Source organism: Mustela erminea, chromosome 2 (genome assembly GCF_009829155.1).
Source record: "Mustela erminea isolate mMusErm1 chromosome 2, mMusErm1.Pri, whole genome shotgun sequence".
NCBI lineage: Eukaryota > Metazoa > Chordata > Mammalia > Carnivora > Mustelidae > Mustela > Mustela erminea.
In genome coordinates, this window is record NC_045615.1 from 115,422,757 (window position 1) to 115,494,845 (window position 72,089).

The window sequence follows — 72,089 nt, forward strand, 5'->3', positions numbered from 1 at the left end:
CTTATAGAAGCAGTAATTTGTGCAAGAAGTTATATGTTCCTCTTCACTTCTACTCAGAGCTAAGAAGCTCCAGGAAGTGTAGAAGTCTGTCTGACACACCACTGCAGAATATTCTAATCTAGCTTCATTTTTCTTTTTCAAAATTTCCTTGCTATACTGCATTCATTTTTTTAAGTCACCTGAAAATATTTTGAGGGCAAAAAAAGCTGTAAATGGGCAACAGTGCCAATTTTTCCAACTCTATAAATGACTAAAATGGATGCAATGGAGTTTATATAATTAACTTCTATTATGGACAGTTAGGGATGAGTCAGGTGTCCACCCCATCTTCCTGACTCCTAAATCTATCCTTTCCCCTCTCTTGCAGGAATTCTTAAACCTGGCTGCACATTGGAATCTGCCAGTTTTTAAAAAACCTCAATGCTCAGGTCATGTCCTAGACAAATTATAAGTAGAATCTCTGGAGGTTGAAACATAAGTATTTTTAAATCTCTCCCAGATCATTGTAATGCACATCTAAGGTTGAGGACCCCTACTCTATAACTTCTCTTGAGAAAAATAAATGAAGGGCGCCTGGGTGGCTCAGTGGGTTAAGCCGCTGCCTTCGGCTCAGGTCATGATCTCAGGGTCCTGGGATCAAGGCTCGCATCGGGCTCTCTGCTCAGCAGGGAGCCTACTTCCCTCTCTCTCTCTGCCTGCCTCTCCATCTACTTGTGATTTCTCTCTGTCAAATAAATAAATAAAATCTTTAAAAAAAAAAAAAAAGAAAAAGAAAAATAAATGAAGTTTAGAGTGCTCTAAAAGGAAGACTTTTTAAAAATTATTTTAACTTACCCCAGTGATTTTCTCAGCTGCTTCATTTTCCCCTAGTGGGACCACCAGTATATAAAACAGATGGAAGCAGAACTTCCTCCATTAAAGATGGTGGTGGTGATGGTGGTGGTGATGGTGGTCTCGTTCTTCTTCTTTATCACCACTCAGCCCACCCGATCTCTTGTGGATGGATGCTGTGGACATCCACAAGACAATGACTGACCTACTTTAATACATCCCAATGGAATACTTTATTTATTATTATTATTTTTAACCATTCAACAATCTGACCATCAAGATAACATGCAAGACTGGGAAAAGTCTCATTCCTGGAGGTGATTGTGGTGTCTTGTCCTCCTATTTAGATTATCTTTAATTTTTATCTCTTTATCTGTGGTTGTTTAGAGGGCAAGTTGCTGCAGAGAACTTTAGGTCAATAATAGAAACATACAGTTATCATGAAGGTTATGCACTCTTTTAGCTCAAATGGCCTCATTGTGTGTGTGTGTGTGTGTGTGTGTGTTTATCCGCATACCTTTAGGGGTCTAGCTAATCATGTGGACTTGTAAAGCAGAGTATTCCAACTCAAATGCCTACAGAGCCCAGGCAGAAAGCCACCATGTTCAGGTGAATCCTGTGGAGAACTGGAGTATATATAATCTCCCTAAAGGCATCTGTATTAAAAAAAAAAGAAAGAAAGAAAGAAAGAAAGAGAAAATTCTGAACTCTGTGTTGGCCAAAAACCAGATAGTACATACATACATATTTTCTGGGCATAAGGAATTTTATTGAGGTGCCTGGTGAGGTGGAATTTATTTTATTTCACCTAACTATATTTTAGCTATAGAGGCTATGAATCACTTTGTTGGGTGAACCCAAGCTAGTGAGTTTAGAGTATCATTGTGTTACAAAGAAACAGTAGGCCCAAATGGAGTCACTTTTGCTAGCCCCAGTAAGACTTAATACCTAATCTAATTGCAGTTTCAGCATCGCACAGGAGTGGAATTTTAAGCCAATCAGTCTGGAATTTCCTGGTCAGCACTAACTAGGTAATCTGCCTGACAAGATCCCCTGCCTTTTCCTAAGGGAAGATAACCTTGCCTGAAATAATACACCCTTTTAACTGCCTTGTCATACCCTCCTTCTGCCTCTAAAAACCTTCCACTTTGTACAACTCTTTCGAGCTCCTGTCTGTTTGCTAGAGGTATGCTGCCTGATTCATGAATCCTTGAACCAATCCAATTAAATCTTTAAGCTCCCTGAAAGGAAACTCAGTTGAGTTTTGCTAACAACTGTATTTTTAGGGCAGAGTTACTCAGTGTTGCAATTGTAAGGTGAATGCATTTAGGGTGGGATGAAATATTTTCAGTCCCAACTGAAATTACCCCTCCTAAGCCACTCAAAATTCAGGGCTGGTTGCACAAGAGTAAGGGTGGCCAAATTTGCACAGGGACCAAGTTTTCTTGATTCTCTTTGATGGGTTGAGATAGTTCCAAGTAACTGGTGGGAAAGAACTCCAAGATCCCAAAAGGGATCATGTTTTCCAAAAGAGAAGGGGATGGATGAGTGACAGAGATCACTGGACAACCAAGTATGGCTGTACAACTGGCAAGATCCTCCATTTCTCTCTCTCAGTGCCATTTTGAAACAGAATGGACACTTTCACATGAGTAAATCCCTCTAACCTGAACACTGTGGTGCAGCAGAGCCTCCAGACTTGCTAAAATAGGCATAGGAGTATTTTAATAGTTAATTGGAGTTATGATGATATTTGCACCTTGAAATTGGTGAAGCAGGACAAACTGGTATCAGAATAAATGAAATGAAGACATACATTGCAAATGCACTCTCTTTTGACAAACACTAGAACAGGAATCTCGTGATTCGACTTAAATCTCTATTATTGCAGAGCTTGGAGTTCAGTAGTGCCGAAGACGGGATGAAGTTAGAGCAAATGGTGTGATGGTGTAGGTGAGTTTAGCAGGAGAGTTGAAACAAATACTCAAATAACTACAACTCAAGGCAGAATGAAAACTGCTATGGAGTCACATAGGTGACAAGCCATGGATAATCAGTCGAAGAAGAGAGCCTGTGTGGTTAGGCACAGATTCCCAGCATTTGAAATAGCCTATAATTTTTTTCATAATGTAACAAGCTGGCAGGGAGGGGCATGGAATTAAGGAGGAATGAAGAGGTGTAGAATAATCCTGGTAGACAGTGCAGAGGGAAGTCAACAAGGAGTGACTGAGGGGTAGATAAATAATACCACATGTTTTCTCTCCTGTGTTTAGAGCCAATGGGAAATAGATGCTTTGTGACTAATTAAGCTGATTGGGAAGTGCAGTTTGGGCTCAAGTGCTGCTTGAAACTCAGCTGAGTTCCACAGGACTGGTTTTTACTGAATTAAACATAGCCACCAAGTTGAAGGCAAAGGCTGGAGCTTCGGTCCTGCTGTTTCTTACAAAGTAGCAGATGTGCATCTTAAAGAAAAGCCAGCGTTTTTACTCTAATTGAAGTTTTTTTTTTTTTTTTCATGGAAATACATGGACAGAAAAACAGGGATTCTCTTCCAAACCTTTTCCAAACCTTTCACCTCAAAACAAAGGAGCAATTAGACCTTCATCACTTAACTGTGCTCAAAGAACTCAAAGGATCTTTGGTTGCTCTCTCCCTCTCATTTTTATTAAAGTAGACCTTTACCATTTATCGGTGGCCCATGATGGCTTCTTCTAAAGTCTCCAGTTTTTACAATGACAATGTTTGAATAAGTGACTTGTTTTCTCTTAAATTGCATGTCTGTTGGTGTTTCCAAGTGCTTAGTAGCTCAAAGCAAATTATCGCCTTGTTCTTCTCACACTAAAGTTTTATTTCTCACTTGAGGATCATTTTCCACAAAGAAACAGGTTTTATCACTCACTGGAGTAAGTGTGTACACAAGATGGGTAGAGAACAACAAAGCCATGTGCAGATGTTAAAGCTGGGCACACCAAATCAACAATGGAACTGGCCAATCCAATTTTGTAGAAGAAGGGTTTTAAGCTTATTCCTGAATAGGCAAAACTTCAGTTAAATCTTTGATTCCTGAGGGTCGATACCGTAACATTCATCTCCATGAATTATAAGTGAGAGTTCACATCTCTTTCTCCTCAACTGTACCTCTAGTCTCATGTCTTCTTCAAAGAAATTAATTGGCCTATAAAATGCCCACAATAAATATTTGTCAAATGACTGAATAGTTATTTATCAAGCTGCATGCTATTATTCATCCTGAGTATGCCACATGTGACAATTCTTAGACCAGGTCACTTAAAGAAATGCCACGTGGCAGAGCAATACCCTAAGTCTAATCAAGTGTATATTTATTATCTCTCTGTGGTGTATGGAGTAAGTACATGGGAGCTCCTGGACAGTGACAGCCCTATCATCTGTGTTTTCAAGTATAAATGAAGTTTGCCACATTGTACTTATTGTCTGTCAACATGACAGGGCTACTGAGTTTCTACAGTGATTTTATTACACAGAAGCTCTACACCCCTGAAGCATCCTTAGAACCTGTCCTGTGTGCTATTATTTTATAGAGAATTAGGAATTGTTGTGATAGAAAAAAAAATATGCCTCATTGTTTTCCTCGTCAGGATTTAGGGACAAACTAAATAATGTCCTATTGAGATCTCAAGGGAATGTTCACAGTTCCTTGGGCAGATCTGACTAGAATTGGCTTCTATGGTCTGGGTCAGTGGAAGATTGTCTCACTGAGTATTGGAGGATGCCAGACCATGAGTTAGGAAAATAAGGGTTTGTATTAGTTTTCTAGGGCTGCTGTAACTGGGTAACTTAAATAAACAGGAATGTATTCTCTTATAATTCTGGAAGTCAGAAGTCTGAAATCTAGGTGTTGGCAGGTATATTTTCTTCTGGAAGCACTGAGAGAAAATCTGTTCTGTGCCTCTCTCCTAGATTCTGGGTGCTAGAAATCTTCACATTGTTTGGCTTGTAGACACATCACTTGAGTCTTTTCCTCCATCATTATGTGGAGCTCTCCCTGAGTGTCTCTGTTTAAATTTCTCTCTTCTTAAAAGGGTACCAGTCACGAGATTAAGGTCTACCCAAATCCAATAGGACCTCATCCTTACCTGATAATTTCTGCAATAACCCTGTTTCCAAAATGGTCACATTCTGAGGTTCTAAGTGAACACAGATGTTTGGAGGACACTATTTAGCTCAGTACAGGGCCCAAGAAGCTAGAAGAGAATGACATCCAAACAATGGGATGCAGGGTCAGGGTTCTGGGCCTGTGATAAAGAACTAGAAAGTCAAAGATAGTCAGAAGAGAGTAAACACAAGCATCTCCATAGGAAGGGGTGAGAAGGGGCTGGGCATAGATCCTATGATTGTCTTGAATAAAAGCTGTTCTTTCTTGATAGTTTTGGTGAATCTATGAGGCCCCCTGCACCCTTCATGGTGTCCTTGGACTGTGTTTCTTTGACACAGATGTACAATTAAACATATTTTTATTTCCCAGAAAAGTTCCTGGACAAAAAATTATGAGCAATCAGTGTAAAGTTTACTGATGATTTCATAGAGGAAGGCTTTACACTTTGCACCCTATAGCAAACAATTTAAAATTCACAACACACGTTTTTTCCCCTCCTCAAACGTTGTTACTGACAGTTGATCTCTCTTGCCTTCTCCTCTCATTCTAGAGTCTATCTGTAATTCCTCTTCGTGTTATAAATTGTTATTCATAACAATTGAGTTCTCCCTCTGGCTCCTACTCTAAATGCACACACTTATTCATCCAAATACTCTCCAGAAGAAAAACTCTGCTATTATCATTACCTTACCTTTTCAGAAGGCAATCAGGGTTAGTGAAGCAAATACTGTTTTTTCATCATGCCCCTAAACGAGATGGTAAGCTACTTTGACGGCAAGAGCACTTATTTTCATCTTCATGTCCTCTATAGCACCTCCCACGTATTAGGTACTTAATAAAAGCTGGCTAATAACAGTACTGTTGATGTGTAAGTCTGTATTTTTGTCTTCCCATTAAAGGTTTGGAATGCTGTATAGGCACCACCTTAGTTGTCTTTTTGAAATGCCAGATTTCTAAAGAAGTTAAGAAGCAGAGAAATAACTTTTAAAAAGTCACTTATTCCCCCTCATAAGCAAGTTTCTAAATATATTTGTATTTATTCTAAGATGGAGTCATTCAATCCAAAAATATTTACTGAATGACATCTTTGTGAATATTAGGAGATTCAGAGGAGTCTGAGATAGAACTTCTTTCTTGCACAGGCTTACATTCTAATTGAGATTATTTGTGTGCATGTGGGAGGAATATAAATCCTTGTGGTTTGCTGCGAATAGACATAGCATTCAAATTCTCTGTCATTAAGTACTTACTTGATTCTGAACACATTTTAATATGTTTGGGACTCAGTTTCTGTATCTATAAAATGGGGACAATAGTAGTATACAGTAGGATTATTGGAAGATAAAGTAAGACAATGCTTCTCATGTGCCAATACAGTATGCACTCTGTGAATGCTATTATGATGATTGCTATTTGATATTAATTATGATCATAGTAAGTGCTCCAGGATTTTCAGGGAGAAGTATTTTTTTTATCAGAAGGGATCAGGAAAGGCTACAGAGAAGGCAGAGTTTTTGAGGTGGTCTTATTAAGAATTTCCAAAGGCTAAATCAAAATAATCTTGAAAGGATTATGGGATTAGCACAAAGGAGCAGAGAAGGTTTGTGGTTTTGCTCAGGCCAAACTGTGGGAAGAAGAGAAGACTGGAAGAAAAACAGATGTTCTGCAATGATGACAGTGAAGTTCTGTGGTCATACAGTTGGATCTCATTTTCACTCTACCCTCTTCAGGCTGGACTACAGTCATTAGTCAAATACTTTACATTCTGTCGGTGCCATCACCTGGTGGATACAGGCCGGTAGGAAGCAGGAAGCTCAAAACTACTTGAACTTGTCCAATTAAAGAGTCCTGGAGCTTGATGGTTTTTCTGTGAGTCGTTGCAAGCACACATTTGACTCCCTTCTAAAAGTTCAGATTAAAAGGAAGCAAACTTCCAAAATTAGAATCGTAATTAAAATTTGACTTTGATCAGTAGCTGCTGAGAGGGTCATTAAGAGCCATGAATGTGCTGACACAGGAGGTTGTTGGGCGGATGAGGTGAGGAGGGAAGCGGGGAGATTGGAAACAAATAAAAAATTGTTAAGAAGCATTATCGAATTGCAAATATCAATTATTATGGGTCTATGGATGAGCGATTATTATATTAAAAACATTCTTGGCAGGCAGCCCATATGGGCGTAGATAGCTGTGACTCCATCAGAGCTTGGCTTTAATTTGATTTTTGCAAACATGTTTTTGGTTTCTTTTCTTTTGATTGGTTTTGGAGAACGCTGGACAGCGGATGGGTAGAAACTGCATCTAACCCTCTATATACTTTGTTGAAAGCTGATTTTTGCCTCCTGCAAAGTTGGGAGCACATTGTCTTAGAAGAAGATGTGTGAAGGAGAGAAGAGGGGAGATTGGTGAAGATGGAGGGGCTCTCTTGCTGAGTGTAGGAGAGACAAGGCTGCTTCTCTAGAACCAAGGAGCCATGACCAAGGAGGGACAGATGAAGGAGCGCAGGGCTTGTTTTTGTTTCCTTGATAATGAGTAATGACTCAATGGAGTGAACTATGAGGGTCAATGTGACAAAACAATGCAAGAAAGATAATGGCTTTAGCTCTCTGTGAGCCAGCTATGTGTTGTGGATGCCAAAGAAATGAATATGATCATAGTCCGCAATTATAGAGGATAGAAGAAGGTAAGCATTCCCTTTTCTATGCACACCTGTGATGACACATTCACTTTTAAATGTGTCACATGCCCTCTCGTCTGCCTGGTATATTCCTACTGATCTTCCTACAGCCAGCTCATGGTCACGTCTTCTATGACACCTTTCTCTACTTCAGGCTCACCAGGCAGATTAAATCACTGCCATGTTGTACCAGCTCGATTGTACTATTGCATTCATCACTTTTCATTGCCATATTGCTTATGTGTTCATCTGCCCTGAAGGGCAGGGTCCATGTCCAATTCAATTTTGTACTCACAGAGCCTGGCACTTAGTAGGTACTCAGTACATATTTGTGGAGTTGAACAGAACAGGCCAGCTGGAACATGTTTAGGGGAGATCTAGTAGAAGGGTTGAAAGGACTTGAAATCATGTTGAAATCCATCTGGAAACTGGTCATGCTACAGTGAGCAAGTTCGCTAGTAGTGGGCTTCTTCCCAGTGGCAAGCGGAAGGAATGCATCCCCTCAGATGATGTACCGCAGAAAGGGTCAGTCAATTGACTGAGAAGAGAGACTCTAAGGCAAGCCTGAAGCAACTCTCTACCTTGTCTCAGTGGTAAGAAAGAGAGAGACACTTGGGTGGTGTAGTCAGTTACATGTCTGACTCTGACTCTACGTTTCAACTCAGGTTGTGATCTCAGAGTGGTGAAACCGAGCCCTTTACAGGGCTCTGCAGTCAATGAGGAGTCTGCTTAAGTTTCTCTTTCCTTCTCCCTCTGCCCCTACCCCACTCTCTAAAATATATAAATCTTAAAAAAAAGTAAGCAAGAGAGAGCCATACGTAACAGGAGAAAATATTTATAACATGCAAATTTATTTGAGTTATGAGTTTTCTTCCTACTTCTCAGTTATTTGGCAGCATATATCCATATATTTTCAAATAAATTCAGGTAGCCAAACACTGACTATATGTCCGAAATGGGAACACTTTCTGTAGGTCTTAGAAACTCATGCCAGTAACTGAGGCCCCAAGGATGAAGAGGGCTGGAAACACCACATTTGATTAGAAGTCAAAGTGTAGGGGCGCCTGGGTGGCTCAGTGGGTTAAGCCGCTGCCTTCGGCTCAGGTCATGGTCCCAGGGTCCTGGGATCGAGCCCCGCATCCGGCTCTCTGCTCAGCGGGGAGCCTGCTTCCTCCTCTCTCTCTCTGCCTGCCTCTCTGCCTACTTATGATCTCTGTCTGTCAAATAAATAAATAAAATCTTAAAAAAAAAAAAAAAGAAGTCAAAGTGTAAGCCAGATCAAAGGGACTTGAGATACCTAAGTTGCCAAGAGTGAGAGAAGGATGTGCGGAAGAGTGACATTTTGTGACACAGGAAATTCCAGCTTCCACTCACTACATGTCAACTTACTGGAAGTTGTATACAGTTTTATAGTGCTTACTGCAAACCCCTAGCAAACTGTTACAGAAATGTTGGAATAGAATTGGCCAAGAAATTTATTGTCCTGTATTTCAGATATTTTCAAAATTCCTGATAGTGGTGGAAGAAAAGGAAAATGAAGGAGGACAAAGAAATGTATGACACATAGCAGAAGCTGAGAAAAAGTGAACTGGTCTCTTAAAAGGTCATATCAAAAAAATAAGAAATGATTGAAGAGGAACATTCTAAGTGGTTACACATACAAAGGGCTATAACACTGAAGAGTAATTATGCCTGTCTTTATTTTTCCTAGACAGATAAATAAAGGCCAGTGGGATATCAGATAAAAATTTTTGATTGCAATTAATATAAATTGGCTCGGCCTGGTTCTAGGCAAAAATCAAATTTATGAGTAAGTGTTGGATGCTCACAGATCCAAAATTAAAGTTGAAGAATCTGGTCTTTCAGGGAATCAGGATCTTCAAGGTACTGCCATTAGGATAAATTGGTTCCAACTAGTTTTCTCTCATACCCCTTTCACTTAGAATTTAAATCCCTGGGTGATGGATTTGCATTGTCATTGTTTAGGTCATGTGAGCCCTCCTTGGCTAACCAAGAAGAGGACACCTCGACTGATGGTCCCGTTAAGATAGAATTAAATGGGGAAGAAAAATCCCCAAAGGAAAACCAAGGTGCCTTCTTCAGAAGACAGAGTGCAAGATTCAGAGCTAAAGCATTAGTTGTCTACTGCAAATGCATAGACTCTTCCAGAAATTCCCTTTGCCTCCTGGCACTCAAGTGGCGACTGGGTGACTATTTGTCAAGCACATTGTAGGAAAGATTCAATAATTGAGTAAATAATTGGACTACATAACCCCCTTTCTAACCCTGAAATTTTATGTCTCTGTGATTTTGGAAAAAGGATCAAATAACAAGATTCTCTTTAGGAGGAATAATGAAACCATCTTTATTATTCCTATTCACAAGGTCGCTTGCAAATATCTAGGATGAACCTGTACATACACAAACAAAAATACATCGATACACAACCCACAGTGCAAACAGCTTGTAATTAAAGAACCAGACTAATGCAACATTTTCCCACTTACAACTCTTCCCCACTGCTAGCATTCTTTAAGCCTTCTGTTATCAGGCAATTTAGTAATACACAATAAATACATACACATGTGTGAGGAGATTTAAATATATTTTTCTAAATGTAAATGAAGGATCTTTATACAATTGCTCTGGGTTTTGAGCCTGGTTTATGTTGGCTAAAAATTGCAGCTGAAAATAATTCTCCAGATAAGGTCATTTCTTCTCATTTGAGAAGTACTGGAAAGGCTATAATAGGATTCTTTCATGTTTTGAGATATTTGGGTTCTGTTACCTGACAGATATTAATGATGGTTTCTATTCTGATTATATTATGGGATCACAGAACTCTGAAGGCAGAGGACATGTTAAGATGTCCTCCTCTGTATGTCCCTGGGACACCAGGAAATTTACTTTGGCTGGAATGGAGAGACAGATAATGTTTGGAGGCTTGGGCTCTACTCAGAGAAAGGTAGAGAGCATAATATGATCTTAACAGTGTTTTTGTACCATTTGTAAATGTAGGGAGCAGTATTAGATATGGAGCCAAGGTCTCTGTGATATTAGACCTTCACAGGCCATATCTTGTTCCAGATCTTGAAGTCGTTCTCAATTTAGCTGCAATAATTACCTAAGAATATTTCAAACTACCCTTTGTAACATCAGTTTATTAAAGTGATGATTCTCAATGGCAAGGAGAACACTTGGAGATATCTGGGTCTTGGGGGTACAGGGGAGAGGGTTATATACGATCTTGATAGGACTCCCTCACTATACCTCATCACTTCCAACCTGAAAGGAAATGGTGTAGGAGGCAAATGCTGGATGTTTGAAATTAAGATAGTAAGTGAAACCTGCAGAGGATACTGACCCTGAGAGTCTGATTGGCTTAGCACTGGGGAGTAAAAATGGAATAAGACATCTTCATGTTCCTGTACAAGTCTTCAAAGAGTTGAGAGAAACAAATGAGCTAATCTTTATAATGTACATAGCACAATGACCAGAACAGAGTAGGTATGCAATAAATGATATCGTCCCTTTATATCCCCATCATCACCCTGTTTCCACAGGTAGCCCCGAGTGTGTATCATTTGACAATTGCAATTTACTCACATTTAAATTTATGCCTCACTGTGATAACCAGGTATTTAAAAGCTTGATCTTTATTGCTAAGAAATTATACATCTAGTCTATGTATCCGTGGATAAGGGAAGACAAACTTTTTTTTTTTTTTTAAAGATTCTATATATTATTTGACAGACAGAGATCACAAGTAAGCAGAGAGGCAGGCAGAGAGAGAGGAGGAAGCAGGCTCCCTGCTGAGCGGAGAGCCCGATGTGGGACTTGATCCCAGAACCCTGGGATCGTGACCTGAGCTGAAGGCAGAGGCTTTAACTCACTGAGCCATCCAGGCACCCCCATTTTTTTTTTTTCCTTCTCTTCCTATCATAGGTTCATTGGCTAGGGCCTTGTAAATTAGATTGACAAAAGACAGATTAACGAGAAAAACAAAAGTTTATTAACATATGTGGTGCAGGTACACATGGGAGAAATCCATAATGAGTAATTCAAGGGAGGTGGTTAGAACTTGATCTTATGTGGCATCTTAATAAAGCACAATAATTTTGTAGAGAAGTGACAAGACAAAGAGAAAGGACTTTGAGTTTCTAGGGGTGGCACATTGTGGGAAGGTAACCCTATGGGCAACTATTGGCAGGTAGGGGAAAGTTTTAGCAAGATTTGCTATGGAGATTCCTTTGGTGCAGTCTCTGGGCTGACAAAATTCTTGTCTCCAGTGATTAACTTCCATCCTTCCTGGTAGAGAGGAGAGTTGGGCACTTTCACAAGTTATATCCTACTTTCCAGCAAGTAGAGGGAGGGCAGAGAATTTTTTCTTCTATCTGCTTTTTCTCACTCACCTTCAGCTCAGAATAATAATAACTTAAGCCAAAGTGCCATAGTTCGGAGTGGCATGTTCTGCTACTTTGCTTTCATAAAGGTTCACTGTTCCAGTTTTAGGGAGACTTGAAGTCCTCTTCTTTGTAGCCATTATGACTTGCAATAGCCACATGGCACTTGAGGGAACTGACTGTCTTTTTCTAAAAGGAAAATGTTTTCCTAGAGTGCAGTATAAGTTTAGGAATCTCAAAGGCAGTCAGAGACTCAGCATGATTATAGGTTAGGTTTGCTGACCAGATATTCAAATCATCTTCTTTTCATGGGAGGAGTGTTTGGTTGATTAAAGCATTTGAGGCAGCATCTAACACAAACATTCCAGAGAGCATGTCAAAGAGATCTGTGAATAGAAAACAGTCCTCTGAAGTCTGGAAATCAAGTTCATCCAAATAAACAGCACCTAAGAAGGAAAGATGGCTCACACTGGGGACCCACGTGTAATGGATGACTAATCATCTGTAACTGTGACACCTCCTCTCCCCCAAACCCGCAGTTCATGGCTGTGAGACAACAGTTGGATTTAGACAGCATTTCCTTGCCCCTCTACCACCTGAGGACACATGATAATATTCAAATCCTATGGCACTGGCAGGATTATTAGAACTTTTCAATGTGCTAATTGTAGCTTCAACCTCTCTCTCCCTGCCTCAATCAAAAAAGCATATCCCTGGGCAAATGGATATGCAAAAAAGCATTTTCTTTGGGCAGGGTTCCTCAAAGAGTGGTTTTAGGTAGTTCATAGATAGGAATCAAGTAACATTGACGTGCACATAGTCACTTACTTAATCCTATTTAAATTCTCTTTCAGTTCTTCAGATTACATCAAGGGAAAAGACTCAATTTGTTGCTAGTGTTTCTTTAAACATCTCAGCTCTTATTATTTCCCTTTTGAAGAGAACAAAGACCAACTCTCACTCAGAGTTCTCAGCAACAGTATCTAGCTGACATGTAACAACATTGTCTGGGAATTGTATTTATTTTTAAGTTTATTTTCTGTTTTGGCAAGTGATATTGGGTTTTCATTTATAGTAGTGACAAAGTTTCTTTCATAAATAAATTTATCTAAGTAAAAAACGAGTCCATTTAAAGGAAAATATATAAGTAGATAACAGTAATGTGCCATAATGTATAATAGTACAGATATGCTACCATAATAATACAGCTAGAGAGAAAATTCTTATAGTATTTCTTGAACAATCAAAGTTTAGGAAATGCTGCTATCAGAATAATCTTGGATTGGTCCTAATTTTTAAAAAATCAATTATTTTCTACTTTTAATACTTTGAGGATTGTTAGTAAAAATTCTTTATGATATATTTTATAAATGTTTAAGATGTTCTAATGTATTATTCTACTTCTGGTTTAGAACTGCTGGCCTATGTGAACTTATGACATAGAAAACACATAGACTACATAGACTTGCACTATTTCTATGTTAATCTTTTAGAACACTTTTCACACCTCTGGTCTGTGCACTCTCTTTTTTTTTTTTTTTTTTAACAGTGGCAACAAATGGCTGTGGAAAGCTGTTTTGTTGCAATGCTTTCTTTCTCTCTTGCACTATAACTAAGTTGTAGCTAAATTTGTGGATGACCAGTTAAATATATGTTTTCACATGACAAAGTTCTTGCCCTTGGAATGTGAGCATGCTTCCTCCCTGTTCTCCATTTGTTTCCTGATGGCTGGAAATGGATTATGATAGAAACCCAACTTTAGTCATGGCTACTGTGTCTCAGGAAATGTGGAAGAGAGAGACGATAGAAGACTTGGTATTTGAATGGCTAAGCATACCAGAACAGCTCACCCTCCTTGATTGCCTACATTGGACCTGTTATGGGACTGAGAAATAAAGTCTTTTTCACTTTAAACTTCCATCATGCTTTAAACCCCCAGTTATAGCAGCTTAGCTTTTACTCTAATATAATATTCCTCCATCACCCCAAACTACTCTTGATTAATATTAGATATAATTAGTTGGTATAATGAAAAAAGGTGGGAAAGAAGGTGTGTCACCTTGTGCCTTTGTGAATAAATTACTTTTGACTCATATGCTGCCTTTGTTCTGGTAAGACTCAGGATGAGTCTCGGTGAAGACCATCGCAAAGTGAGTATTTCAACACATGTTATCACAGATTAATAAATACCAACTCTGTTGTTTTACTTCTTGGATAAATCAGAGACTGACTCTGGGCAGATTAAGGGGAAACATGTATTAGGAGGATTTAAGAAAGCTCATAAAACAATGGGAAGTCACGAAAGACCCAGATGTCCTAAATCAGGGGGACTGGAGCCTTGGCATAAGGTGGGGGGCTAGGTTTGGACAACTACCTTTAACTACTTTTTCCAAGAATTGGAGAAAGCATTTGTTCTATATTTGTGTCCTACTCAAGATTTGGATTCTTGGGAGACAGAATCTACTTGACCAGCCCTACTTCTTACGAATGTTCCTCCAGACAAGGGTGGGACTCCTTCATTGTCAGGTCTGGCATGCAGTGGAGGATGGGTGGTTCTTCAAAGAAAATTTGAAGGTTTTTTCCTCTGCACTCAGTAGAGCACTGGAATCAGCTTACATTGCCTTGTGGTAGTTGATGTTGTATGTCTCTTTCCAGCTCCATATTAAGTGACATCTCCCCTGGGGGCTTGCTTGAAAGCAGCCATGCTGGGAGTATTTATACCACCAAAGTGGGCAAATGAAACAAATAAGGCCCTTTTCTTCAGAGAACTAGTTGTTAAACATTTACTATCACATCACTGCCTATACTCTTCCTACCTGGTAATTTCTAACCTTGTTAAATAGGCTGGTCTTGCATCACATTCAAGAGAGATGGAAGTTTTCCACTGACTCGGGAAAAACATGTGTAAAATGAAGATTTTATTTTATAAACATGCCTCCAAACCAACATAATGTATTACTTCATCTGAACATGAATTTTATCCATGTAAAACATGGGTCTAATTAAAATGAGGTTCAGGGGTGCCGTTTTAGCTTGTACAACTCTGAGGAAAGCGTTTTGTTTGGTTTGGGGAAAAAAACAGCTCATCTTTAGTATATGACTAGCTCTCATCATATATTCTTTGATCATTTTATATGTAGGATAGTGGCACATGGGCCTAGAACCCCATAGCCAATCAACAAATACAGCATAAATAAGTGAATAACGAAATCACAAGCATTTGAGGGAAAGTATGGTATATTATACTTCTCTTGGGTTCTCTCAGAGAGTTCAGTACAGCACTAAGAATATGATTTAATAAATATGTACTTATTTTTTTACTTGAATTAGAGGATGTTTCTCAGGTAGTTTAAAAAACTGGTTAAATGAAACAGTTGGATAGTGGGTTAACTGATTTTAATTTTGATACTACAATGATCAGAATTTTCTTGTTTACTCAGGAAATTTTTATGGAGCAACTGTAAGGTATTTGGCTTTTCAGTTGTGGTATAGAGGGTAGAATACATAAATAATATATTCCTAAACAAAAACTTGAGGCTATGGTAATTTTTTTGTGTTTAATTTGGATTTCCAATTCCTGAAAAGTTAGATTTTTTAAATGTCTCTCAAATAGAAGAAAGTAGTCAACTTGTACCTTGTGAACAGTTCAAGTTGACCATCTCTTTCTAGATGCAGAACGATTGTTTCAGTGTAATTATTTGAATATTGAGGAGACACATATGTCAGGTACAAAATACTAAATGCTGCTGTAGGCAGTTTACAATATTAACTCAATTAACTCTAATACACTGATTTATAGCTATGAAAACCAAGGTGCAGAAAAGGTTAAGTAATTGATGAACAATGACATAGACAGTAATGGGAGATCCAGATTTAAATCGAGGTGATCTAGCTTCAGACTTTAAGCTCTTGTCTTCATACTGTTCTGCCTCCCTGAGATGATGCTAGGATTTATAACTATAGGGAGGGAGCAGAGCAGAAGAGGTGAGGTAGCAAGTCTTGATCATATGGGATCTCAAATCAGTGTGAAGAATGGTCAAAGACATCTTCAAAATACATGCATCTGAATGTTTAAAGAAGAATTATTCATGTTCATCCTCAATTAGAAAAATGGGCCAATGTCTACCTACAGTAAAACAAAAAATAACAGATCTCCTCACTCGCTTTCATGCACATTGAAGTATTACACTGCAATGAAAATTAACAGACAACTGTTATCCACAACCAGGTAGGAAAATATCACAAACATAATAGTGATGAAGAAACTGAAACAGAAATAATTATATGCTATATTATTCCATTTATATAAAGTTAAAAAAATTTATATAAACTGCAAAGCTAATCTATGGAGTTAGAAATCATAAATATAGTTACCTTTAAGAAATAATTGGGATAATTGGGAAGGTATATGGGGATTTGTTAGAAATCTTCTAATTCTTGACCTGGATGGTAGTGACCTGAGTGTGCTCATTTAGTGATAATTCATTGAGTTCTGCATTTATGGCTTTTGCCTCTTTTGTATGTGTGTTGTGTTTTATAATAAGTTAAGAAATATTGAGTAGGGGAATAATAAGAAAAAACATGGTATAATTGAGGTCTGAAACAGGGTTAGGCTGAGAAACAAGAGTAGAGAGTTGAGAATAAAAATTATTTATATATACTATATTTATTGAATCAATTATCAAGCTTTTTCAAAATTTTTAAATTTTTAAAAATATTTTATTTATTTATTTGACACAGAGAGAGAGGTATCAAAAGTAGGCAGAGAGGCAAGCAGGGCAGGGAACAGGCTCCCTGCTGAGCAGAGAGCCAGATGTAGGGCTTGATCCAAGGACCCTGATATCATAACCTGAGCCGAAGGCAGAGGCTTAACCCACTAAGCCATCCAGGTCCCTTAAAATTTATTATTATTTTTTTTGTTTTATTTTGCTTATTTTCAGGGGGCTGTTTGGTTGTTTGTTTATTATTTATTTATTTCATCATGATAAGTGTACTTTTTAACCTGCACTTCCTGTTTCCCTCATCCCCCAACTTACCTCTCCTTTGGTAACTATCAGTTTGTCCTCTATAGTTAAGAGTCTGTTTCTTCCCCCCCACCCCCAATCTCTTTTCTTTCTGTTCATTTATGTTGTTTCTTAATTTCCACAAAATGAGTGAAATCATATGGTGTCTTTCTCTGACTTATTTCACTTAACATTATACTCTCTAGCTCCCTTTATGTTGTTACAAATGGTAAGATTTCATTCTTTTTTATAGCTGAATAATATTTCATATATATATGTATGTATATACACACACACACACACACACACACACAACTTCTTCTTTATTCATTCATTTACCTATGGACACTTGGACTGCTTTCATATTTGGCTGTTGTAAATAATGTTACAATATATATCAGGATGCATGTATCTCTTTGAATTAGTGTTTTTGTATTTTGGAGTAAATGCCCACTAGTGTGATTCTTAGATAATAGGGTACTTCTATTTTTAACTTTTTGAGGACCTCCATACTGTTTTCCATAGTGGCTGCATCAATTTGCATTCCTGCCAACAGTGCAAGAGGGCTCCTTTTCTCCATATTCTCGACATCAACTGTTTCTTGTGTTTTGATTTTAGTCATTCTAACAGGTGTGATGTGTTATTTCATTGTAATTTTGATTTGTATTTCTCTGATGATGAGTGATCTTGAGCATCTTTTCATGTCTCTGTTGGTCATCTGGATGTCTTCTTTAGAGAAATGTTCACGTCTGTTTACGTCTTCTGCCCATTTTTAAATTGGATTGTTTGTTTTTTGGGTATTGAATTATATCAGTTCTTTAGATATTTTGTATACTAACCCTTTGTCAGGTAGGTCATTTGCAAATATCTTCTCCTATTCAGTAGGTTGTCTTTCAGTTTTCTTCTTCCTTTTTTTTAAAATTGTATTTATTTATTAGAGAGTGAGAGAGAGCATATGCAGAAGGTTTCCAGTGTATGAGTGGGGGAGAAGCAAAGAGAGAGGGAGAAGCACTTTCCCCGCTGAGCAGGAAGCAGGACTTGGAGCTCTAAGCCAGACATGGAGCTCTACCCCAGAACCCTGGGATCATGACCTGAGCCAAAGGCAGATAGATGCTTAACCAACTGAGCCACCCAGGCATCCCAATTATCTTTAGTTTTATTGATTGTTTCTTTTGCTGTGCAGAAACATTTTATTGTGATGTAGTCTCAATAGCTTATTTTTTGCTTTTATTTCCCTTGCCTTAGGAGACCCATTTAGAAAAATGTTGTTATGGCTGATGTCAGAGAGTTTACTGCCTGTGCTCTCTTCAGGGATTTTTATGGTTTCAGGTGTACGCTTAGGTCTTTAATCCATTTTGCGTTTATTTTTGTGTATGGTGAAATACACACCAGTTTCATTCTTCTGCATTGTGACTGTCCAGTTTTCCCAACACCATTTGTTGAACAGACTATCTTTTCTCCATTGTGTATTCATTTCTCCTTTGTAGAAGGTTAATTGACCAATAATTGTGGGTTTATTTGTGGGTTTTCTGTTCTGATACTTTGATCTATATGTCTGTTTTTATGCCAGTACCTTACTGTTTTAATTACTACCACTTTGTAATATAACTTGAAATCTGGAATTGTGATATTGCTAATTTTGTTTTTCTTTTTCAAGATTGCTGTGGTTATTCAAGTTCTTTTGAGGTGCCATACAAATTTTCGGATTGTTTGTTTTATCTAGTTTTGTGAAAAATGCTGTTGGTAGTTTGATAGGGATGGCCGTTAATCTGTAGATTGGTAGTATAGACATTTTAAGAATATTTGTTCTTCCAACCCATGAACATGGAGTATATTTCCACTTCTTTGCACCATATAGAATTTCTTTCATCAGTGTTTTATATCAATTGATTGATCAGTCTTGATTGATTTAGCAATTGAGGGTTGGCAAACATTTTGGTAAAAGACCAGATGTCATTATTTTAGGCTTTATGGACCACATACAATGTCTTTCACATATTCTCTCTCTTTTATCTTTAACAGCTCTTTAAGAAGTAAAAACCATTCTTATCTTGTTGGCTGTAGGAAACAGGCCACTTTGAGTGATTCTGATGTGTCAGTGTAGATTCATCAGTTGTAACAAATGTATCATTCTGGTTGTTAATGAGGGAGGCTATGCATGAGAGGGGCCAGTAATATATGGCAATCTCTTTATTTTTCCCTCAATTTTGCTGTGAACCTAAAACTGCTCTTAAAAAAAAGTCTTAATTTAAAAAAAAAAATCTTAATTGGTTAAAGAGAAAGAAAGAAAAGAAAAAGAGAGAGAAAAAAAGAAAAAGAAAAAAAGGAAAGGAAAGGAAAAGGAAAGAAAAGAAAAGAAAAGAATAGAAAAGAAAAGGAAGTAAAACAAAAGACCACAGGCCAGATTTGCCCCTGTTAATCTCTTAGCCAGCTCATTGTAAGGCTAAAATGATTACAATGCAGTTTTTGCATTCCACATTACCTACATTTATTCATTCAACACATATCACTGAATATCTCCTTTGTGCTTTAAGTGGGTGAGACAGCTATGTAAACCTGTAAATTACAGCACAATGTGATGAGAACCCTGAGATACAATCCAAGTGCTTGAGAAAAAAGAACATGTGCCTTTCTTTGAGGTTAAATTCTAATTGCTCTGGAACTGGGTAGGGATGAGCCAGCTGGAGAAAAAGAAGACATTCTGAGGAGGGCATGCATTATGGCTAAATCCACACTGGCCTAGTATACACATATATGTATGTGTTAAGGTTATTGTATTATATAACTGTGTGATGGGAACTGCATGTATAGGATGACCGAAAACAAGAATAGTGTTTCCTAAACTTTTCCACGCTTACTGTATTTGTTTGGAACATGGGGTTAAACAGATGAAGTCACTTGTGACTGGAAACAATGGGCCCAGGGACTCAAGCTTCCCCAGCCCCCATGAGGTTGCCTTGAGAGACCTGAGAACAACACCCTGATCTTTTATGTCCCTTGGCGTTCCAACGGAGAAATTTTCCAGCAACAAGGAAAGCGCTGAATGAGCAGGTGAGAGTTGGGTCAAGGGGAGCCTTGGTGGCTTTGCATCACCCAAGGCCGAGGCTTAACTTCTGCTTCTGTCATTTACTTGCTGGAGGACCTAAGCAAGTTGTTTTGAAATCCCTTTTCTTCTTTGTAAAATGCTGATAGTACCTGGAAGGGATCTTACAAAGCTTAACATTAATAAGATACTGTACATACAGCTTTTGCTGCAGAGTCAATGCTCAACAAATTATTTCTTCCTTCCCTCCATCCTCCTAGCCTCCCTATATACTCAAAAAAAAAAAGTCCCTTGATGAGAAAACCCGTACACGTTCCAGTCTCTATATCCACTGCCTGGGGATAGTGGAAAGGCTTTTCTGACACAGAGAAGGATGATAAGTGAAGAGAAACCATAAAATAATGAGTAAATCTAGTGCTTCAGTCCTCTTACTTCAAATGAAAACTTTTCTTTGGAAAAAGAGAGGTCACCAACTCTTGGAACACTTATGTGCGAGGTGTAATATGTGTTAGGAGAGATTGTTCTCTCTTGCCTTTCATCTCTCTTTTTTTCTTTTCTTTTTTATAAGCCAAGGGTGCCGGGGCTGAGTGGGCTGTGCCCTGGAGGTGAACTGAGGACTCTGGTTAAACATGGCTTGGAGGAAACTCATCAGCTGACTTCAATAGAAACATCTGTGGGTTCATATTGGCCAGATCCCTAGAGATTTTTTCACTGCTGAACATGCTACTTCCCAACTGTTTAAGATAGTGGCTCAGAGCTGTGCACATATTTTGAGATGCATTCTGCTGATTGGATTATTTTTAAAGCCTATTTCTTATCTAAAGTATTTCCTTTAACTGCTTCTTTTTGGCCTGATGCTAGGTCTCAGTGAGGTTGTTCCAAGTGTAGAATCACAAAATAATACTCTCCAAAACTGGAAGTAGCCACCCCATCACTTTCGAGATGAGGAAATTGACACCACTTGGGTGAAAAGTTGCTCAAGTCACAGATATCTCATTTTACCTCCCTTTCCTTCTTTGTCCCTCTCTCCTCCCCTTCCTCACTTCCTTATTTGCTGAATAACTCCCAGATGCCATGCACTGTTTTCGGTCCTAATGATACAAAAAGGCATATAACTGAGCTCCTCACCTAGAGCAGCAGTAGCGGCAGCAGCAGCAGTGACGTAAAACCAATTATTACCGTAGGCACGATAAGTAATTGCATAGAGGGGCATAAAAGATTCGAAGGGAACCCACAAGAGGGTCAACTAAATTAGACTTGGAGGGTCAGGGGAACTGACTTTAGTGGAGTCTCTAAAGGATGTGTGGGATGTAGGTATGTTGTGAAGGCAGTGAGGTATGAAAACAGATGAGAAATGATCTTCTAGACAGAATGAAGAGTATGGTAATAGCACCAGACATGCATTTTATTTTCCTGAATTTATTTATTTGTTAAGAGAGAGAAAGAGAGAGAGAGAGAGAGAGAGAGAGAGAGAGAGAGAGACTTGGAGAGAAAAAAAAAATTATCCTGAACAGTGGCTGCTTCTGCTCTTTCAGTCTCTACCTGCCTGCAGCCCCAGGGCATCAGAGTTGATTCTCACACTCATGGAATAAGAGGACCAACCATACAGTCATTACAAGCTTGTGGGAGCATCTCAACAAACCAGTGAGAGCAAGAGCCGTTTTGACTTTGCATAATTTTATATGCTATGCTTACTGTAGAACTGAAACACTTGTAAGATACTCCTCCACTTATCAAGGTCTTCCTATCACATGCTTATCCATAGGGGGTTTTTGTTAAGGAGATCTAGTTGCCTGGATTGGTGTTAGGAAATGCAATCCTTTCTATCGATTCAACAAATTTTATGGCGGCCGTGCACCATCGTCTCTGATCTCTTTTATTGGAGGTGGTGGTGTTTGAAGAGCTGTGAAATCTAAAAACAAAGTTAACTAAGTGCACAACTTTTACCTTCCTGGCTTTGTCCAGGAACCCAGAGCCCTGTGATCCTGAGATACAGCCTCCCCATAGGTCATACCCGGGGGCTCCCATTATCTCTAAGCAGCACACACTCAGGAGCATCTTATTAATGGTATTTAATTACATTGAAATTAATGATATTTTTCATCTGATCCAGGGATGATTCTACAGCTCAGAGATAAGCTCGGGTGACTTTGGCTTTTCTGTCTTTCCATCTTAGCAGTCAAGTGCCCTCTTTTATCTTTCTTTGTTGACTCTGCTTCCTCCAGGTGCCCATGTTCTCCAACTGCACTTCTTTCTCTGACTACTACCTCTCCACTTTGCAGGAATAATGACATTTCCATGTCACAGAAACGATCTGTTTCCACTTGAGGGCTTCTGATGATATGGGCAATACAGTCTTTTCTCAACAGAGTTTCATTTGCATATATCCTGGCCATATCTTCATTAGGTCTTAAAACACAGAGACTGTCAAATGAGCACTATCGGATAGCTCAAACTATACAACAGTTTTAGAAGACTCTCATCTGTCAATGTCTACTCCAGTGTTCTGGGTTTTGTGGAGGAAAATCTTTCACAGAAGTGGCATGGAGCATTCAGTTCTCAGGTTCAGGAATTCTTGACTATTTCCCAATGAAAATAATGGGGATTTACTGAACTTGAACTGCATTGGTGGTTTCTGCTTTGTTTGAGCAAAAACAGGTGTTTAGGGGAATTAAACATTTCTGTTGTGAACTGCAAACGAAATGTTTAGAAATTGAGTATAAGGCACGATGATGAAAGGGAATTGGATTGTGGGAATTCTTTTAGAGTTCAAAGTTTTATGCTATTTTAAGGATTCAAAGAGTAAATTAGAAATGTACTCCATTTGGATTTTTTGTTCTTGGGAGAGGATAAGAAATGCAATCCTCGAAGGATGCTTCATTGTATTGATCACCCAACTATTGATTTACTAGGGCAGAAAACCAGAAGCATTACATCAAATAATTTCCCTTTTTATTTTTTTCTCTATTTATCTTAAGCTCTTCCTTCACCTCCTCTCTGCACCACCCCCAAACAAGTCAAAACATATATCAAAATAATAACAACAACAATGAAAGTATCTCATTGCATTCATTCAGGTAAGTTTTACCATGTCAAGTAATTGAAAATTTCCCAGTTGTCTCTGCATCTGATCCTAGTCTTTCCTTCCATAGTCTTTTGGCTCCAGAGTCATTGATTTGTTCATTCGTCGAACGTATTTTATAGATACCTGCTAGATAACAGATATTATGATAGGCACTGGAAGAACAATGGTGGGCCAAACTTAGTCTCTATCCTTATGGAAATTAAGACCCAGGAGAGGAGGCTGACAGTCATCTATAAGTCACACCAACAGAAATGTAAAATTATAATCAAGTGCTAAGAAGGTGTATAGAAGTGAGGTCTAATCCCAACTTGAAAGACCAGGAAAGCCTTTTCTGTAGAAGCCATAATGGAGCTGAGATCTGAAGGAACAATATGTATTCATTGGCCAAGAGAAGGTGGTAAGGTGAGTGTTCCCCAAATGGAAGATGTTACTTGTGTGTTGACCCTTTCCCACTGCCCCCACCCTGCCCATGAGAGAGGAAATGGTAAGATAGGGCTACTCAACCTCATTCTCTTCAGACAAGAATTTGGGTGTCTTTGGTATTTCTCCTTTCCTTTATGGGTGTTGGCACTCTTTGTACTTCAGATTCCTAGAGGTGACATTTTTCTCCCTGGGAGCTTGGTTCCTAAAGGAGTAGAAGAAAAGTCTAGGGCATCTTTCCTGATGTTAGCCCTTTCTTTCTCCTTTTTTAGCTTTGTCAGTATTGATGGAGTGTTAGTCTAAAAAAGTCTCATCTGCATGTGAGCAATGGGAAGGTGTGTGAGGGGTATAGGCATCCAGGTATGATTTTCTAGTTGGCAGCAAGCTCAATAAGGAAGAGTCATAGGGTTAAACTCAAAAGACTGGGCTTTTCAAGGTGAGGCATTTAACTTCTCTGACTCTTAATTTTCCTCATCTAAAGGGTGGTTGTGAGGTCCATAGGAAATAGTAACACCAGAGAACATAATACATTTGTTTAAATATGTAAGAAGCTTTTTTGGGGGGGGGCAGGGGGCTATTATTTACTTAGAAGTTCTGGGACACTTAGAAGTTTAGCACACTTTTCAAATAAAATCTCAGAAGGAAAATTTTGTCAGTGACCAGAATATATATATATATATATTTTTTTTTTCCTTTTTTTTTCTTTTGTTAAGATTTTATTTATTTATTTGACAGACAGAGATTGCAAGTAGGCAGAGAGGCAGGCAGAGAGAAAGAGGGGGAAGCAGTCTCCCTGCTGAGCAGAGAACCCGATGTGGGGCTTGATCCCTGGACCCTGGGATCATGACTTGAGCCAAAGGCAGAGGCTTTAACACACTGGCTTCTCAAATAACAATTGGACTAAAGGATGATGAGAGTGTATTGTGTTTACCAGTGAAATGAATCTTTGGGGCAGTTCTCATCAACTTGACTCTGTGGAAATTCTTAGTTCAATTCAGCCAGCACATGTGGACATAGCAGGTGTAGGCCAAAACAGATTTGGGTTACTGTCTCAGGTAATTCAGATTCAAAGTACTTCAAATGAAATATCAGGTAAATGAGGCAAAGGGTCATTTGTACTTTACACAAAGAATTGATCAGGATGGGTTTCCTTTAGAACTGACATAAACTAACAAGTTCTAAGATCTTCTGGGCCTCACTGTTCTTATCACTAAGGGACAGGAAAAGAGAGGACATCTGAAATTCACTCTAGCTCTAACATTCCATGCTAAAAATGTCTTTAATCACTATCAAGAGGCATTAGAGTACAATAGACATGAATTCTCTCTCTCTCTTTTTAGGAGATAAAATACTTTAGTGTGCATATTATCTACAGAATGAAGAGCAAATTTATAAGCATCTGTTGGAAATTTCAGGGGAGGGAGATCCTGAAAATTTTCCATAGAGCAAGGAAGGATGAATAGAAATTACTTCGACAGTATCCATTATTACTAATTTGAGACTTATGAGAGGTCATTGATAACAAATTTATCTACATAATGGAAACTTTGTACCCTTCCACTAACGCCTCTCCCTTAACCCCCCACCCCCTTGCCTTTGGCAAGCACCATTCCACTCTTACTTTCTATGATCAACAGAACTAACTCTGTTATACAGTGTATGACCTTGGGCAAATAACCTAACCTTTCTATGCCTAGTCCCTCTTTTGTAAAACAAAAAATATAGATACTTAATTCGCAGGGTTTCCATGAAGATAAATTGGCATAAAAATGAGATACATTTATGAGACTCTCAAGCATAGTAAGTGCTAAATAAATGTTTATGCCATTCCCTTTATTTCCCCCTGCACTTAAGTTTGTATAAGTATTTGACCTTAAGAATTTTTGTACTTTAACCGACCTCATCTGAAAACTTCTTGGGTGGAATGAAGAGCCATGGAATTCTACACGATTCAAAGCCAGTGACTATTCATGACATATAAAATGCTTGAATTTCCTCAGCAGTCTAAGAGCGAAATAAATTTCCATGGCCCACAATAATTTCATTTGTAATAATAGGGATCAGTCTTATGACTCATGATATTGACTTACACTAAAGTAAAGGAAGAAAAATGCTTAAGAAGGTAAGGGGAAGGGGTGCCTGTGTGGCTCAGGGGTTTAAGCCTCTGCCTTTGGCTCAGGTCATCTCAGGGTCCTGGGATCAAGCCCCACATTGGCCTCTCTGCTCAGCAGGGAGCCTGCTTCCTCCTCTCTCTCTGCCTACCTCTCTGCCTACTTGTGCTCTCTCTCTGTCAAAAAAATAAAAAAATAAAAAAAAAAAAGAAGGTAAGGGGAGAATGGGAGGCATCGGGGTGGCTCACTCAGAGTTGGTTTTGGCTGAGGTCATGATCTCAGGGTTAGAGGATCAAGCCCCACATTGGGTTCCACACTCAGTGGGGAGTCTGCTTGGGATTCTCTCCCTCCCCCTCTGTCCCTTGCCCTTCTCATATGGGGTCTCTCTCTGTCTCTAAAATAAATAAATAAATCTTAAAAAATAAAAGAAGGTAAGGGGAAAATGAGGGTCAGACATTAAGTTTCCTGTTCATTTTGGAAATAAACTTAGTGTGCTTGTTTTTGAAAGAACTTCTTTTTCAGGAGAGAAAGAAAAAGAAACTATTAAAGGGGGGAAAGTTTCTAAAGAAGTTGAGCAGTTCTTTTTATTTTCTTAAACAAATTCTTACTGCCAAGTATTGGCTCTTGGAAAACATGGTTAGCCGACTATAAAGTTGTAATAGAAAATAGTAAAAGCAATGAAATGTACAATTAAGGATCACACACCCCAGATATCTTCTAGTTCATTAGTCATCCTCCTATCTCGGCTAAGGAGGTTTCTCAATCCCTGCTCTTTACTCCTTGGCTCAACTACAGTGGAACGGATGATAAGGTTCACTCTTTTTTATAGTGTTTCCTTGCACAAAGCAATGATCTCTTAAAGATGAAGTTTAATGCTCCCTCAGGAAATGCTGTCCATTTTAGACTTTTTTTCTGCTTGGTAGCTTTCTCTTTTTCTCAGGGAGCATTGCAAGCTAGATCAGTAGTCATACGGATTTTACTGCATTCACCAGTAGAGGGAGTTCAAACCAAGGTGTGGGGAATTTGGGAGAAGGGGTTGTTCTACAATTTTTGAGGGTGGCCCATATCATAGACTGAATTCAGGGAACTGAGGAAAGCAGCCACCAAATATAGGTGGAAGCCCTCATTGGTTCTTTCAATGAACACGGAGCTAACATAGCTGTGGTACATGCAAAAAAGAGTAAGAGAGAATCTGTTCTCCCTTCAAAGAGTTTATAGTGTGGTGGAAAGAGGTCAATGTAAAAACAAAAAATAAAACAAAACAAAACAAAACAAAAATCTGCCATAATTTCCTGATCTTGGTATAATTATACAATGTGAACAAGAAGTAGGAACTGCTAATCAATCCAGATTGGTGGTGGAGGGTGGCAGTATGGTCATGTGCTGGGTATGAAGTCACCCCTCTCTCTGTAAGATTCCGGTGACCCGGAATGTTGGGTCCATGGATCCCATAAGCTGGGAATAAAGTATTTAACAAAGGTCCCAGAGACCTGAGGGTCTTCTAACTTACCAAATGACTCTGTGACCTTAACCACACACTCAATTATTTAGAGCTTTAATATATTCAGGTATAAAGAAGTGGGATTGGTGGTTAAGTACTTCTGTTTTTAAGAGATTTACTTACTTTGAGAAAGAGAGAGAGAGAGAGAGCAAGGGAGAGGGGCAAAGGGAGAGAAAGTCTTTTAAGCAGACTCCATGCTGAGCAGGAACCTGATTCTGGGCTTGATCTCAAGACCCTGAGATCAAGACCTGAGCCAAAACCAAGAGTCAGTTGCTTAACCAACTACACTACCCAGGTGCCCTAGTGGTCAAGTACTTTAACTTCCCTTTTGTGAGGGATGCATAGAGCATGGCAGTAAGAGATGGGGATTGAGGACATGGGATTGTTGTTAACTTACCTGGGAGCATTTACCTCCTTGCCTTTCGGCTTCCTCCGCACATCATTGTCTGGCACCATGGTACTCGCAAACCACAACCTCCTCAAATTGCTCTTCTTCATTGATGGCTTGAGCTGTTAAGATTTTTCTTCTTAATAGACCACTCAATTCCAATATTCCCAGTATTATCAGATTATTTTGGTTTAAAAGACCTCCCTTTGTGTTTTCATAGACACCTACACTTAACCTCCAGTATAAGAAATATAACTGTATAGTGTATTGGGTTAGTTGTCTTGCCCAACTCTTTGAAGAGAGTAGGAAGTCTTAGTAATGTATCTATCCCCAACACTCAGCACAGAGCTTGGAATGTAGTAAATGCTTAATGAATGTTTGCTGGTTGAATGCATGAATGAATGAATCAATGAGTGAATGAATTCACATTTTGCTGAGAGTCTGATGGTTAGAGACAGTTTCCAACTTCACCCAGGTTATAATAATATTGAGCATGCTGTTAAATTGCAGGCATAGCTGTGATCTTACTTCAACGACAAATAGCCTTGTTTTTGTAGAATTTTGATGGAAAACTTTAGTCTTACAAAGATCTCCTGAGATCGTTTTGTCTCTTAAATCTGTATTTGTGTCAAATGCCACAAACGTAGTTCAGCAGTAAATGCAGTAAAATTATGTTGTGTGGGTAATGAGAAAGTATTAGAGCAAGTCTTTCAGGATGGTTAGGAAATGTGAGGTCTAATGAGTTTCCTTATAAGACTGGATGAATTGACTCTTAGGTGGAGAGGTAGATCTTACGTCTTTAGTAAGATCCTTTCTCCTTACCCATTTTTAATGCCTTTCCTTGCCTTTTGTCCACTTCTAATCCTTTCTAACTTCCACCATATTCTAAGATTTGGGGGAAATAGTCAATGACTTAAATTAACATTTACTTGATTGTGGTTATACACATATCTTTAACATTAGCAATGATAATAACTGATTTATTTGAATGCTAGTCTAAGTACTTTCATTTATGTTATCATACAGAAGTTCTATATTCTTGTGAAGAAAACATTATTGTCCCTATTTTTTTTTTTAAAGATTAGAAAGTTAGAAGGTGAAAAACTTGCTGGAGATTTTGCAGTTGGTGTCAGTGTTAGAACTCACACCAAAGTCTAGCTTCAATATTTGTATTCTTTCAATTATTTCATGTTATCTCTCACGATCTTAAAGTCTTGATAAATGGAATAGATTGGTCTAATAATCAGAAAATCCAGTGAAATAAAAAGACAATTGTAAATGGTCAGCAAACAGAAACATGATTTAGTTGCCTGCATTTTGGGCTTATGAAAATTCTGTGAGGTGCTATGTTAAATCTCCAGATATTAGGTTTTCCCACAAAAAGAAAATCGAGATTAAAGGAATTTTGGAATTTATGTATTCAGAGAATTTTTACTGAGCACCTACTGTGTGCTAGCCTTTTGAGCTTGGGGCAGAAGAGAACAGAACAAAATCATTGCTTATTTTATAAATTATATTATTAATGAACAATGTGGACAAAACCCATGTTCTCATGGAACTCTTATTTCCATTATTGTCTCAGTTTACAATTTAGGTGGAAGTAAATTATCCCAAATTATGTGGCTAATTGCCTCTACTCCATTTCACTGCTCCTCTGTACTTGACTAGTCTTAAACACCTATTGGGACTTCATATAAACATTCCTTTGAAAAATAATTAAAATTGGAGAATGGAAGATAAAGCAAAACACTTTAAATTATTTTTTTGGTCCCAGTTCTGTTTCTCAGTGGACTGTATTGAAGTAATAAAATTTCTGCTTTGGTAAAATGGTAATGAGCCTTTATGCCCCAGTATTGTATGAGAATTAGGAGACTGTTGAAAATAATTATACTCTAAAAGTTTATGAATGATTTAATGAACTAAAGATTTGCTTCATTAGCTCAACCACATTCCACAGGTGTAAACAACATCCCCAAAGGTCATCAATGTGCATGAGATGAGCCCCTATGGACATGGTAGGTCAATAACTCACCAAGACATGCCATGACCTTCATTTAGGAAACCGCTTTTCTCAAAGGGAAAATTGGCCTCCTATACATCTTGCCTTCATCGGCTAATTGTTTCTCCTCCTTTCATGTCTCTAGGTGTCAGTAGATGAGTTAGTCCAAGGAGAGTGCCACTTTTTATCTAAGAATGTTCCCCCCTTTATCAAGCAACATCGCTTGGTGAATAGAATACTTCCATAGCTCCAGTTATTAGTAGTGACATTGTATTTCAGGTATGGAGCCCATTACCTGCAACCTTTGGTATTCCTGGGATTTAAAATCTGTGGTTTTGACCTCTTGGGGTGATTTTGGGCATCCCTGGAATGTGGTATTAGCTTATTTTGTTCAGGTGTGAATTCAAATCAGCTGTCATTGAGTCAAATGTGTAGGGTAATCATTTGCACTTATGGCAAATGATTTACAGTTTCTGTGAGCATGTATCACCAGAGGACCTTAGAAAAAATCATATCCTGACTCCCCAGTCCTAGGGAGGGGCATGAGATTCTGGATTTTATTTGGGGGGTACTGATGAACCTGGCCTTCAGAAAACACGTTCACTGGTGAAGTTGGCAAGTGAGTCTGATGGACAATCCATGAATCACAGCTTAAGGCAGCTTGGTAGTTTTCCCTTTGTTGTCGCATGGCCAGTAATTTTAACTAAAGCTTCAAAGAAGCAACTTACACATTTATTGTTGTAATTGAATGCATTTTAGGAAGAAAATATATGCTACAGTGATGCTCACAATTTGGGATTAGGAAGCTATCACTTGAGATATAACCCTCATCGATATCAGTGGTTCATTGTGTCCATGTAAGGAGCTGCTTTACCTACATTATCTTATTTGGGTCTTGTTACTCTGGGAGGCAGACTAGCCCAATATTTTGATAACACACTTTTATAGATAATTCAAGTGAGAAACATAGCGGCGAGTGACAACCCCAAGATGACACAGAGCATTGTGATAAAGCAGAGATCTCAACCTGAGGATCCCCATTCTTGGTCTGGTGGCAGATCCATCTACCAAAATTGTTTTCATTTTATGCTTCTAAAGTCTAGAGATTCACTGCCTTTCTTCACATGATGTATGTTCAAACTGAAGTTATGACATATGCTTCTAATATACTTACCTATGATCAGTGTTATCACCCTATCACCCACAACAAGAAATGGCAGTGCTTCCAATAAGTACTTACTATGTTTAAGGAATATTTTGTGTGTACAAACTAGATGTACAAAGAATATGGGAAACAAAGTTATACAAATGATTTTAATAACAACATAACAGAGGAGATGTGAAATATCAAGTTACAAAAATTAAATGACTTAATGCAGTTTCTTATAATTTGTTAATATTCTATCACATGTATTATTAAGACATTTGTTTAATAGTAACATTGTTTAAGTGTACTTAATGAATAATGTACCTAATGAACATTATTTAAGTGTTACTATTATTTAAGTAAATAATGTTCACTAGGTACACTTAAATAATATTCATTAGGTACATTATTCATTAAGTACACTTAAACAATGTTACTATCAAACAAGTATCTTAGTAATATATGTGATAGAATATTGAAGTGTTTAATGGTCAAGGAAAGCTCAATATAAGAGGTAAGATTTTTAGTGGCTCTTGGAGAGGAGTAAATTTACAGTGGTCATTAGCCAGGGTCTAGAGTCTGGCTGCTTGAATTTGAATTACAGCCCAACCCCTCCCATGCTATGTGAATTTGGTTGAATAACTTGAGTCAGTCATCCTAAGAAGTAACTCTGAGCTTAGTTTCCTCATCAGTAAACTGTCTAGAAAATAATAAGTCCTACCTCGAAGGACATGGAGAGAATTAAGTATGACATGTAAAATGCTGAGAATCCTTTCTAGTATGAGGTAAATGCTCTGTAGTCAGAGCTGATTTTATTCAGCACTTACTTTTAAAGATAAGCTTACCAAGGTCCAGAGAGATTAAGTGACTCTTGTTATTTCAGGAATTGTGAAAACTGTGATTAAAACTCAGACATCTAACCCCAGACGTGTGTTCTTTACAAACTATGCCAACTATACAAATACCCATTCTGCTACTACTATGAGTACTACTACTACTACTACTACTACTACTACTACAACTATGACTGCTGCTATTACTACAATGACAATAGTGATGGCAACTACTTCTACTATGACTACTACTATCGTTACTCTAATATGAATAATATTACTACAACTATGACTATGAAGGTTGCTACAATTACTACTCTATGGCGACTACTCTGTTATGACTACTACTACTGCTACTATAACTATGACTATGGCTGCTACCATGACTGCTACTATTACTACCACAACTACTACTATTTTTGTTATTGTTGTTGTTATTCCTATCATATGCTATTAGAACTTTAGGAAAGCTAACAAAAGTAAGATAGAGAGGGGTGAGTCCTAGTGGGAGTGAAGACAGAAAGGTGGAGATCCATCTGGCCTGAGAGAGAGTTCTGACTGAGGTAGGTAGAGGGCTGTGGAGAGAGGAAGTAAGAAATCAGGTTGGCGAAAGAGGTTCATGTCAGGCCACAGATCTCTAGCATCACACTATGTAAAACAGGGATTTGTTCTGAAGAAAATAGGGCAGGGGTTTGAATATTTTGGGTAAGCAAATAACTAATTTGTATTACTCTTTCAAATAAAGTCGAAGGGTAGGGGAAGGAAGGAAGGGAGCCAGTTAAATTTTTTGAGGATGATGGTGCATTCATTCATCCATTTGTTCATTCATTCACAAATTATTATCCATGTGCCTTGCCCACTCTTTGGCACATTAGGCGTACAACTAAAATAGCCTGCACTGTGTGGACAACAGATACAACCACAGACTCATAAACACATACTCTGTACACTAAGAGAGGTACACATGGAATGTGGCTATAAAGTAATGAGGCTAATTGCACAAAGCTATCATGGAATCTGTCTTATTGCTTGATAGCCTTGGCTCATATAAGAAACATATTATAAACTAAAAACCGAGGAATCAATCACACTCTTTAGAAGTTCTTCTACGTGACTCACTTAGTGGGTATGTGATGGAAGGAACTTTTATGGTAGGGAAATTCCTATCAGTCACAGCTTTTACAACTGCTTATTGATGATACACACAGCTCCATAATGGCAGTGCTAAAATTGGCTTTTACTTCCTGAAACCATCATTGTATTGAACCATGTAACCAGAAAATCACAATGTGGTGATCTTTCTCTACACTAATCCTTCCATGAGCACTTAATGACTTGTCGGTTCATCTTGGAGATAATAAACCTTGCATTGAAGCAATAGCTGTCTTGGTGACTTTGCATAAATCATTATTTGTAAAAGTGAAGGAAAACCTATAGATAGGAGCCAAGGACCGGGATCGCTCAACTTTCAAGAATTAGCTCTGATAATTGCTGTGACTGCAATTAGGAATCCACTGAACAAGTAGATGATGACCAAAAAGTAAATATTATTTCTCAAAGTGATCAATATAATAACTTCCGGGATAGGAAGGACAATTATTAAATATTTTAGCAAAGTTGTCTGAGCAAAGTAACATTGTAATGAAAGCTGATAGGGTAGAAAATGGGAATCAGGCAAAGAACCATGGGAAAATGGAGAGACTACTAAACTACAGCTAAAAATCAAGGTAACATGTAAGAATTTATAGGTGGGAAATAGAAATGTTAATACAGAACAACCTACAATTTTAAGGCTATTTATTTCCAATAATTTGAATAAAGAGTATCAATTAAGATAGTTTTATCAAGAAAGGGGACCCATTGGTTTCTCAAATGAGATTTGTACTCTCCTGTTTTTCAGGTTCTTCCTTCACACCTTGAGTCTCTGCTGAATCGCTCCATTTCTCAGCGTCCTACCAAGCTAAGAGAACACAAATAATTTAGATAGATTTTTTCCCCCAAACACAGATTCACAAGAAAACAAGGCAAAGAGAAAAATAAGAGAGAAGTAGGACAGAACACTACATTGAAGCCAGGTGCCTGATTTCTTAGGGTTCTGTAAAAGAACCCTAAGTTCTTTTACACCCTTATCTCAAAAGCTGATATCATTCAAAAAGCAGACATGACGATAGGCAGGTAGCTTAGTCAGCAGAAAATACCCTGAGATTGGTTAAAAGGAAACAAGAAATAGAAGAGTCACCCCAGAAACAGAAGAGCAAACTGTACACTGCAGAGTTTGAAGCTGATAAGCTGCCATACTGATGGGTTAGCAAATGGTTCAGAGTCTGCTCAGGGAGACCACCTCCCCACCCATCACTCTCACAATTCAGCATTTCAGCATTTCTCCTCTACAATCTTTTCCGCTTTCTTCTTTATGCCTACCCATGCCATACGCCTTTACAGGTCCTTCCTTCCTTCCTCCCCTTCTCCCTTCCTCCTTCCCTTCCTTCTTTCTTCCTAACTTCATCTTTCTTTTCACTCCTCCTGTTTGTATTATAGCAATGGCCTTGTAATTGGTTTTCCTGATTCTATCTTTACCCCTACAGTTTGTCCTCAATACCATAACCAGAGAGATCCTTTTAGGATATAGGTCAGCTCACACCCATTCTCCGCCCCTTCCCCCCCTCCAACCAGCAACCAGCCTTGGCTTTCTTTCAAGTCAAACTAAAGCCCATAGAGAGGCTGTAAGGTCCTCCATGGTACAGCCCTTTATTCAGTTGCTGAGTTCATCTCCTCCTTCTGTTTTCCTGGTCAGGCTCACTCCCAACTTAGTGGTTTTAATTGGCTTCCTTCCCAATTTCTGAATGATTGACTCTCTGTTTAAACCTCACCATTTCCATTATGAATGACCACCCTGTTTAAAATGAAATCAGCTTTCCTTCCCTCCCCCAACCCTGGCTTGTTGATTTCCTTTACCCCATTCTTATTAACATATTATACAACTTACTTACTTATCATGTTTATTGTTTGTTGTTTTTCATCTTTCACTGGAATAATAACTCCACTGGAAAGGGATCTTTGCCAGTTCAGTGACTTATTCCCTAGCCTAGAAAAGTGCCTAAGAAAAGTAGGTTCAACAAATAAATACATTTGTTGAATAAATGGAAGTAACCTATCTTCAAGGAGGGAGACAGACAATGCAATGAAGCACAGTACAGCTGATAAGAGTACTGCTGGAGGTCTACAGTTATTTTAAAAACAAGAAGAGGAGTTTCCTTTCTCTGTTGGCATGGGGATGGAGACAAACTTCAGAGAATGTTCAGAGAAATGGTAACATCAATGTAGGATTTGGAAGCATGATTAGAAGTTCACCAGGCAGGGGTGCCTGGGTGGGTCAGTTGTTAAGCACTGGACTCTCGATGTCAGCTCAGGTCGTGAGTTCATGCCTATGTTGGACTCTATCTTGAGCATGAAGCCTACTTGAAAATATAAAAAAAAAATTTAAAGTTTACTGGGTAGGATATCAAGAGGAAGTATCAAAGGTAGGGGAGGGCATTCCAGATAGAAAGAACAACACACGTCAAGTTACTCATGTGTGAAACAACAAGCCAATTTGTGTACATACTGAGAAGGAGGGTACAAACAGTTTGCCTCAGTATATTACTGGGAACCTCTCAGGGAGAGTTTTAAAGTGAGATTGTATAGGTGGAGAATAGAGAGGGGCCAGGTAATGACGGATCTTATTTGCAAAGAAAAAGGTCAAAAGGTCAAAAGATTTATCCTGAAGACAGCAGGAAATTTGAAGGACTTTAAGCAAAGAAGAAATGATCAGATTTGAATTTTTAAATATGATAGAACAGGACGGATGAGAGAAGACTAAGAAGCCATTTGTAAAATGCTGGTTTTATTTAAGGCAATGGAATCAGAGAGCTGAGAAGCCATGTCTATGAAAGATTTAAGAGGAGAACCTTGAGTGATTCAGTGACTGATATCATATAGAGTAAAAAGAACAAGGATTCTCAGATAATTCTGACATGTTTAGTCTGAGTAACCAGTTAGATTGTGATGCTTTTAAGTAGAAAATTAAGAGATGAGCAGGCTTGGGGGAATCATGTTTTCTAAAGAAATGTTGAGTTTGTGGTGTTAGAGAACTCCCAGGAGGAGTTATGTGGTAATTAAAAATAGGTAAATTAAGTGGGTGGAACTTAAGATAGATGTCGAGGAAGATATTGATAAAGATTTGGGTAGTGATAGTTAAAGACAGTTAAATCACGATAATTAGTGTCATGGTCCTGCCAAAATCTGCAGAGTGATAAGAGAGCCAAGGTTCATGCTCTGGGGAAAGTTAATATTTAATTGTCAGACACAAAAAATTCTACACTACCCTGTGAATGGATATTGTGCAAATGGTCAAAAATTCTAGAAGATAAGGAGGACACAGTGATGCCATGGAAGCCAAGAAAGGAAGGAATGGCCGCCATGATTAGGCACTGTAGAGAGGCCATGGAAGATAAGAAATGGAGAGTTTAGTGATTTGCCCAAATTATTAAGAAAATTTTTCAGAGGGCTCTTGGAATGGAAACCAAACCACAGTGTACTGAGAAGTCTAAGGGATTTGATGGGTACATTATAATTACAGAGGAGTCTTCAAGAAATAAGTTAGGAAAGGAAGCATAGGCATAAGGCAGAGATTATATCTGGCTGAAAGGTGAAGAGAAGGTAATTCTCATACAAAAGTCACTTGTTGGGCATATTGAGTGTTGAGGGAGAGTATGAAAATATAGGAGGGAGAAAACAGGCTGTTCTTGGCCTTGTCATAAGGGGCCCATTCTGCATGGGAAATAATAGGGGTTGGGCTGGAGATCATTGGTAGAGGCTTTAGCCCCAAAGAGGAAAAGGACCACTTGTTCTTTGGAATTGAGAGGAGAGGAAGGTAATGTTTACAAATAGATAAGTAGGAAACATTGAGGTTTGGGGAATCAATATATAACTCCCTCCATCCTTGTTTCCTCAGTTTGGAAGCAAATGGATTAACACAATGAAGCAGAGAGATGAAAATCAACATGGAGTCTTTATAAATGATAAGTTGACTAGAGACTGTTGCAATGAGATATAGGCACATAGACTTGTTAATATTGTAGCCCTGAATTAGACAGAAATTTGGACTGGACAGCTGGACATCTCCAAGCTTCCCCACACAGAATGCCCCCTTACTGCAGAGCCAAGAGCAGTGGAGTAGACAGATGCCAGTGCACACACTCTGCAGACAGATCAGGAGAGAAAGGAGTTTACGTGAGCATGTCCAGTCCATTCTCCCATACTAGTAGTCAGTTAATTCTGGAAGCCCTTTCCAGCAGGAAAACTGGTGAGACTGAGGGAATTCCCATGTCTCTTTATTATTTGAAGTGGAAAATGAAGTCTTCCTAGGTTAGAGGGATGTGGAAAAAAAAACAGGAGGGCCAGGGAAGCATAACAAATATCATATGCCCACTGTGAGGAACAGAAGAGTGATCCAGGGACAAAGGGAAGAGCTGTTGAGAGGAATTGCCATCTAACTGAGGGCAGAGAACATATGTTTGCAGTGGCCTTTCTCCAGAAGGAGAAAACAGATCTTTTAATCTCTTTACCATTGAAGCCTTTCATGGGAATTAAAGTAGTAGCAAATATTGAAATATTTGTCATGAAATAATATGCCATGAGGTCTAGACTTGTGTTTCAGTCCTCTCATGCTGTATAACAAAGAACTCCTAAGCTTAATGGCTTAAAATAATAATAATTTATTGTTTCTCATGGCTAAGAAATCAGACAAGGCTCAGCTGGATAGTTCTTTTGCTCAAATGGCATCGCCTAGGTCACCCATTTGGCTGCATGCAGCTAGATCTAGCTGTGGCTGGAAGGTCTGAGATTAATTCATGCACCTGTCTGACACCTCCATGTGGTCTTTTCTGTCTCCCCTCTTCCCTGACTTTTTTTTTTTCCTCCCCTCTCTCTTTCTTCCTTTCCACATTGCATCTCATAATTTAATAGTCTAACTAGCTTCTTTCTAGCATGGAGGCTGGCTTCCCTGGAGAGCAGAGAAGTGGAAGATGCCAGCATTCTTCAAAGTTAAGGCCTAATCCTGGCATAATGTCAACTCTGCATATTCCATTAATTACAAGGCCAGCCCAGATCCAAAGAGAATGATTGGAATAGACTCCGCCCTCTTATGAGAGGATTTGCTGCATATACAGGGAAGAGGGTAATTAATGGTGGCCTTCTTTGTGGACTATCCATTGCAAAAGTTGAGGGGAAGAAAAGAAATGTATTCAGTTTCCAGATATGCAGAAAGAAAACCCAGGCTTTCACTTGCCCGTAGAGGAGGCTAATGGCTGGAGTTTATTTTATGGGCGAAGTTCTATTACCCATAGAGGAAACTATAGTATTTCTGCTAGAAAACAGAATATACTTCATAGTGCCATGACATTTCTAGCAAAAGTTTGAGGGCTTAGAAGAAAAAAAAACTAATGTAGTTGAAATTTCATTTTGATGTTCAGACTCAGCTCACTCTAAGGAGCAAAACTAGTTTGGACATGAAAGTGTCACACTAAATTAGGTTCTACTTGGCCTTTTGGGAGACGGTAAAATTAGGATTGCCATGAAAACATGTAAGCATTTGAATTATAGGTCAGGCTGCTATTCAGGAAATATGTGAGGTTGGTATACAAGATGTAGGATACCCTCTTCCTTTGGGGGGTTTATCCCCTTCACAGCAACACTTAGCTTCCTTTTGACACCAGGGTATTCATGATCTAGGGCTTGTCACCCATGTTTTATATCTTTCCAGGAACTCCTGGCTCTTCTTGGATTTTCTTACCAGAGTTTGTGCTTTCTTCCATTTTGACTCTCCCTGAAGTTTCTCTACCTGCCCCTTATGGCTTTAGATTTTAGAGTGGATGTGAATCTCCATTTCTATTTTCTTTTTATTTAGAAGAACAATTTTTTTCATATCTTTGGACTTAAGAACAACTAAATTTCCAACTTTGCGTTCCCACCTTTTTGGCTTATGGAAAATTGAACTACATGTTTTGGGACTTCCCTTCACTGTTTCCTTGAGTTTGTGCTAAGGTCCTGGGGTCATCACAAAGTACCAATGCCCTGGTTCTCTGAAGAAGTGTATGGGCCTAGCCTCTGTAGTCCACAATGAATTGAAGAAATGTTTAGTAAGGTTGTAAACCCTGGATCCTAGCATCTAGCCTCCCTGGGATGCTATGTGGTCTTCCATGGAATTTTTGCTCCTTCATCTGGTGTTTCAAGGAAGTAGTGTGCAGGTATCCTCAGCATGCAGAACTATGTGACTTTCTTTTCTTCACCAACTCTCTCTCAGCCAGGGAAATCTCTTTTAGGTGTTGGGTATCCCTCTTACTTCAAGCTCTACTATTCTTAATGAGCTTAGGCTTTTGATTATAAATGCCAGAAAGTCTTGTCCCAAATCTTTCTTGGTTTGAGCCTATTGCCTGCTTGAATGGGGCAAAGGACATGGGAAAGACAGAGAGAAAACATAAATTAATAATGCAGGAATCTTCCTGCCACATTTTCCCATCACTCCCAATCAAAGATGATTTGTCCATGTGTCTCTACCTCCCAAAGGAACCACTAGCTAGTCAGTTAAACAATTCTATCTAAGTGACTATGATCATTCAAAAGAGTGAGAGAGGCCCTTTGAACTCCTACAATCCTCATCCCTTGCATATGTGTCTATTTCAATAGTGGCCTTCTGGAGGAAATGCCTAATTTTGTTAGTCGTTCAAAGAAATGACTTCAATGACATGCATTTCAATCTAGGTGGAATCAGAGAGAAGGGATGAGGCACATAAGGGTGGGCAGGGCAGTGTAGGATTGTCTAATTATAATACTTAAGTATCATATCATTCAGCCCATTGTAGAATAGGGTTTGTTGATGTGCACACATTGGCACAGATAACAAAATATGGTGACTTTTGTGTATCATTTTACAATATCTAAAGCACTGTTCTATCAACAATTTCCTTTGAATCTTGATTTTAAAATCATAGAATGTTCCTATCAAAAGGAATTTAGTTGCCTTCTTTTCCATCCAGGGTGGCAATCCCATTTTAAAAAGCAATGGATATGTGCAGTTATTTGTTCTGGAATCATTCAGGTGACAGGGAGATCACTACTTCATAGTGTCAGGAACTTGAAATGTACAGCTCTCATTGTTCGGAAGAGTTTTTGTTTTTAGCAGAGCTGACAGCTATTTCATCCTTAAATTCCATTCATTGGGCTAAGTGTGGAACTTAAAGGAAAAGGGAACTAGTCTTTGTGGTTAGGCATACATTCATCAAAATCACAACTTAGCCACCAACTGCATGTGATTTGGGGAAAGTGACATGAGCTCTCCAAGTGTCCATTGGCTTATCTGTAAAATGCTGATAAGCTACCTACCATACAGGATTGCATGGAGTGTTAAAGAGATAATGAACCATGAAACTTATAGGTAGATAGTAGCTCCCTTAATCTTCTTCCCGTCCAGGAACACTATGTATTGCATTATGTTGTAATACATCAGTTTTCTACCCAGGTTCTAAGCCACTGCTTTTTCCTGTGTGTCTGCATTATGAAGACTTCTTTCCTGTGCTGTTGCCAACCTGCCAAAACCATGCAACCACGTAATCTCATCCTCTACAATCAAGAGTCAACAGGCTCTGAGGGAGAACCTAGCCAAAGTCAGTGTGTAGCTCCCATCTGAGTTTTGCAGACAATATTTTCCTGACTCTGGGGTCTTTGTCCTTTATTTCTGAGTTCTATTAAGTTCTAGGTTGTTGATCTTACTAAATGCTGGATATTTTCCTCTACAACCTGTTCCTCCTTCCATGCATGACATCACTATGTATAGCCCTCACCATCTTACCAGTTATTTGTGCCAGAATAGGATATCATATCTGCCTTTATTCTTGGCCTACATGCCATATTCAATTAGTCACTAAGTTCTGTCAATTCTACCTCCAAAATATATTTCAAATCTGTCCCTTTGTCTCCATTGCCTCTGCTACCCTGGTCTAGACTTTGACCATCCTTCCCTGTAACTGTTGTAAGAGCTTCCCAAGTCAATGACTTCAAGTCAACCAAAGACCTTAGAAAACTGAATTATCACCCAACCTCTATTTAAGCAAACTGAGGTCTATGTAATATATTTAGAAATATCTCGATCCCACTGTCTTCTTTTTAAAATTATTACGATTATTATTGTTATTATTATATAGTAAGTTTCAAGTTCCCTGGAAAACCCAGTCATTTCTTAACTGTGCTGAGCCATAAAGAGAACTCATGTAGTGTATTTATTCAAGATTGATTTTTTCAAAAGATTGTTCTCATATGTAGACTGGGCTTGTGACTCATGGAGTCTCTCTTTTTGTTCTGACTGCTTTGAAAAGCCAACCAAAATTTCCTTCAAGCCCAGCAGTTAATTGTCAGAGTGATGCCTGTTTGATGACTCCATATTTATTTTAAGAGGAGCTGCATCCCGTTGGGCCTGCCAGGATGAGTTAGCTGCGAAATGCATTCCTAAATAGCTAAATGATTCAGCGCAGGATCCCCTATATGAAATAGACTTTGTAATGTGGCTGCATGTTTCTCTGTTGGAAAGTCTATCTATTTCGGTTCTGTGCTTTATTTTATAATTCAATATTGCATATGAATAGGTAATGGAGGGAAGCTTTCCTGCCTCACAAAACCCATGTTACAACCAGTATGTCGTTAAAACTTCGCCCAGGTACTTGGAAGCTTCCTCTGACGAGAATTCAGTTATATTGGGCCAATGTATCTGAAAACATTCAGAATTGCACATTGCAGTTTGCAAATAACAACTAGGATGCTCTTGAACTGAGAAACCCCCAAGAGGGTACTTACCTCCTTTGCATCAATAAAGTACAACAGCTTCTTATCAGAGGCTGACTTTTGCTTACAGCTAGAAATCTGGCTAAACCTCGTTTCTAACCACTTAGAGACTTCAAATAATTCCCAAATTATACCTTCCTTCAAAGGGAATATGCTTTAAATCAAGTGTTTAATGTTAGGAAAATAATAATTCACACACTTGCACACCTTAGCAGCCTGTTTTAATTTAGAGACAAAGAGAACAGAGCGCAGCACAGATTGTGCCTTGGCCCCCGGCCTCCCCACTTCCCCCAAAAGTGCTCAGGAAATGTGTTTCTTTTTAAAGAATAAGGACTTAATCAGCACTCAACTCCATAGTGGCTCAACTGGGCATTTTGCACAGCAAACAGTATATTGAGGATAGAAATGTTGGTGTTTTCCGGAGATAGCATGAAGCCTGGTGATGTAAGGTTGTTTGCTCACCAGCTAAAGGCCAGAGCACCAACTTAGTCTGCAGCAAATTCTCAAGGGATGCTTCATTCAGTTTCTACCAAAGAACCCAAAGGCTATAGAAGGACTGTGTGTCCTAGCTGTGGCGCCCAGCATTCTGTGGACCACCTGAATTCGGAGGGGAGAGCAATTGTTCATATTGACAAAATGTGTGATTTGGGGGTGGGAAGGAGAGATGCAGCCTCCGGCAACCTCTGCTAGGGCTCCAGGAAAGAAAAACATCCAGTACTTTAGGTATCCAAGTACATATGAACCTGTCTTCTCTCCTGCACATCTAAAATATGTTACGTACCAACTTTGAGAAAACCTGGGAAATAGTCATTCAAATGATGTTTTTGAATTCTGTGATTTAAATAAGGGCCCTAGCCCCCCCCCCCCCCCCCCCCCCCCCCACACACACACAAAGGAAAAAAGACTGGTTGAGTCATGAAGCTCAATTCTTAATTTTATTATGTCACAAATCTGTGAAATTTTGAGAAAGCCATTTGTCTGCACTGAGTATCATTTTCTTTATCTGTAAAAATCCCTAAGAGGGGCTTGTGATTTCTGAGATGCCTTATTACCCCAAGAATCTCAGGTGAATGAGTAGAGTGGTATCATTTGGAGGGTTATTTACACTGGTTGACATACTCAGGAGTTTTGAATCTTCATAGTCTAAAATTTTTGTATGCATTTCTGTGCTGGGGTATCTCCCCCCGCCCCAGATTAAAAAAGAGAGAAAAGAAGTATCATATAATCTAGTCCACTCTTGCAACCAACATTTGAATTTCTTCTAAAATACTTTTACTAAATAACCATGTATTCCACACTTGAATGCCTCTAGTTACAGAATACTCACAATCAGCACATTTAGTCCTCCCATCTTGGAAGTACTCTAACTGTTTTGCCCTACATAATGTGTTATTTCCCTAGTCCTACAATATGACTGCAGAATGAGGTTATATTCTTTTTACACAAAAGTAATCTATCCCAAAATGGTCTAGTTACTAGAAACTAGCTTCTTTTCAGTGCTTGCACCCCTTTCTCCCATCCTGCTTCATATGTACCCTCAATGACCTCCCTGTACTCCTATATACCTGCAGATTCAACTTGCCATGGTGCAAGTTACCACGTTTTGGGGAGGGAGACAAGTTAATGGTTAGTTTCCATTCAAGAAGTACAGTACTGGGGATACCCATGATTCCTCCACCCACAATATTGTTTGCAATTGTACCCCTCCACCACCAAGGGGTACCTGTATCACTTGGGGGACTTAGGTTGATGGTGCCTCCACCTTGGCCTCCTCAATGACTAATGGGTCATAGGGTTCCCAGTTAAGATTGAATAATTGAGTCTCATTGTTTTTTGTGGAGGGACTGCCTGAGAACAGTCAATCCAACTTGTCCTGTTAGTCTCCCCCATAAGCTGTGTAAGAACTGTGATAGTGGAGGTGCGGAACACGTCTAGAGATGCTGACAGGTGTTTTGAGCGAAAGGCACAGAGACTGGGGAATCCCTTGCTGTTTCTGATAGATCTTTTCAGTAACGTTAAGGTGATTGCTAATCAAATTGTGTTTGGAGCTGTCTTACAGAGGGTGACAGCTTGCAATACTTTAGGAGAGCTCTACTGGGCTGTTTTCCTTAATTAAAGAAGTTCTAGAGGTGACTCTCCCTCTCATATACCTCAAAGAGTCTAAGTTACCAGGTACTGGATTTGTTGATCTCTCTCCATTGCCATAAAATTAGTGTGCCCCACTCCAGTAGCTGTAACCTCACCTTTTCCCCCAGTCAGCCCCTGCTCACACCCAGACCTCTTGTTTGGAACAGTCTGTTGCAAAAGGCCCAAGAATATTTTAATAAAATATACAGACATCTATAATGTACTCCAGTATTGTTGCTTGGCTGGACCACTATAGAGGGATGCAGTGAGCAGTGTACTCATTATTCTTATGATCTAGCACCATGTCAATCCAATAGGAGAAAATCCAGATAACTGAACTGGAATTCTCCCTGAATCTCTTAGATCCTTTTATGGTCTGGCATTTTGAAGGGGTGCCAACTAGGTCACTCTGGAGTTTTGAGTTAAGGAGAAGAAAGAAGCATTATGTGCAGCGATAGTTAGGATGGAATCTTGAATTTTCAAAATAGGTCTCTATGATGTCTACCACCTTCTTCCTCATAATTACTCATGGAACAGAAAAGAGGAGATAGCCTTTTTCTGTGGAAAGCTATGTTTAGTGACAAAACTGACTAAAGCATATGGGCCCAAAGGAGTTGAGAAAGGTAGAGTCAAAAAGGTTTTTGAGTAAATTTTTGAGGAAGTTGTTGCAATCATCAACCATACTAGACGCCTGTGGGTGGCAGGACTGTGGATGGTCCATTGGAGACCTTGACTACCAGCCCATGGTTGAGTGGCTTTTGTCATAAAAGTTGCACAATGGTTAGATTTTAAATGGTCTAGAAAGCTGAAAAAACACAGATTAGTTTTATAGGTCACAATAGTATGGCCAGAGTTGGTTAATTGTACTGATACAGTGACTCATAACCTGTAGTTCCGAGAGAAGTCAAAGGTCTGACATAATCTATAGAGAAAAGGTGGAGGCCATACCCTGGGCCATATGGTCTCCCTCACTGCAAGACAAATTGGCCCACCACATTCACAAATCTGATGTGCATTGCAGCCTTTGTATGAGATATAAGGAATTCTTTGTACTGTGTCTAGTTCGTGATGGTGAATGTGCTGCTGTTCTCAGACTCTGATGGAATCCAGGCAGCACTAGTAATTTGGGAATTTCAGGATGCATCACCATGTTGGTTCCACTTTGTCTTCAGAGAACTGACCCTTACCATGGGCATCCACATGATTGACTCAGAAGCTTGATCATTAGCTTTGATGTATCCCCACTGTTTGTGGCTCTAAAGAGGGACATCCCTTATCTTCAAGTCTGTAGTTTTCCAAGTGGCACACCAAATAGCTAGGCTATTGGCAATGAGAGGCCCAAGTTCAAGAGTTAGTAAGAGCTGAGAATGACCTTGAGTTTTGCCCACTGAGTCAAGCAGCCACATCTACTTTCTGTTCTGTATAGCTAGGGCTGAGGGTAAACAACTGCAATAGCCAGTAGAAACCATTTAGTTTCAGTTTAGCTGACCCTTCAGTGGCCAAGGAATTTAGGAATTTAGAGGATTTTAGAGAATTTAGAGGAATTTAGGAATTTAGAGAATTTGGAGGCCCAGGAATTTAGAGGAGTTTTGGTTATCAAGGGCTCACAGGCTCAGCAGGTTTGTGAGGTGTAATGTTTCTCCCAAAAGGAATAACTGCCCCTTTTTCCATATAAAGTTGAGATGCTGCTGGGACCAGATTGGCTGCATTCTTCAGTGTATCATTTCACCTGACAAGCAAGTCTTTTTGAACCTCTTCTATCTCATGAGTTATTTAATCTGAGTTGACCCACTCTAAAATGGGAACACCAGCTTTGACAGTCACAAGGATTTCATGGCTTGGGAGTTTGTTTATAACAAGAGCCTAGTAGCAAGCTAAAATTTTCTCTTCCAAAGGAGTGTACTTGGGAGTCTTCAAGACAATCAATCCAAACCCACAAGGACTCCTCCGAGTCTACCACCTTTTGTCTGTGGCTCCAGTTGGCAAAATCTCCAGTTACAGTGACTATTACTTTAAATGGACAATTGGGATTCTGAGTCTCAGAGTTATTAGCACTACCCTACACATGGTTCTTCTCAATCAAGAGACTCTCTTCTGGTGCTTGTGGGATTGGGGAAATATAAGCATGTAATACACACTTTCTCATACATTCAGATGTAGAAGCAATAGCAATAGTACTTTAAGTTGGCCCAAACCTCCATCTATAATGTCATGTTCACTTTCTTTCCCTGCTCTTAACCCACCCCAAACTCCATCAGTTGAATCCAGGTGTCCCCTTCCCCTGGATCAGATAGCAAATTGGGCACCTTTATCCAGAACAGCCGCGAAAGTTTGTGTCTCTCCCTCCCCAAAGTTCTATGTACTATGTGAGTGGGATTGGCCTTCAGTCTTTACTCTTCTTTGGGAATAGCAAGATCTTCGATCTATCCTTAATTATCCTTATTCTTACAGCAATAAAGATCCTTAAAGCAGTAGATGAGGATCAAGAATAAGGAGCCATGGACAGGGAATGACACCAGCAAACAAGTCTTTGCACTTCTTTTGGTTTTAAGCGGTATAGTAGCAGTTCATGGTTCTGCCAAACAAATGTCCAGTGTTTTTAGCCCACACAGTGCTTTATCTCAGGTGGGATGTCATTATTACTGACATCATCTACTTCGGCTTTGAAGACCCCTCGACTCAGCAGCCACAGTGCTTTCTAATTAGCCCACTCTGGAGCCAATCTGGGCTTGACTTGCACAGTGTCAGTGTTCTTAAGGAGCCCACCTTAACTGGAGCATTTGCTGCACCATTATCAAGATAACATCTCTTAAGTTTTTTCCCATTTTCCACATAAGGCCTAAGGGAATTTTCTGGGGCAGTGTGGCTGAATGCAAGAATTTATCTAGGTTTCTTTGGATGGGTTTCTCATTCTCCAGTAGGTTCCCTTCATCAGCACTATAAACACAATCTGGCCAATAAAAGGCCAAAGATTTAGTTAATGATTCACTTTTGTTTTCTCACAGCACTGTTTATCTCCTGGGAATCTCCCTGGCAGGGCTAAAGCTTTCTTAGAGCAGTCAGGACACTGCAAAATGCTCTAAGAACTTTATTATCATCTCGAATGGATCTTAGAGGGCGTAGCAAACCGCATCAGGTAATGAACTGAAGTACTGCTCAACTGTTACTATCCTTCTTTATCAAGTGCCACACACCAGCTCCCTCATTTCCTAAGCCACCAGCCAAAATTTTAATGATTCGCCTTTTTTCTGCCCACCATGGTTAACAACGTCCTCCTCCTCCTCCTCTGTGTAAGTTTATGTCTCCATAACTGTTGTCTAAAAGGGGGAAGAGTCTTCTTCCCAACTAGGGCAAATCTTACACTGGCTGTTGCAATGTTGTTATAACTAGGTCCACCTGACACTGACCACCAGATTGGCCAGGAACCCACACAGGTCTCAGAGGAGAATTGGCAACAACCAAGGTACTTTTCAGGCAGTGTCAGGGTTTTTATCATTCATTCACAGTTACTTACTGTATGTCTACTTTTACTTGGCCCTGTTCTATGAGGTGGAGATTTAACAGTAAACAAAATAGACACAAATCTATTTGGAGGATCCAAGTTCCCAGTAAGAGAATTACAACATGTATTAGAGGTAGCCAAAGGCTGTGAACAAAATAAAAAGAGGAAAAAAAAAAACCCTCCAGTATGAGGATGTAATGTGATGGAAGAAGGATGGGAGTGTTCACTTGTGAGGTCTGAGTAGGCCTTATTGAGAAGATGAGAACTGAGTCAAGACTTGAAAAAAGTTTGATATTTTTTTGGGTTCCTGGACCCAATTCCAATGTGTGTGTGTTTGGGGGCTGTTTAAGAATTCAAATCAATTCTGACACGATTTACCTGGAAAGAGCATTAAATTCCATAGGTTAAGGGCTCAGTCCCACAAGACCAGCCTCCACTCCAGACCCCACAAGCAAGTCCAGCTTGTTACCTGTATTTCTGACTGACTGGCTATTAAATCAGAGGTTTCTATGACCCCCATCTTGGGTTTGATTAATTTGCTAAAGTGGCTCACAGAATTCAGGAAACCCTTTATTCACTAGATTGCTGATTTATTACAAAAGGATATTAAAACACATGAATCAACAATCAGATGAAGAGATACATTGGGCAAGGTATGGTGAAAAGCCGGAAAGCTTCCATGCTCCCTCTGAGAGGGTCACTCTTCCCAAATTGGAAACTCTCTGAACCCCCTCTGTTAGGGTTTTTACAGAGGCTTCATTACATAGTCATGATTGTTTAAATAACTGGCCTTTGGTGATTTAACTTCCAGGCTCTTTCCCCTTACTTGGAGGTCAGGGATGGGACTGAAATTTTCAGCCCTCTAATCTTGCACTGCATTTCCCCTGCCCCACAACCAATCCCACTCTTAGTTGCAGTCCCAAAGTCACGTCATGTCAATGGTAACATTATAAAAGACTCTTTGTTACCTCTCCTTCCTTAGGAAATTCCAAGGGTTTTGGGACCTTTTTGCCAGGAATGGGCTGAAGACCAAATGTATAATTCTTATTATAAAATCACAATATCATAGATAGGCAAGCAGACTTCTGCGGGAAGAACATGTGTTCCCTATTGTAAGAGCACTATTTAGAACAGTGCCCGATACGCAGAAGTTCAATAAAAATTTGCTAAATGAATGAAGATGCCAGAGTCATGCGATGAGATCATTTCTTTGACACAGATTGACATGAAGATTCTAGATTTGATCCTTGCTCAATCTCCAACCCTCCTATAGCAAACTGATGAACAAGAACCCATAAACCCAATGATCAAATAATGTTAAGTTGAAAGAAGAGCATTTAATGGTTCCATCTGGGATGTTTCAACCTATTAGGTGTCCCTTAGGAACAATCAGCAGATTCTTGTCACTTGCATGACCAGAGAAGCTTGCCACAGAGATCACTCCCTGAACAAAAGGTGGATCTATTCCAAAGACAAATCCCATTCTCTAACTTAGAATGCAGAAATTCCTGGGAAACTCCCAAATTGCAGTTTTCTGATTTCAGAAATATTGTGATGGTGATTCCATTTCATACCCTATCACATCAAACCAGTATGTTTCCCCATATTTTACCCATTGTCTCAGTCCTATTTCTTTGGGCCATAGTCAATAGAATTCCTCTTTTATTTATTGATACACAAATATTTGAGGCCTTCCTATCTTCCCTGAGTTTTCGCTTCTACTGGATAAATAACTTCATCTTGTTGTAAGAAATGATTTTATTTAGGACATTGGATTTTCTTCACCTTATGCAATGTTCTCTGTGAATGTTCTAATTTGCCTTAAATTGTGGTACTTAGAATTGGCTGAGTACACAAGGTATTTTATAAGTAGCACAGAGAAAAGAATATTGTTGTCTCATTTGTCCAAGATATATATTTCTCAATACAGCTTAAATCACATTAGTTCTTTGAGGGGCAGTTCTTTGTCATCATAGGTACTCACTGAGCCTATTGCCAGCTAGAACAAGTATTTTTATCTGAGTTCTGCTAAGACAAATGGTGTTTTATTTGTGTAGTTGTTTATGGAGGAGGAGTACCGCAAAATAACTAAATAATTTTTCCTGTTGAATTTTAACATACTAGATTTCATACAGTGCTTCAGTCTGTCAAAATATTTTCCAGTGAATTTGCTCTTTTCCCCTAGTTTCATGTCACACTCATATTTGATGAGTCTGTCTTTCTAATTATTATCTAAGGTAGTGGATTTAAAATTTACATAAACAGAAAGCTTTTTGAAGTCAACTGTGACACAGAATCTTAAAATATAAAAAAACATTGTCAGTATAATTTTATTTTGCAAGTTAAATTATTAATATTTATTCATTATGAAGACCTTCATATTAGCTAAATGAGGTGCTTATTGTTGAACACAAAATTACAAATCAGTGTTTATGGATGACAGCTGAAATCGGATCAATGTCATCATCTAACTGATTTGAATATTTTGTTTTCATTGCACAGTATTGAGAGTATTGTGATTGAAACAGAAGTAGTTGCAATTGTTTTGCTAGTTGGTTGATTGATTTGTTTGTAACTCCATTGTCCTTATAATCTCAAGATACTTTTAGAGTGAAATGAATAAGGTATCTTGGAGAAGCATAGTAGAAAATTTTTGTTTTAAAACCAAAACATTGATAATAGTTAACAACCATCCTCATGCATTTGTTCAAGTATTTCTGGAGACTCTACTATATGACCAACACTGTTTTAGATTCTGGGGGTACAGAGATATGTAAGATGAAAAAAAAAAGAAAAGGTAATGACTCTTGGGTCTACGTTCTAATAAGACAACTCAAAAAATAAACTCACTTATGTATACATCTGCATATACATATCTTAATGTGTATGTGTGCATGTGTATGTACTAAAAATAAAAATCGGCACCATGTAGCTGAATGAGGAAAATACTAGGTGTGCTGACTTTTCTCACTTTATACTCATTTCCTCTAACTTGAAAAGAACTCATAGCTATCTGGTGTTAATACCATACTTCCTTAGTCCATTTGTTCTTCCACCTTTCTAGAACATTATTTTATACCTCTTCTCTTTTCTCAATTCCTAACACAGGTTTCCTATCCTCACATTCAGCCAATGACTATATTTCCTAATTCACTGAGAAAATAGGAGCTATCAGAAGAGAATATCTGTCAGGTACCACCAACACATTGGTTCACATGTCAACCTCTGTTATCAATACAATTTGCCTATTTCCAAGCCAAAGTAGCCATGCTCCTATCTAATGCCAACCCCTCTGCTTGTTCCCTGAATTCCATCCCTTTTTGCTTATTCCAAGACCTTGCTTCAGCAATTCTCCTTTATTTCTCCTACATTTGCTTTCTACTGGGTCAATTCCTGCCATCAATCTTCCTTGTGCAATCACTTCTCCCACTACTGGTTCATTTTTTTTTTTTAACTCTATTCTGAAACAAAATTCCCTAAAAGTATCTGTACTAATAATCTCTAATTCTTCCCCTTCAAAATTGTTTTAAATTCTTACACGATTAATTTTTTTTAATTGAGGCTTTACTTTTGTTTTTAGAGCAGTTTTAGGTTTATAATAAAATAGAGAGGAACTGACAGAGATTTCCTATATAACCCTTGCTTGTCCACATTTTTTAAATTGCTTAAAATTTAATATCTTTCTAATAACTTTAGAATTTTTATTGTGAAATACAACACATGTAAAAATTACTTAAAACGTGAACTGATAACTTAATAAATTATTATAAAAGAAACTCTCACAAAAACCCCTAAGATTAAGAAAGTGGAAACTGCCAGCATCTCAAAAGCCTTTCATGTGCTTCTTTCCCATTACTACCCTGTCTTTTCTAATAGGTAATCACTTTCCCAATTTTTTTATATCAATCTCTTTGTTATATATATCCCACACCAGGTATGCATCTCTGAACCATTGAGTTTCATTTTGTCTGTTTCTCAACTTTGTATAAGTGGAATTATGCCATTTCTGTGCTTATTGTATTCTTTGTGTCTGGCTTTTTTCACTATATGTCATGTGTAATGGTAATTTCCTTGTGTTTGTACTATACATTATATGAAGGTACTGCCATTTAGTTTTCCATTCCATCACTGATGGGCATCTGGTTTGCTTTTAAAGATGTGAGTTACTTTGAATAACGCTGTCCTGAACATTCTTGCATATGTTTCTTGATTTTTGTTTGTGCATAGTTCAGAGGGATATATAACTGGAAGTGGAATATATAGAGACATATATTTTCAGCTTTAATAAACAACATCATACAACTTTCCAAAAGGTGTTAATTTATATCCTCACCATCTGTACATGACAGTTCCAATTGTTCTGCTTCCTTAAAAACTTTGGTATTCTAACCTTTTTGATTTTTGTCATTCTAGTGGACTTGTGGCTATAACCATGTGTTTTTAATTTACATTTCTATTATGACAAATAAGAATGAACACCTTTTCATTAGACTACTGGCTATTTGGAGTGCTTCTGTGAAGTACCTGTTGAAGTCTTGTGTCTTTTTTTTTTTTTTCTCTTTTGTTGCTGTTATTTCTTATTGATTTATGGACGTCCTTTATATAGAGTGGATATTAGTTTTATGTCTTATATATGATGAAAATATACTTTCCCAACCCAGCTTTGTGGCCTTATTTTCTTAATGATGACTCTGATTCACAAAATATGTTAGTTTTATTTATATTTTCTTTATAATTAGAGCTCTGATGTCCTATTAAAATATTCCAACTGAATGCTTTGAAGTCCTATATTCTTTTTAAGTACTATTACTTTGAATTTTATACTTAAATCTCTACTCCAACCAAAAAACTATTTTTGTTTATGGTGTGAGGCATGAATTAATTTTATTTTTTTCCTATATAAGCATCCAATTTCCTTTCCACCTGGAAATCCACCTAGCTAAGTCCCTTACCTTCAAATATTTGCTCTAATGTGATCTCCTCAATTGGGCCTTCCCTAACCACCCTAATAAAAATTATACCCTCCTTTCACCCCCACAAACACAACTCCAGTTGAAAACACTTAACTCCTTTATGATAAACCATGCAATTTACTGTTGTCTGCCTCTCCATTAGAATGTAAGCCCCATAAAGACAGAAATTTTTGTTCAATTTTTTAACAATATATCTCAAGTACCTAGATGGTACCTAAGCACAGAGTAGGTGCCTAATCAATATTTGCAAAATAAAATAAAATAGAAATAAATAATGGCAGGAAATACTACATTCAAATCGACACTTGCACTGGTTCATCTGACTGTACAGTTCATTGTATTGGTGGTATCTAATATGTGAAATTTTAAAATGCAATGCATTTGAGTATGTGTGTAATTTTTATTACAGCTTTTGATATAATTCAAATATTTTAAGTAAGTGGTTAGACCAATTCTTTAATAAAGCATTTTCGAAATCCTGAAGTTGTTCTGTGGAACTGCATGTGCTAGGTTTGTATGGAGTATCCATTCACTGAACAAATATTTACAGTGTACTCACTAGGTGCCAAGTACCATGTTAAGCTCTGGGGAACTCCACCGAAGTAGCTATTCCTTCAAAGAACTTGCGGTTTACTAAGAACACAATTTAGAACCATAAAACTAAGGTATTTAAATGTAACTCCATCCTTTGGGTTTCAGGTTAGATGGCTCCAAAAATATAAGATTAGTTCCAGAGAAGCCTTGAAGGAATCATCAGTAAAAACTACTTTGAGTTGTGGAATCCAGGCTGTTAACCACATCAGGTCAGGATCTATCCAGGACTTGTCTAGTGTCTGGGTCAGCCATTAGCTACGTGGCTTGTAAGCTACAGGCCCTTAGGTGGATCTCATAGTACTTGAAGATGTCTTGTGTGATAAGATTGCAGAAGGAACCCGAGTTTAGAGTCAGAGACTTGTTCCGAGTCTTAGTTCGCTTAATTGTTGCATTATTCATTCATTCACCAATTTATATTGAGCAACTATTATGTGTCCAGCTCTGTTCTGTGTACTTTGGATGTGTTAGCTTATTGCATCTGCATCTTTTCATGATGAGGCAGGTACTATTATCCCCATGTTTTTATGAAGAAACAGACACTCAGAGATATTAAAAAACTTGTCTGAAGTTGCAAAATGCTTAAGTGACAGAGAAATATTTAAGTAGCCTTCATTCCCTTGCAGTCTAGCCAGAGATCAAAATCTTGACCTCTTACCTCATTAACTGAATGATTCATTTATTTACTTAGCAGCTGCTTATTGAGTGCCTGCTATGTTCCAGGTATTATGTTAAAAGCTGGGATACAGAAGTGAACAAGGATAAGGCTGTTCTTATCTTTCAAGTGCTGATAGCTAAGCAGTCATTCATATGCAATGTGGTTTTAATTATACTTGGACGTTCTTCATCACAGGATCACTTTAAACAACAAATAACAAATGGATTTGAAAGCATTTTTATGAGGTGCAAAGTTCTCTACAAGCAGGAATTTATTGTAATTATTATTATTTATTCAAGAATCAAATGATTAAATAATACATTTAATAATATTTCCATCTTACAATTTGACATTCCTTCTATCATTCTTCTTTGTTCTCTTTCTCTTTTATCCAAGAAGGGTAAAAAAATCGTTTACAAGGTGACATGGTATAACCAAGCCCAAGTTATGGGAATTTGAATTTCTAAAATGTACTTCAAAAAGCAATTTAAACAATAGCTCTCTTAGTTCATTTAAAATACCCTTTAATGTACCAAAGTATTAGATTTGTAAATTTCCAGGAATGTGTATATTTGCTTTAACCAGTAGATTGCATACATTGAGACCATTTTTAAAAAGTGAAACAACAGACAAAAAACCAGTCAGGCATTTATATCTAGAGTTTTGATTCATTAATTGCTGCCACATTAAAAATGAAAAAAAAAAAAGTAAGGGTATGCCTTTTGGTAAATTATACAAGTGCATGGATTCTGGAGACAAATGGAAAAACTGTATGACCTTTGGTGAATTGATTGGCTTTGTGAGGGTTAAGTTTCCTTATCTGTGAGATGAGGATAATCAAAGTAAACTACTTCTTGGGCTTCTTGTGAAGCTCAAGTGAGTCAAAGGAAGTAACTTGCTTATAGCTGCATCTGGTGCCTAGCAAATGGTTAGTTCATTTCTGCTAAAAAAAGAAACCTTTAATCTTAAAAAAAAAAAAAAAATCATTATTGGGTTTAAAATACCTGGCTCTAGTAAATTCTTTTCTGAGTTTTGATTGTGAAATGTCATTTCTGTTGTTGGGAAAAAAGAGGAGAGAGAGAGAGAGAGAGAATAGCTACATGTGATTATCCAAAGCTGAAAAGTTAAATAGCAGCCATGAATGCAGTGCCCAGTCTTGAAGAAAAGCTTAAAACATAAGTCAGTGTCTGGACACATTTGTTCAATTGTCCTCAGCATTTCCATGTAGATCCTATTATTTCTGCAAATTCCTTCATAATATTGCACTTTTTGTCATGATGAACACAACCTCTCTTATCTCAGAAGTGGGGTTTTCCAGCTGTTGGACTGAGGAAGCTCTATTCTTCTGAGTTTCGTATGGAAGCCGTGATAAGAGAGACAACACTGCTGTAGTTTAACTAGCTGCTCTGATGAAAAGCTTCCATTGTTAGGTGGTGTAACACTGATTGTTAGTTTTAATCAAAGAGAATCTAATAGCTTAATGAAATAATTGGCATTAGATGTTCCTGGTCCTTTAGCAAGTTGCTGACCATATTATAGGAATTTATTTTTTACATATTAGAGTAATTACCCTGTAGAGCCCAGTAAACATATTTTATCAGGTTTTGTTTGTTTTGTATTAAAAAAATTCTCAGTTCCTGCTTCATATGCTGTAAATAGCTGCTTGTAAGTGAGGGAAATACCATGTTTTAAGCTCTCCACTGATGTAAATCTTTTGAGAGAAAGGTCATACTGTTCCTTCCATTCTTTTATCTTGAGGGGACAATATTTTTTGTTTCCTGATATTTAGCTAATCTGGTGAATTCTTGAGCAAATCACCTTTCATTTCAAATTTTAATTATATAAAATTATTAATTATTGATTGATCACTTTATCAGCTCTCTTGCTTATTGTCATCTCACAATCCATTCTTAGGATAGTTTTTATAACACTAAAATATAAATCATTTCTCAACAAACCAGAAATCAACTATTAGTCAAACTATGGGAGATTTTTCAAATTCTAATGTAGGAATTTAAGACCTTAATTTTTAAACTCAATTTAAGTTAACATTTGTGTTTATTTGCTCCTCTAAACATTATACAAACATTTTGGTTATAGCAAATGGTTGGCAGCTAACTTCATAGCTATGTCTTGCAGTATACAATGTAAAGCCTTTGTTAAAAACCTATCATGTATTGGTTTCTAAGTTAATTAATGATACATTTTTGTGTGTCATCTGTATGGAAGGGAATGTGTTTTTTTCCATATGTGTTATCATTATCTTTTCAATAAGATTGTAAGTTCTTTGTAACCAGGAAGATGTCACTTATTATTCTTACTGCCTTCCTTCTAAAAACTATATGCTTTTTAAATACACGATGATTGTATTAGTTATTGCTGTGTAGCAACTTATCTCAAAATTTGGTATATTAAAAGAGCTATAATTTTGTACTGTGTCTATAGGTCCGGAATTCAGGAATGGCTTGGCTGGTGATCCGGGCTCAGATTTCACACAAGGTGGCAGTCAAAAGTATGCTGGGTTCCACTAATCTGAATGCTTCACTGGGACTTAATCTACATCCAAGGTGGCTCACTCACATAACTAGCAAGTTGGCATTGGCTCTTGGTAGTAGGTCTCAGTTCTTTCCATGTGAGGGCCTCTCAGGCTGTTTAAATATATTCATGGCATGATGGCTATCTTCCCCCAAAGGGAGAGATTTAAGAGACTAAGTTGGCAGCTTTAATGTCTTATGACTCGGTCTTGGAGAGTATACACTGTCATTTCTGTGACTGGTTATAGCCAGTCCTGATTCAATGTTGTAGAAGACTACATAAATGTATAAGTACCAAGAAGAAAAGAACATTAGGGGCTCCTTTGAGGGCTAGCTACCACACTGATAGACTAAGTTGTCTCAAAGATTTACATGACAAATGACAACACTTTTACTTAACTCTCACTGAACATCCATGACCACAAAACAATTCAGAGGAAAATATCAGAAAAAAAAACTATTATTGTGTTTATTGAGGTACAACTGACATATAGCATTGTGCAAATTTAAATTGTGCAGAGTGTCGATTGATACATTTACATATTGTACTATATTTGTCACCACAGTGTTAGCTAACACCTGTATCATGTCACCTATCATTCTTTTTGTAGTAAGAACAATTTTAAGGAATTGCAACACTCAGCCATTCATTTTGTTATCTGCAAGAGAAAATTCAACCTATATTGACTTAAACAAAGGGAAAATTGTTGATTTACATAGAAGGAAAGAGTAGGAATATGGGGGACTTAATCTAGGTACTCAACAATGTTATGGAGGACCTATTATTTTCAGACTTATTGTATAGTGTCTTCACCCTAAACTAGACTTCTTTAATAGTGGCAGAATGGCTGCCAAATGCTCCTAGAAGTTTCACTTGTATCCATGTCCATTAGTACAATAGTATTCTGATTAGACCATCACTGTGGCAAAGGGAAAGGGATTATTCTGATTGCATAGGTTATTTAAGACCCACCCAAAAAGCAAAGCTGTTACATGGTGAGTAAAAGATAGAAAAAATGTAGGGAACACAATATCTGCTACATGGACAAATATTTATGTTTAGCAGCTCTGAATTGATTTAACCAGATATACATATTCTCCCCAAATGGGAACAATTTATACTATTCTTCTCTCCTTTCTAAAAATCCCAAATAAACCTCTACAGCACAGGAATGTCAAAAAGTGAGATCATGCACATCAATTCGTGAGAATGGATCCTCATACATGGTAAGCTCAATTGGTGTCAGCTGTTTGCATATGGAGATTTCGCTACCATTTCACATGAAAGACAAGCAAATTTCAAGTCAAGGTTCAAAGTTTTTGAAACTCTGGGTTACACTGGGAAGTTTCTTAGCGTTAACAAGTTTTGACTGGTGGGAACTGGGTTACTGTAGAGCAGGGCGTAGGATTTAATATAGAATATTAGCAAAGAGTAAGCAGTTTGAATTCAAATGGATTTGGTTTGATTGTTACCCCTTCTTAGCTATGTGACCTCAAGTAACTTAACCTACCTCTTGTGTCAATTATCTACTTCTGCCTAACAAAGTACTCCAAACTTAATGGCTTAAAACAACATGTATCTATTATTTTGCAGTTTCTCTGAATCAGAATTTGGACATTTTAACTGAGTTCTCTGCTTAGTGCTTCACAAGTCTGCAACAAAAGTTTGAGTTGGAATTGGTTTCTTATGAGATGCTCAACTGGGAGAAGATCTAATTCTAACCTTCTTCAGATTGTTTGCAGTATTTCCTGCAGGTGTAGGATTCATGGCAAGTTGCTTCTTCAAAGTCACAAATAGAGTGAGTCTGTTACCAAGATGGAGTCTTATATAATGTGTTGTAATCATGGGAGTGATTCATCACGTTTGACATATTTTGCTAGTTAAAAACAAGTCACAGATCTTGCTCACACTGAAGAGGAGGGAATTTTACAGGGCATATAGGGCATGGACACCAGGAAGCAGGGAACATGAGTCCATCTTAAAATCTGTCCACTATAGTCTCTAAGCTTTCATTTCTTCTTCTATGTAATGGGTATAAATAGTGCCAACCATGTTCAATAATCATTGTAAATCACTTGATGATAGCTTGAATATTCATACCACCTACTAGTTGCTTATTAGGTGAAGGTAAAAATGACTAATTACCCAGATTGAGCTATTGAAAATCAGGGCTACTTGAATGTAATTTATCGTCATCACCTCTTCTGTAAGCTCCTTAAGTTTATTATATTTCTCCTTCTATTCCGTGACACTTTCCAACACTGTTGTTATTTCCGATGCCATAAATCCATTTCTCATGGCATTCTAATTTCAATGGGATGGGCTTAAAATTTATTTCCTCAGAATTAGATATTCTGTGCTAATAAATATTCTAATAATTTGTGATGGGTAAAAGCCAGAGACAATTCTTCCCCCACACTTTTTCCCTTTCTCCACCTCTTCCCACCAAATAGGAAGCATATTTTAATCAGTGCCTCATAATGAAATAAACATTTTCTTTTCAGTCAGAATTTAACAATTCACAAAGAGCTCTGACATACTTTACAGGTTAGGAAACTGAGCCTTTGAGAGGCTGAGTAATCCTCTTAACCCTGAATCCTGGACTTATGCAGCTATACTTCTCAAACATTCATTTGGACACTCTCAAAAATATGTCCCCAACTGAATTTTAATTGGTGTCTATTGCAGTTATGTCTCTACATTTATTTTAACATTGAAAAAAATTGAGTCTAATGGAAATTTTGAGCCATGAAAGAAAATATCTGGAGGATTCCTGGTAGGTGGCTAACAGACTTAGAGACAAGCTTTCTTGGCAAATCTAATTCATATGTAATAGGCAGCATCATTACGTTGACTCCCAACCAGTTTGGGTTGTAAGAGAAGCTAATTAGTTTTGTTCATAAGCATAAATAATCTGCATTAAAATTTCTTTACTTAAAAAAGAATTATTAAAAGTATAATGGAGCATTATACTATACCATTGCATCATAATCAACCATAAACAACCATAAAACTGGACAAAACATATCAATCATTGGATTTGAAACTTTAGACAACAGATAGCATAAAACAATGATGCCCCACAAAAGGGAAATTTGTGAGGGGACCCCCATGATTTCCCTGATTATCTGCCTGGGACAAACCCCCAACTATGGTACAAGAATCTAGCCTCCAAAAAAGAATAATTGTTTCTACTGAGTTGAAGAAGCTTGGAGCTCCCAAAGGAGCTGGAATCTGCAAGACAGTACACTGTAGAGAAAGTAGCTCTTTGTGCTAGGCAAGTCCAGAATTCTGTGGGACAGGAGTTCCCACACACAGGATAAGATGATACAGGCTTACAGAGAGCAGCTTCTTTGATGGGTTTGATATGGATTTGATAGCAGAATAGAGATACAAGATTTTGAATAAGGCTCTGGCCTAACTAGAAAAGAAAAATTTAGAGGTAGAGTCTACAACATTAGAAAGGCTGAAATCTTTGGCTTTCCAAAGATCCTTCTAACAATGCACAAAATCAAGTCTGTATTATTTAAAGATGACCAACTCATAATTGAAATGTGTATTAGGACAAAAATAAACACATTAACGGGAAAATGGGAGAATCTAGAATCTATATTATATATAATATATATAATAATAAATCTATACATATTTGTATATGTATACATATACAAATATGTATAGATTTATTATAATATATATTATAATAAAAATAATGAGACATGCAAAGAAACAAAAAAATGCAACACAGACTGCAAATAAAGACACCAACTAATACTAGAAACCAAATCTAAGTTGCTCTGATACATGAGAGTTAGCCAGAAAATGCTGCTAACAATAATGTGTTCAAAGAATATAAAGAATATATTTTATAAGGATATAAAACATATTAATATACATTAAGTATAAATGTGTTCAAAGAATAAAATATGCTCAAATAACTAATAGAAAATATGGTCTAAATGCATGAATAGATAGGAAATATCAGCAGAAAATGAAACTATAGAAGAAAATTGAATTCCAGAAAGGAAGAATACAATAACTGAAGTAAAAAATTAACTGACTATCTTAATAGCAAATTGGATATGGCAGAATGCAGAATCAGTAAACTTGAAGACAAATAAATAGAAATTGTGCAATTTGGAAAAGAAAGGGAATAAGTGAATAAAATTAAAAGTACAGGGACCTAATGGACAATATTAATTGGTATAATTTACATGTAAGTGGATTCCCAGAAGACAGTGACGGTGGTCTGAAAAAATGATTGAAATAAATAATGCCTTAAAATGTCCTAAATATTATGAAAATGACACCGAGGCACAACAGATATGCTAAAATCCAAAGGTAGAGAAAAAAAATATATATTTTTTTCTTTAAAGCCAGCTAGGAGCAAAGACATATGATATATAGGGAACAATTATACTAATAATTGCTATCATCTCCTAAGAAGTAATAAAGGTGAAGAGACCATGAGTGATATATTTAAAGAGTTAAAAACAAACAAGAGAAGAACTCTCTCAATTCAGAATTAGCAAAAATAAACTTCAAAAATGAGGATGAAATAAAAACATTGTTGGGTAAATGTAAGCAAGAGTATTATGTATTACCAGCAGACAGGCACTACAATAAATACAAAGAATGTGCTTCAGAACAAAGGAAAATGATACTATGGGTAGGAAGGAAAGAACAAAAATGGAAAAAAAATTAATTTTGTTTTCTTTTAATTCAGTTCCTTCAAAATTAATGACTATTTAATGTAAAAATAATATGGAAGACAGAGTTAAATTATATGTAGAATTAAAGAAATAACAAAAGTGGTACAAGAAAAGGCAAAAGATTTTTCCATTTGTGAAATGGGAAGTATGATGTATAAAAAAATAAGTTTGTCCGTAGAGATGTGAAAAATGATAAATGTGAATAATTAGGTATGATGTGTGAGATGATAATATATTGACTCTGAATAGACTTTGATAAGTTACAGATGGGTATTATAAATGTTACAGCACTAATTACAAATAAAAGAAGGGTAGCTAATAAGCCAATAGAAGGCATAAAATAGAATAATAATATATGCCCAATTAATCTAAAAGAAGGTACATAAGAGGAAAGCAAAGAACAAGTGAGACAAATAGAAAAATAATTGCAAGAATATAAACTTAAACTGATCATATCTATGACTACATTAAATTCAAGTTGTTTAAATGTTGTATTTAAAAGTAAAGGTTGTCAGAAAGGAAGAAAAATAATACAGCTATATTCTGTCTATAAAATATGCACTTTAAATATAAAGATATAAATAGGTTAAAAGTGACAAGATAGAAAAAGATACACCATGGAAATACTAATCAAAAGAAAGCTATGGTATGTGTATATAGACTTAAGGACAAGAAATATTATTATAGACAAAGAGGGACATTTTATAATGATTAAAGGGGCAATGAATCAGGAAGACACAACAATCCTAAAGATGTATGCATCTAATAATAGAACTTTAAAATTCATGAGGCAGAAATTGGCAGAGGCAAAGGGAGAAATAAACAAATCCATAATAATAGTTGGAAAGTTTAACAACCTTCTCTCATTAAGATGAAACAAGTAGGAAAAATATCAGTAAGGCTACAGAAGGTCTGACCAACACTATCAACCAAAGTAATTGACATTTATAGAGCACTACATTTAACAACCACAAAATAAACATTTCTTTCAAATTAACATAGAATGTTCATCAAAATATAACAGGTATTGGGCCACAAATGAAGTCAATAAATTTCAAAAGATTGGAATCTTTTGGCACTTGATGTTAGACCACAACAGAATTAAACTGAAAACCAATAAAAATAAGATATCAAAAACTTCAAATATTTGGAAATTAAATGACATATATTTATATATTCCATGGGTGACAGAAGAAATCAGAAAGAAAATCAAAAAATATTTTAAATTGAATGCTAATGAAAACACATCAAAATTTGTGGGAAGAGTCTAAGCAGCCTTAAGAAGGACATTTGAAGTATTAAATATGTGTATTTGAAGTGAAGAAATTTATAAATCAATGATCTTATTTTTACCTTGAGAAGTTAGGAAAAAAGAGTAAATTAAACTCATAATAAGTAGATGAAAAAATAACTGAAATCAATGAATTATAATAAGCAAATAATAGAGATGAACAAAGTCAAGAGTTTGTTCTTTGAAGATTACTAAAATTGAGAAACACCTGATTAGAATGATCAAGTCAAAAAGGGAATAAAATACAAATTAACAAAATCCTAATTTAAAAAGGGAATATCACTACAGATTCTATAGACATTTAAAGGAATTTAAGGAATAGTATGAACAGCTTTATGCTATTATTGGCAATAACTTCAATGAAATGATCACATGCCTTGAAAAATACTTTTTACCTCAAATAACACAGGATGAAGTAGAAAAATCTGAATAGCTCATTATCTGTTTAAATGTTTGAAGACATAATACGAAATATAACCCTAAGGAAAATTTCAGGTGATTTCTCTGGTATATGCTATGAAACACTTGAATAAATAATAACAATTAACCCACTGAGCCAATAAATAAATAAAAATCTTAAAAAAAAAAGATTAATAATAACAATTTTACAACAAAGTCTTTCGCAAAATAGAGATGGGTCGAATGCTTTCCAACAAATTCTGTAAGGCAAACATAACCATAATACCCAAATCTGACAACTACCTTATTAAAAAGAAAAGTGCATGCCAATATCATTCATGGACAGAGATACAAACTTTGATATGTATTGTCAAATTTAAAATAGTAATGTATTTTTAAAAAAGATAATACATTATAACCAAGTAGTATTCTTGCTCACTTTGGCAGCACATATACTAAAATATAACCAAGTAGTATTCATCCCAGGAATGCAAGGTTGGTTTAAACATTAAAATGAAAATCAATCAATATCATTCCCCATATTAACAGAAAAAAAGAAGATAAATCACATATTCACACCTACAGGTGCAGAAATAACAATTGATATAATTCAACTCCTATTCATATTAAAAAACCTCAGCCAATTAAGAATAGAAGAAAATTTCCTGGATTTGATAACAAGCACTTATGAAATTCTAAACTGATTTTTAATGGTACAAACAGAATAATTCCTCCTGAAGAATGAAAACAAGGCCAAGGTATCTGCTCTATCCTATTCTATTCGATATAATACTTGAGATCTTGCTAACATAACAAGGAAAAAAAGGCAGCTGACACATAACATATTGGTAAGGAAGATGTAAACTTCTTTTTATTCACAGATACATGTAGAAAAAGAAAATACTGGGGAATCTTAGGTAATCTAGAAAAAAATATCTTCTGAAATTGGTAAGTGAATTTAGCAAGGTTTAGGATATAAAGTTTATAACAGCATCAATCACATGTCTACTATATTTTAAAAATAAAATAATGAAAACATCAAAATATCTAGAAATGGATATAACAAGACACACAAGAGTAATACACAGATTGACAATGAATTGCTTTATCATTATTATATTACAGAATTATTCTCCATTACAGAATGGAGAAGGTTACCATATTCATGGATTGGAAGACTGTATTTTACGGATGTCAGTTCTTCCTAAATTAAACTCTAAGTATTATATAAGACCCATCAAAATCCTACGAGCTTTTAAATTTTTTGATAGATATTATTGGGCTGATACTATAATTTTTACCAAGAAACTAATCTATAATGCTTCTAGGAGAAAATACAGAAGAGAGTCTTCTCAACATTGGAGTAGGAAAGGGTTTCTAGGATAGTTATGTAAAAAGCACAAACCATAAAACATGGTAAATAAAGCTTAATCTATAGTAAAAACTGCAGCTTTAAGATAAAAATTAAGGGGCATCTGGTTGGCTCAGTTGGTTAAGTAACCAACTCTTGGTTTCAGCTCAGGTCATGATCTTGGGGTCCTGAGATCAAGGCTCTGTGTTCATCACAGAGCCTGCTTGAGGTTCTCTCTCTCCCTCTCCTTCTGTTCCTCTCTTGGCTCATGCTCTCTCTCTCTTCCTCCCTCACTCTAAATAGGATAAAATAAACAAATCTTTTAAAGATAAATAAAAATTAAGCTGTAGATTGGGGGAAATAATCACTGTGATAATTCTGAAAAATGAATTTTACAAAGAATATATTTTAAAGATCTGTATCTTTGGGAAGCAAACTGAGGGTTATGGAAGGAAGAGGGTAGGGCTGGGGTAACTTTAATACCCAACTAATGAGTTGTTGAACACTATGACAAAAACTAATGATGTACTATATGTTGGCTCACTAAACATAATTAAAAAAGAATATATAAAAAACAACTTTGATAATTCAATAATAAAAGGCTAACAAATCAGGGTGCCTGGGTGGTTCAGTGGGTTAAAGCCTCTGCCTTCGGCTCAGGTCATGATCCCAGGGTCCTGGAATCGAGCCCCGCATCGAGCTCTCTGCTCTTCGGGGATCCTGCTTCCCTCCTCTCTCTCTGCCTGCCTCTCTGCCTACTTGTGATCTCTATCAAATAAATAAATAAAATCTTAAAAAAAAAAGAGGCTAACAAGTCAATTAAAAATGGGTAAAAGACTTGAATGAACACTTTACAAAAGAAGGTATACAAATACCCAATGAATTCATGAAAAGTTGCTGAACATTACTGGACGTCAGAAAATGTGAATTGGTTTAAGATTATGAGATAGTATTTCACATTCATTTGAATGGCTAAAATTTCCAAAAGACAAGGATATCAAGTGTTGACAAGGATGTAAAGAAAATGGAATTCTCATACTTTGTTAATGAGATGGTAAAACAGTACTGGAAAACTGGAGAACAAATTTTCAATTTTTATGAAACATACTATAAAGTTACTCTGTGACTAATTCCACTCCTAGATATTTATTTAAGAGAATTGAAAGGATATGCCCACAAAAAGAATTATACACACATGTTCATAGTAGTTTCATTCGCAGTAGTCAAAATTGGAAACGACTCTAATATTCATTAATAGGTAAATGCAAAAACAAATCGTAGTATGACAATACAATGAAATACTACCCAGAAGTATACAGAAATAAATAACAGATAAAACTACTAACTTCAGAAGGAACATAGAGCCACTCTATCTTATTCTATTGGCCATGCAGGTTGACCTCGTCACAAGTGAGGGAGCTACACAGAGCAGGGTGCAGAGTGTGAATACCAGAAGGTAAAAATGATTTTGGAGGTTAGCCCACACAGGTATTTTTACAAAGTGATTAGTTATCTGTGGATATCTGGTAGTGAATTGCAGTATAGAGTATTTGAAGTAGGATAGACAAGGAGGGTTGGGAAGAAAATTTGTGGTCAGTTTACATTAGGAAATTTGACTTGTATGTAGCAGAAATAAAACTGGCATTGTCCAAAATAAATTGTAAAAGAGACTCATCTGCAGCAATGAGACTGTAAATAATGTTGGATAAAACTCTTTCAAAAGGACTTCATTTTGGAAGCAAGACTGGAAACACATGGTCCTCTTGTGTCCAAAGGTATCCAACTGGCTTGGCTCATTGCTGTATGTCTGTTGATGTTGATAGATAATTTGCAAATTGTGTTGTCAACACAACATTTAATCTGCTCTGAGCAGCTCATAAACAACACTTTGATTAATTCTTTCAGTCCGTGTCTTCTGGACAAGATTTACAGAGCTCTGCTTATTTGGATGAAAAATAGAGAGAGACAAGCTGTCAGTATAAGGGGAAGGGGGACAGGAGGGTTTCCTTTTCTCTTTTTTGGTGGCATTTAAGAAGTGTTTTTGAGTGAGGATTTTAAATGTTTGGTTCCGCAAAGGAAGGATTTCTCAGTAGAACTCGGCCAATGGCACAAGGCAAGGCCCCGTGTCAAAGTGGAATAAGTCAGGATGGACAAAGGCAGCTTGGCAGTGGAATACTGTAAGAGGGGAAAAAGTCAGTCAAGCTTAAGGCAGGAGATGACTTTCTGAATTAGCCAATTAGTTCCAGAAACCTGTTGGACAATTACAACTCAGAGAGCTTGCCATCCATGCTCTCTGTGGAATACAGAAATCTTGTATTGAATAGAATTCTGTTCCACAAACACATTTAAAAAAATTATTAGAGCTAAAAAAAAAAAAAAAAAAAGATTCTCAGTAACATGAATTATAAAGGTTAATACGCATTATTATTGAACTATTCTGTGTGTGTGTGTATGTATGTGTGTCTAAGCGGGCGGGGGGAGAGGAAGACAGAGAGAGATTGATCTGATTGTTGTCCTTTCCTTATATTACTACATGCCAATCTCCCCTCCTCCGCCAGGCCCCCAAATCTGTTTAGTTGAGCGGTTTCTATTAATTTTGGCTTTGAAATAATTTTCCATTGAAGCATGCCTTTTAATCAGCATCTCTCTACCTTTGTTGATTTATCCCAGCCAAGATAAGTGAATAGAGTTCTAAAACAGTGTTTATGGAATATTCTTATATCATTATGAAACATGGTGATCATCCAGCAACTTAGCCATAGAGACCTGGAAATGAATATCATTTGGAATATGGTCCTTTCACAGCAATTATGACACAAGATGTACAGACAGTCTGAAGCTGATAGGGGAAAAAAGATCCAGGAAAATAGCTATCTAATAATTAGAAATGTAAATAACCCAACACCACAATTCCTCCTTGAATTTGTCCCCTTTTATGCCTGTCTCCTCTCAAAGGGATAAATACGATTTTTATGAGCTGTGTTTTGGAATGCACACATTTCTAGTGATCATGCCAAGTGTTTCTTTTGTTCTTCACATCTGCATCTTTCGATATGATGAAGAGTCAACAAGAAAGTAGATTCGGTTTTATTCCTTTGACAAATAAAGTTCACTTTGGGACACAATTGGGAAAAGACAAACATAACCTCTATACCAGAAAACCAAAGCTGAATTTTCCATTTATGACAGTTATACATTGTAACTTATATGCAAGGCCCTTGGAAATATTAACCCAGATTCAGAAATTAGTAATTATATTGACCTTGACATCTGTCCTCATTACCTTGTTCCCAGCTCACACAATTAGTTTAGCTGAGAATGTCATCAAAACCCTGTGTTTTAGATCTATTTCTAGTAAGGAACTCCTTCAAATCATTGCCCCATGAAAATTACAATATTAAGGACACAAAGGTATACGTGTATGTAATTGCAGTAATTGTGTTGAGAAAGAATTCATGTAAATTTCCTTTAGGGGCTTCATTCTGTTTGATGGCCTTCATGTACTCCCTTAAAACTGAAATGATTTCAAGGCATTGTTCTACAAAAGATGATCAGAAATTATTGTATATGAAAAGAGAAAGGGTGAAAGAGAACAATCGGAGAGGTTCACATTGTGAAATAAACTTCAGGCTTCTAACTTGAGGACAGCAGAGTCTGACTAAAGCCCTGTGATTCTGGAACTCTCTGTGTCCTCTGCTCACTCCCTCCCCTACTCCCCGGACCACAGTTTGTTGGAAGTGTTATTGTTGTATAAGCAATATGCTGACAGAGTCTAAATGTAACACTCCCCTCCTGAAAAATGAGGGAAATCATGTACTCATATGAAGAGGAAAATACCTAGAGATTTTTGTTTTCTGAAGATAGCAATAGTCTATTGAGTTTATTTCATGATTATAAAAGCCTAATAATCTATGATAGCTGAAAGCAAATGTGATTTATTAAGGTCTCTCACAGACAGAAGATAAACCCATAATGTGCAGACAATTTTTTTTAAAGGAGTGCGCTAAAAAGAAAAGAGTCAACAGCTTGCTTACTCGGTAGCTCCAGAAAGTGTTGATTTGAGGCTGTGAAATATCAGAGTTGATGAATGGTAGAAGCGGAATTATAACTGTTGTTCTATGGCGAGATAAACTTTCACCTCCGTGAAGAAAATATAGATTACTGAAACTGATTGCAAGCAATCAGTGCTGTATATTCTTCTTCCCTAACTGAGCAATGTTTGAATTTGTGCCTTTCAGACAAATGCATTAATAACATTCAGCCACTAGGTATTTGTGGAGGAAATTGGAAATTGTTTTTAATTTGTTGGTTTGGTGAAGCGATAATATATTGAGCCATAAGGGAGGGGGTAAAAAAAAAAAAAAGAAGCTATTGGTATATGATTTCTATTTGCATATGTAAATATATTAATGCACACAGAGCCATGTTGTTCTTATGAACTCTCCCACACAAAGAGAAGGGTTAATAGACATGGAAATTGAAAAACCTGCATGACCATGTTGCGAAATATGGATTTAACACATAACTCATTGGAAGCCCCAATGAGTTATGGGCCTCATTTGTTGCATATTACAGACATTTTTTCCATATTCCTTTTCAACAAGGCATACGGTTTAAATTAGTTTCATATTGGGTTTTCTGGGATCTTTCATGGACTGTTTTCTGCAACAAACTGTAATACTCTTGCTCTTTTAATTTTATACTACGATGCTATTAAGTGCAGTTCTTTAATTACCATGTAAGGCAATGCCTCAGGAACGTATTCTGTAATAGCGACAGTGGAATACGAGTTTGAATCGAGAATTCCCATTCAGTTGATGAACTTAAAGAAGCTGCAAATTCCTCCTGGATGAAGGCAAAGGGGTAACAATGTTAGTGCAGAGTGGGGGCAGGGAGCAGTTTGGGAGGAAAACATTCAGCTGCTTCTTCAGTTGAGTCAGGAAAGGAGACTCTTTGATAGGTAACAACATCCTGAAGGGTTAAGAATATTAAAGGACCCCATTTCCCATAACTTAGCTCATAAATCATATTTTCAGGTACTTTACATGATTTATGAGAGGCTGGCTGTCTGCATGATCAGTAAGTTGCATTAAAATGGCAATTGGTACTTCCAAAACAGAGCCTGATGATAAGAATCCAAATCTCAGAGAAGGCAAATCTCAGCACACAAGTCAGCGGAACGCTGGGGTGGGAAGCCAGGATCTATAGTTCATGTTCCATCTCTAAAATTCAAGGCATAAAATCAAAATATTAAGTGGAAAAAACACCTCCCTGGAATAATAACATTTGGGTTTTTGTTTTTTTCTCACCACAGCAAACTTGATTAAGTCATTTATTTTCTGTGGGCCTTGGTTGCTCAGTAAAATAAAGGACTCAGGGCCTTCCTATCCTTAAATATGTATTTTGCTTTGCATAGATATAAATTATATTTTCTTATTATGTGTATATATTTATATATTATTTATCTATCTGTTAGATTATTTATTTTGTATCTATAATAGTATACATTATGTGATATGTACACGTATATGTATGTATTTGCATACATATATATCTCAAATATATCTATATACAAGTATTTATACCTACATATGCACATATATGAGTTTTCTATGTGTATATGCATATATAGTTATGGTGTTGCCTTAAAAATGTGAAAGAAGGGCCACCTGCGTAGCTCAGTTGGCTAAGTGTTGGACTCTTGGTTTCAGCTCAGGTTGTGATCTCAGGGTCCTGGGATTAAGCCCCACATTGGGCTCTGTGCTCAGCAGGGAGTCTCCTTGAGATTCTCTCTCTCTGCCCCTTCCCCCACTCACATTATCTTACTATATCTCTCTAAAATAAATAAATAAAATCTTAAAAAAATGTAAGGAGCTGAAGCAAATATATACATCTTTATGTATGCATACATAGGTGCAAATTCTATATACATATGTGTACATATAGATGTATGAAATAATGTACATGTTAGGAGAACTGGTCACTTATAGAGCACCAGCAACTTATGAGTTTTTGTTACCTTGTGTAGCCTATTATTCTGGATTTCATAAATGCTGACTCCTAGAAATGTTAAGCTTATAAATGGTCTTATAAAGTATAATCGAACATTCTATTCAATGTTAGAATTGTGTAAAGGTACTATGTTTTTCTTTAAAGATAAAAATTTATAGGAAATTGCTGCTTGACATTTATCGTGGGTAAATGGAAGATCAAAAAAGTTTGTAAAGTGTGTTTTGTTACTTTGTGTTAGTGAGAATAAATTCCATTTTAAGAGCAGATTAAAAATTCAGTTTTATTATTAGAACTTTATTCTAATGCAACTCATCCAAATTTGGATTTTATAGTAGAGGACGTTTAAGTATTTTGAAGCCTTCTTAGCAGGAGCAAATTCTTTGCAAAAGACACTGTAACTCATTAGATTATGTCAAAGTTGTGTTTTCCTGAACACACCAGACATGAGTCAAACTCATCACAGATAGGCTGAGAAATAGAACATTGATGAGCCCAGAATTATTTGACACATTGGGTCACCCGAGAATTATGAAACTTGAACTTTTTATTAATAGAAATTTGGATACAGGTTTACTCTAATAAGCTGTCTATTGTCCTTGTATGTTAAAAAAGCTGCTGACCTCTGGTGCTTGTGCTCATTAGCTTTAGCCATTACCCCTACCTCAAGCTCTTAATCAGCTACTTTAGGTCAGTATTCCTTCAGATTTGGTCATTTGGGCTTGAATTAGTCAGTTCATGCTGCTATAACAAAAACACCGTAGCCTGGGTGGCTTTGACAACAGAAATTGTGTTCTCACAATTCTGGAGACTGAGAAGTCTAAGATCAATCAACCAACTCAGTTCCTGGTTTGTGGAGGGACACCTCATTGCTGTATCCTCACATGGTGGAGAGAGACGGGGGAAGCAATTTCTCCTACATCTCTTCTTAGAAGGGCACTAATACCATTCATGAGGGCTGCACCCTCATAACTTAATTACTTTCTAAAGGCTCAATTTTCAAATACCAGTGCATTGGGGATTAGGATTTAAGCATATGCATTTGGGTGGGGGGACATAAACATTTTCTCCAGCAGGTTGTTGGCTCCTTTCTCTGGGGACACCAACTCTGCTGTTCCAATTAGGCTCATTCACTGGGCAGTGCATTTGAGAGCCAAATGTGAGTTTTCTACATGAAACCAGGAGCTATTAAATAAAAAAAATAATTTTTTTTTACAAGTAGAGTACTATTTTTGGAGTTACTAAGTAGGACTTAGTGAATTCATTTAATGAATGTTTTTACACAGTGCCTACTGTATTAAAGCATCCAGTATAAGAAATATAATAAATCTGAGACTGACAGAATACATACAAAAAAAGGTGAGTTATAAATCCCTCAGGTCTTTCAGGTCCTTGATATTTTCCAAAGTCTAGTTCATCAGTGGGCTGGATGTGTGTGTGTGTGTGTGTGTGTGTGTGTGCGCGCGCGCGCGCACACACGCACACACGTAAAGTCTGGAACTAAAGCTCCAAATAATCAACGTTTATCTGAGTTGCAGAAGTAGGATGAGAGGGGAAAGAAGCATAAAGTACTACATTTGTTTTTAATCAGCATATTTTTATATTGTTGGATTTTAAAAAATAAGAATGTATTTGAACACTGCATATAAAAATTACCAATATAGGTTGAGAATATAGTGGGAGAGAGAGTCCCAAGAAGATTCTGTGCTGAGCAGAGCGCCCATCCAAAGGCTCAATCTCATGACCCTGAGATGAAGACCTGAGCAGAGCCCAAGAGTCAGACACTTAAACAACTGGACCAGCCAGGTGTCCAATGCTTATTAATTTGTATTTAAATAACAGTGTTCTTTAGGAACCCTGTGTTTAAACAGTTGTAATTTGGGGAATAGATTAAAAATGTATCAATGTATATCTGAATGTTCATAACAGTCAGAATTATGCTGACTATCAGGGTTTAGCTGTTTTGAGACGTGATGTATTCATCTGATTTCCACTCAGGTCCTGTCTGATCACAGGGAACACACAAAGAAGTTCTCTGAATCTTTACTTCTTATAATGAGGTGATATAGGATTTATGTGTGTGTGTGTGTGTTTTAATTTTAAAAAAGAGAAACGGGTATAAATACCATTTGTAGCAGGTGATTTCTGTGGCCTACTGATATCTGCCTGGCCCTTTTGGATTAGTTAAGGTTCTCCAGAGAATCAGAATACATACACACGTGCACACACACACACACACACACACAACATTATATATATTCAGGATATATCTATATCTACATATCTATGTATCTATAGTCTAGATCTAGCTGTGAGAGAGATAGAGGTTGATTGATTTGGAGGAATTGGCTTATGGAGTTGTGAGGCTGACATCTGAAATCCACAGGGCAGGTTGGCAGTCTGGAAACTCAGGTAGGATTTGACACGTCAGTCTTGAGGCAAAATTTCTTCTTTTTTGGAAATTTCAGTTTTGGCTCTTTTGGCCTTCAACTGAT